The sequence below is a fragment of the Triturus cristatus genome, chromosome 1_2 (assembly GCF_964204655.1).
Source record: "Triturus cristatus chromosome 1_2, aTriCri1.1, whole genome shotgun sequence".
In the NCBI taxonomy this organism is placed as follows: domain Eukaryota; kingdom Metazoa; phylum Chordata; class Amphibia; order Caudata; family Salamandridae; genus Triturus; species Triturus cristatus.
In genome coordinates this window covers 436,681,706-436,753,794 of record NC_140580.1, presented here as the reverse complement: position 1 = coordinate 436,753,794, position 72,089 = coordinate 436,681,706, and positions in this window count along the sequence as shown.

The window sequence follows — 72,089 nt, the reverse complement described above, 5'->3', positions numbered from 1 at the left end:
ACTAAGATTCGTATTTGTCCAACCTCACAAGCATCTTCTTATTAATAATTGTACCACATTAGCCAATTTTTTAACTTCCAGATTCCCTAACGTGACTGTCACATTTGTTTGTGGAGTGTGGGGGTGAGAGGGGATGGCGGACAAGGAGCTGCTGCTGGGGGGTGTCGGAGCAGTGTTGGGTGTCCCACCTGCATGATCGTTGGCTCCTTTGCATCTGTTCTCAGAGACTTGCGAGCCGGCGGGCTGGCTCGTAGATGAAGAGCTGCGAGCCGACTGGCTGGCTCGTAGAGTGAGAGCCGCGGCCCGTCAGTTCACAGAGGGAGAGCTGCAGGTCAGCTCACAGAGGAACAGCTGCGGGCCGAAAGGTATAGGGAAAGGTGCGGGCCGTCGGCTTCCAAAGGGATAGCTGAGGAACAGTGATGTTGGCAGAGGGAGCGTGAAGGGGGCATCTCGCAGAGAGAGACCTACGGTATATTTCCAGTCTAGCCTTCACAGATACAACTGCGGCCCTAGAAGTCGCACCCGAAGAGCTGCGAGCTGACTGGTGGTTCGCAGAGAGAGACTTGCAGGCTCAAGAAAGTTGTTGGGGGTATGCTGGTGATGTGGGAAGAGGGTGCGTTACATGCTGATGTGGGGAGAGGCAGCGTGAAAGGGGTATCTCGCACAGACAGAGCTCCGGTATGTTTTCAGAGTTGCCTCAGACAGATGCGAGCTGACAGACTGAATCAGAAAATGGCTTTTCAATGCTCATATAGGGTGACTTATCAACAGTTTGCACCCAGGCTCGCAGAGGGACAGCTGCGGCCCGTGGGCTTGACTCGCAGAGGGAGAACTACGGGCTGTCCACTCCCAAAGGAACAGCAGCGTACTAGTTTGCAGAGGTAGAGGCACAGCAGCGTACTAGCTCGCAAAGGTAAAGAGTTGCGAGCCGACAGACTGGCTTCTAAAGGCATAGCTGCGAAGTGGTGATGTGGGGAGAGGGAGCATGAAACGGGAATCTCGCACAGACAGAGCTCCGGTATATTTTCAGTATTGCCTCCCAGAGGTAGAACTATGGAGAGATACGAGCTGACGGATTGAATCACAAAATTGCTGCCAACACTTCTTAGTCCCAACAGTTCGCAGCCAATGAGCCGCAAGCTCGTGCTCGTAACGCCACAACCAATCAGATGTCAGAATTCTCAAATATCGATATCTGTACAATATAATATTTCTCAAAAACTACTGAATGCATTTACCCCATGGAAACAAAAGCGTGCTTTCTGGACCATGATCTTTCTCCCTGCCAAATCTGGCGCGTCAGCTCGCAAAGAGGCACAGCAGCGTACTAGCTCGCAAAGGTAGAGAGCCGCGAGCCAATGGACAGCCTTCTAAAGACATAGCTGCGAGCTGGTGATGTGGGCAGAGGTAGCGTGAAAGGGGTATCTCGCACAGACAGAGCTTCGGTATATTCAATTGCCACCCGCACCTTTGTTTTATATTTTCACTCGATGCGAGGCACAAGATGGCTGGTAACACTTCCTGGTTTGAAGTGTTAGCAGCCAATCAGAGGACACTTCCTGGTTTGAAGAGTTAGCAGCCAATCCGAGGCAAGCTCGTGCTCGGGAGTTATGATCCGCCCAGATATATATTTGTTTTTTTCCTTTAAATCTCAAAAACTACTGAACGGATTTAAACCATTCCAACAAAAGGGTGCTTTCTGGACCAAGACCTTTCTCCCTGCCAAATTTGGCGTAAATCCGTTCATCAGTTTGACCTGTAGCCCTGTCTAAATTTTCCTATTGAAAATGCATTGAGAAAACACGTTGTGGGACCCCCCTTTTTTCTCAGCCCCCCCTTGACCAATCACCCCCAAACTTTCAAGATAAGAGCTGATTAAAAAAGAGAAATCTTTTGCAAATTTCGTAAAGATTAGTCAAACGACGCCAAAGTTATAAGCACATGAAAAAATGCTTTTCCTATGGAAACGTGGTCCTGACTAGAACTATCTACTGGTGACCGCCAGTAGATTATATATATATATGTATATATATATATATATATATATATATATATATATATATATATATATATATTCACTGAAAAAACCATGGGTTTCACACACGTTATAGTTAGGAATTAGCATTTAAAAAACCTTAGAAATTCAGTGAAAAAACCATAGGTTTCACACACGTTATAGTTAGGAATTAGCATTTAAAAAACCTTAGAAATTCAGTGAAAAAAACCATAGGTTTCACACATGTTATAGTTAGCTGGACATTTTACTCGTAAAAAACCATTGAAATTGCCACGTTATAGTTAGTTCAGCTAACTATAACTCGCGCGCCCGCAATGCACTGCTGATGACGTCACATATTACATCACTCATGACATGGTCAGTGACATCACTCATGACATCACTGATGACATCTCAAATGACATCACTGATGACATCATCCAGTGAATGTGTGTTTTCCTGAAAATTAAATATGTTTTATTTATGTATATCTCAAGGTCGATGGAAGAATAAATGGGTATATAAGTGTCTAAATGGATGATTTGTTTTTGAAAAATTGATTGTGTAGCTGACTGATTAAGTGTATCATAGTGAATACATGGCTTAGTGAGTAATGTTTAAATATGGAAATATCTGTATCAGTCTCTCACTTTGTGTATATGTGGCTGCATGGGTTGGTGAGTAGCTACATGGGTGTCTATATGGGTTATTAGTTGGTTTTTTGAGTATCAGTCTGAGTGTCTTCATGGTTCGGTGGCGGGTATTACGTAGTGCATAGGTGCATGAATGAGTGGCTCACTCTTTGTATATGTTGAAGACAGCATGTGTGCAGGACTGTATGGGTGGATGAGTGTGTGTATGGGTGTGTTAGTGAGTGAATGACTGTCTCAATAGTGTCTTTATGAGTAACTACATATGTTTTAAACTAGTATATGTGACTATTGGTGTATATAAGTGAGTATATGTGAGAGTGAGACATTGGAAGAGTTCCTGTATGAATAAGTATGTGTTTCTATAAGTGATTGTTTAAAAGACTAAGTATGTGTAAGTTTCTGTAGAAGTAAGTGTGGTGGTGTGTGTATAACTGTATATGCAAGTAAATGTATGTTTGATTCTTTATTAGCATGAGTGACTATGTGTGTGAGTAGCTCTATGGATAAGTGGCATTGTGTAACAGGATGTATAGGTGTATGAGTACATATGATAAGTGAGTACATGTATGAGTGACTGTATTGAACTGTTGGTGAATGAATGGATGTGTATGTGGATCTTAGAATTACTGAAGAGGTTGTTGTAACTGTTATTGGTATGTCCATTCTTTTGTAAATTTTAGTCTCTATTTTTGTATGTGTGTATCAAAGGTTATATTAGGGTGAGAGGAGGTCTACCACTCTATCACAAGGATGATGTCATCAGTGATGTCATTTGAGATGTCATCAGTGATGTCATGAGTGATGTCACTGACCATGTCATGAGTGATGTAATATGTGACGTCATCAGCAGTGCATTGCGGGCGCGCGAGTTATAGTTAGCTGAACTAACTATAACGTGGCAATTTCAATGGTTTTTTACGAGTAAAATGTCCAGCTAACTATAACATGTGTGAAACCTATGGTTTTTTTCACTGAATTTCTAAGGTTTTTTAAAAGCTAATTCCTAACTATAACGTGTGTGAAACCTATGGTTTTTTCACTGAATTTCTAAGGTTTTTTAAATGCTAATTCCTAACTATAACGTGTGTGAAACCCATGGTTTTTTCAGTGAATTTGCAAGGTTTTTTAAATGCTAATTTTTTTTTTTTCTTCTATTTTTTCTAACATATTTTTATTTTAATTTTCTTACCTTTTATAAAGACTATGATTAAATTTTTAAAATTCTTTAATATGTTTTTTTTAATATATTTTTTAAAATAAACATGTAAAATTTATTTGCAGTACTTTTTTCTATTTTTTTTATTATTTTTTTAGTACGCATACTGTAAGCTCACGGTAAGCGTACGGTTTACGCTACGTCCGTAATTTATCCACGCTGCTTGCGTATAGTTACGCAATTTGCGTAGCCGCGCGTACTCCGCGTGGGACGCGTACGCGTGTACGCTACACGCGCACGTTACGCGGAAGTGCCGGGGAGTGACTGTTATGCGCATGCGCGCAAGCGCGTGTCTTTTTTACGCGCATGCGCACTTTTGCCGTAAGCGTACCGTAAGCGTACCGTAAGCGTACGGTAGGTCATGTGATCATGAAACACAACTTTTGATTGGTTGAAACTACTTTCAGTTCTAGAACTCTCCTACACCACACCCATTCCCCTCATTTCTGCTTGTGATCCCTTAGGAGAAGGAGCTGGTTTGTCTTTGGGATACGATGGCAGAACAGCAGAGCTCTTCTGAGAGTGAGGCTAGCACTAGCAGCACTGTCTTGAGGCAGAGATCGAGGAAACAAAAGCCCTCTTATGTATGGGATTATTTTACTTTTCCTGAAGGCCAGCAAAAGGTGAATGCACCCTTAGTAACTTGCAGGCTGTGTCAGCGTGTACTTTCTAGAGGTAATCCTGACAGGAAGTATTCCTTTGGGAATCACACCATGAAGAGACACCTCAAGGATGTACACAAAAGGACACATGGTCATCTTTTTGGAGGTAACTCTTCAGAAAGACAAGCAAGTACATCCACAGCAGCTCAGCCTGGACCATCATCTGCAGAGCTGACTCCTTCTTCTGCAGGTCAGGTGAGCCCTTCATCTGTGGGGGGAGCATCTCCTTTTGCTGGCCCTCTGGAAATGAACCCTCGATTTCGGAGGGTTGATATTCGATGCGCCTTTTGTCAAGATCTAATTTGCCATAGGGAGACCAGTGTTTCCCTAGTGAACAACAAAATAGATCAGCACACTTGTCGCTTTGAATAATTTTCCCATTCTTTCTTTCCTCTGTCCCTGCATGAACACAACGGTTCTTTTAAGAGCCAACCTTATCTTTCATCTTTTTTTTACATATGTTTTTAAAAACTTTTTTTTTTTTTTTTTACCGTACGCGTACGGTGCGCGTACTTTTTTTTTTTTTTTTTTTAAAAACACTAAAAATCAATTATCACATTACACTCCAGCAAGGGCAACCAGCCTTAGTGATGCTGAATGTATTTGCATTACTGACTGAAACCTCAAACCCCACTCGCTTGTGAATACTGTGCATGATTATACATGGCAAGCAGCTGGGTGTGTGCTAAGAGTCTGCTTCTTCCCCCAAAAAATCGCTCCCCCTTTTTCCTACTAATGCAACTGTGAAATCACCAGAAAAAAACGCAATAAATCTCTGCCTGTAATTCCTATTTCCACACAGAGTCATGTTTTCACATTAGTCCCAAAACGAAATTTCTTTGCCAATTTAAATGCACACTTACTGCTCTTTTTTTTTGGCAAGTGAAAATCACTTTTACAGACTGACACATTATGAAACCACTTTTTTGATTTTTTTAAATGCACATGTCCAAACTGCTTTTTCAGACCACCACCATGTGTAACCTGGGTGGCTGTCTACATTCCAGCAAGGGCAACCAGCCTTAGTGATACTGAATGTATTTGCATTACAGACTGAAACCTGAAAACCCCACTCGCTTGTAAATACTGTGCATGATTATACATGGCAAGCAGATGGGTGTGTGCTAAGAGTCTGCTTCTTCCCCCAAAAAATCGCTCCCCCTTTTTCCTACTAATGCAACTGTGAAATCACCAGAAAAAAACGCAATAAATCTCTGCCTGTAATTCCTATTTCCACACAGAGTCATGTTTTCACATTAGTCCCAAAACGAAATTTCTTTGCCAATTTGAATGCACACTTACTGCTCTTTTTTTTTGGCAAGTGAAAATCACTTTTACAGACTGACACATTATGAAACCACTTTTTTGATTTTTTTAAATGCACATGTCCAAACTGCTTTTTCAGACCACCACCATGTGTAACCTGGGTGGCTGCCTACATTCCAGCAAGGGCAACCAGCCTTAGTGATGCTGAATGTATTTGCATTACAGACTGAAACCTGAAAACCCCACTCGCTTGTAAATACTGTGCATGATTATACATGGCAAGCAGATGGGTGTGTGCTAAGAGTCTGCTTCTTCCCCCAAAAAATCGCTCCCCCTTTTTCCTACTAATGCAACTGTGAAATCACCAGAAAAAAACGCAATAAATCTCTGCCTGTAATTCCTATTTCCACACAGAGTCATGTTTTCACATTAGTCCCAAAACGAAATTTCTTTGCCAATTTGAAAGCACACTTACTGCTCTTTTTTTTTGGCAAGTGAAAATCACTTTTACAGACTGACACATTATGAAACCACTTTTTTGATTTTTTTAAATGCACATGTCCAAACTGCTTTTTCAGACCACCACCATGTGTAACCTGGGTGGCTGCCTACATTCCAGCAAGGGCAACCAGCCTTAGTGATGCTGAATGTATTTGCATTACAGACTGAAACCTGAAAACCCCACTCGCTTGTAAATACTGTGCATGATTATACATGGCAAGCAGATGGGTGTGTGCTAAGAGTCTGCTTCTTCCCCCAAAAAATCGCTCCCCCTTTTTCCTACTAATGCAACTGTGAAATCACCAGAAAAAAACGCAATAAATCTCTGCCTGTAATTCCTATTTCCACACAGAGTCATGTTTTCACATTAGTCCCAAAACGAAATTTCTTTGCCAATTTGAAAGCACACTTACTGCTCTTTTTTTTTGGCAAGTGAAAATCACTTTTACAGACTGACACATTATGAAACCACTTTTTTGATTTTTTTAAATGCACATGTCCAAACTGCTTTTTCAGACCACCACCATGTGTAACCTGGGTGGCTGCCTACATTCCAGCAAGGGCAACCAGCCTTAGTGATGCTGAATGTATTTGCATTACTGAGTCCAACCTCAAACCCTTAAACTATTCTTTTTTTTTCCAGTACACCTTAATTTATCGTGAAAACATAGTCCATATTATTTTACATGTTCCTCACATTTAAATTTCTCCCAAAACAGAAAATGATAAACGCAACTTCAACAAAAAGAATTTCCATTTCTATTATTCATTTCTTAATTTACCATATACATCTCCTCTCAAACTCTAACCTCACCTTTAAAATTAGTTAGTTGTGAAAGAAATGTGGCACTCAAACAGCAGATTATCAGAGCCAGGATCTCTGTTCTGTTCACCTCTCTCCTCTCTGCAGAACCAGATAATGGCAAACTTTCCCTCTATTTTTCCACACATATACATGTAAGTTTCAAATCTCAGTGCTTCCCCCTTTTTTTCAAATGTAATCACACATTTCTATTGGTTGAAAACCAACCCTTTTCCAAAAGTACCCTGCCCCCAACTTGACTTCTGCCTAGTACCCTTCCCCCAACTTGACTTCTGCCTGCTATCATAGCAACAGCTCATGGAACACTGCTGTGTGGAGTTAGGTCAGAAGTTCGCCACACAATGTTTCAATTCCACAGAGCAAGAGTGCTTGACTTTTCAAACCTAACAGCAAATCCATAGTACTGTTCTTTGGTAACACATTTTTTTGTACCAATACAAAACATGCTTCTATTAGTTTACACATGCAGCCTAGTTTTTATTCTAGAATGGTATGAAACAGCCAATCAGTTCTTTTTGTTTTGAAAAAAATATGTATGCCTCCATTTCCAAACTGTCTTTCTTTTCATATTGCCATTCTACTGAAAGACACCTCCTGAGTGCATCCAGTTCTCCTTTGAAGATGTTCACAGTGTGGATTGTAGGGCACAGCTATGTCTTCTGGAGTGAAAAGTTTGCAGAGAAAACAGATATGGTGAGAGACCTTGCTTTGCCAAATGTAGACATTAAATGGATTGGTCAGAGAGGGTTAAAGTGGCACCAATTGATGCCATTGGTGAAATCCTTCATGCAAATCCAACACCCTGACCTCATAATAGTGCACTGTGGTGGCAATGACCTAGGCACTTTGACTGGGGTAGGTCTGGAAATGCTTATGAAGGACACCTTTGCACAACTGTTTTCACTTTTCCCTAAAACTGCCTTTGTGTTTTCCAACATATGCCAAAGGCAAAAATGGAACTGGTCCAATCATTTCTGTCCGCAGATTGACAAAGCAAGAAAGCACGTCAACAAATCTGTTTCTGCTTTCCTCCGTGACTATGGTATGGGTGCCATTTACCACAACAACTTGCGTTATGACATGCAAGACATTTATAGAGGAGATGGCGTGCACTTCAATGATGAAGGGAACAGAGTCTTCCTCTTGAACCTTAGACTCTGCATCGGTACTTACTTGTAGGTACCACTAAAAAATCATTTCATAAACACAACGGCTCTTTTTAGAGCCCCCTAATATCTAAACACTTAAATCTGAATTTCATTTATTTTTTTATTTTTTTTTCTACCGTACGCTTACCGTAAGCTTACCGTACGCGTACCCCGTGATTTTTTTAAAAATCAATAAATGTTTTCTTTGTACTTTTCAGTCCTTCTTTGACCCCCTCACAAATGTAAGGGGGTCTGTAACTCTCCTCATTGCCCCCTTTTCTTGTTTTCACTCTTTTTTTTCTGAGTGAAACACACAAAATGGCGGCCGCCGCTTCCTGGTTTCGGCCGATTCGAATGTTTACTAAGATCTAACAGCCAATCAGAATCGCGCTCGCGCACGCCACCGTACGCGTACGGTAAGCGTACGGTAAGCGTACCGTAAGCGGGCTCAGATATATATATTGATTTAAAGGCTATTTTCTCAGAATCTACTGAACAGATTTACACCAAACCTACAAAAGGCACTTCCTTGACATAGGGACTACCTCTCTGCCAAATTTCTAGTAATTCTGTTCAGCCGTTCGGGCTGTAGCTCGTTCTAAAGGTCCTATGGAAAAATGCATGGGAAAAATGCATTTTGGGACCCCCCTTTTATCTCAGCCCCCGCTTGACGTATCCCCCCGAGACTTTCAGGGTAGGAGCCTAGCATAGCGCCCCACCTATTTTGAGAAATTCGCGAAGATTCATCGACCGGCGCCAAAGTTATTCAAAATAGAATGTTGCGGATTTCCTATGGAAAAGGGGTCCTAACTATAACTACCTACTGGCGACCGCCAGTAGGTAATATATATATATATATATATATATATATATATATATATATATATATAGTACATATTACTTGAAATTTGGCAAAGAGGTAGTCCTCAGGTCAGGCATGTGCCTTTTGCATATATGGTGTCAATCTGTTCAGTAGTTCCTGAGAAAATCAAAAGTATAATCACATATATATCTGGGCGGAGCCTAACCACACATCTCACCGTGAGATCTGATTGGCTGTCAGCACTTCATCCAAGAAGTGTTGGCAACCATCTTGGGAACATTATACATGATAGCACCTCATTAAAAAGCATTGCAGTTAATAGAAGGTTTTAAGACTTTAGTTACATTATAAATCATTTGTTGATGGTACTGGTGCAGTTCTGAACACAAAATCTCCTCCTGCTTCCACGGACGGAATGATTCCTCAGTCACACGCACATACACACATCACACGCTGGTGGGGCCCATAACACCAACATTTATTCTACATCAATCCTGTCCGCGCCTACAGAGGGATCTTCGAATATCCCGAACTACAATTCTTTCTACTTGGATGGAGGAAATCACATCTGTCAAATTACCCTAACAATTCCTCCATCCGGAGGACGATCGGATCATTTAGTTGAGTTGGAATTTGATAGATAACACTTCAATTCTTATATTAATCAATAAAACATTACAAAAAATAACCACCCGACACAGTTCTTCAAACAATGATTTTTCTTTATCTAATTAAATTTGCAGGTTAAATCCTAACAATGCAATATTATCTTTTGTCATAGTTACCTATTCTGGCTAATTGTCGCTCTCTAAGTCAGAAACTGGTCCTCAGAAATTCATCAGAGTTCTACCGTCCCGTCCTCTGCTGTCAGCATGGAGTGCCGCATAGAGTAGCATTGATCAGGGTGCGTCTCAAGCTCTTTGGGTGGTAACCTAATTTCCCTCTCTAGACTACTAATATTTATACCAAAATTTACATATACATGTAGCATTTTCATTATTTCCAGGTCATTGATTGGCTGAATTCAGCCCCGTCCCAATACTTTAAAAAACATTTTCAAAAGTTCACATACGGATGCTGTATAAACTAGGCGCATGGGAAAGTCGTTCCCAGGTCAAGAAAGTATCAGTCTATTGTGAATAGGTGGCTTTTGGTTCCCAGATGGCAACATTTCTTCCTCCATGTTCAGGGACATTGGCAACACGCCCGGAGTAGTCTTCATAGACCTGGTTCGGAGGTTCAAGGAGAGGTCACTACGTAGTCAGTGCAGGCGCCTTCCTCCATTGCTCAATGCATGAAGTCATGTACTTTAGTGAGGATTCTGTCAGCAGCCATCTTTTAGTAGGCCAAAATAGTTAACTTAAGTAAAGAGACACAAGAATCGTAATTAATACACAGAAATGACTCAAACAGTGTTATTCCCTTACTAATACCCTTATATGTATGCATTAATCTAGCCATATGCGACATTTAAAGCCGTTAATGCTGGTTTATTTAAGCGCAAATCACATTAACACTGCTTAAACTAGACATAGAAATTTAATATGCGTACAAACTTAGTACACTTATTATTTTAGCCATGCAAATGCATTCCCACGTGTATTCTCTTGGTTAATAAGGTTGATTAATTCAATTACATCACTTTATTATTTATTAGAATTAGTTCTTTAGTTATTTTAATAAAACTTATATAAATGGATTGGGTATATAAAAACTAAATATTTTCCCCGCTCCATCAATCCCCCTTTTGGTGATTTTATCACCACCAAAACAACCCACAAAATTTCAATTTATTTCCCCTTTTGCAGAAATTTGAAATGTCTTTTTGCTTAATTAGAATTCTGTTTCCCTTTCGTCTTCTCTCCTTGTTTTGTCATACATACTCTCCTTCCATTCTTCCAATTCTATTTCATTGAGATCTTTTTCTGGTTTATTTTCCCTCTTTTTGTATATCTCTCTTTTAACTTTCTTTTTATTTCTTCTATATCTACAACACATGCATCCTAATCTAAGTATTAGTAATACAAAAATCACACAGGTTAATGGGAATAATATTTTCCCTATAATAGTACTACCTAATTTACCTAGATAGGCTTTAATAGCAGCCATTTTATTACTAATTCTAGTCCAGATACTTTCAACCTCCAGTGGTTTTATTTCTTCATGCAAATCTGTAATATTCTTTATATAGACTTTTAGATCTCTGCTTTCGTCAGGAATGTAAGTGCAACAATGTTGAACTTTCAGCATTCCACAGACTCCACCCTCTTTTGCCAATAAGATATCAAGGGCAAGTCGATTTTGCATAATCATAGCACGCATGGCAACCAGCTCAGTGTTTACCAAGAGAAATCCTCCAGCGGGGCTTGTTGACAAGCGATCCACTATGGTTGACAATTTCCGAATATTATTTGCATTCCAAGATATTCCCACTGCTGGTATCAAGGCTCCAAAAATATCACCTACAATTTCTAACCAAGTTTCTCTTCTGCTACGCATTAGTAGGTTATTTGGTCCACTATTTTCTACTCTATCCATGTGAAAGATCTTCGGAAAGACCAGGCCTACATAACATGTGCCATACCAATGGTCAGGCAACCTGTAATAAGCCTTGTTCCCACAAATATAATACAATCCAGGAAAAACTGGGTCTTCTCCACCTCTAAATCCCCATCCTGATGCAATAAAATATGTATCATGACACTCACTTGTCCCTATGTATATATAATCATACTGAGATCTTTCTCTCATGATGCATAATTTGCCTTTCTGTGGTGAATCTATAGCTATTGTTGGTCTAACATCACCTTTTGTTTCCTTGTTCCCATCTATTGCCCAAATGTTTTCCCCTTCTTTATGTCCTTCTGCATTCTTGTGTATTTTCAACCTCCTCTCCTCAACCATATCCAAGAATGTTTTCTCTTCTGGTTTCAAACTGCAAGTTAAATTGTTCTTGAAAATATATTCTAGAGTTAGTCCTTTAGTTTCTATAAAAATTTCTCCTAATACATTAGCATCCTTATCTGGATTTAATTCTTTATTCATGGGCAATCGTCCAAGAATATTATCTATGTTAGACATATTATACTCTAATTTTCCTACTTGATAAAATATACTAGTTAAGACACTACATGTTATTCCATAAGTTGCTGGGAGGTGATGATAAGACGTAGCAATCCCTTACTTCCATCGTTTTAACATATTCATACAACAATTTTGAAAACACTGCTAGAAAAATCATTTATTGACCTATCTTGATGCACATGCTCTGTGCTTGTTCTAACCGGTATTGCTTTTTGTGAGTTTTTCACTATATTAGTCATATTCTCAGTATGTCCTGCTAGTGTATCTAAAGTTACTTTGAAAGAGATCAAAAGAGCGAGTACGCTCCAAAGAAGCATTAATAGCCCTGTACAACAGCAACATGTCTTGCACCCTCTTCTCATGAAGGTACATTTACTCTTATTATCATCTATGTTAGCCATCTTGTTAGATCTAACCGTGTCTTTTGACTTAACCTCTTCTACTCTGCCTCTTATAGCTTTCCTACAAGAGCTAAAACTTATCAGGTTGTCCAAATATTTCGATTTTCTTATTCAATCCTGTGTATTCCTACAAGGATCGCCTGAAATTACTCAGTTTGGCCTTTCGTCGTTTTTCACTTCTTTCTCGTCATCCACATGCAGGATTTCCTGATCTTCCGCTTCTTCTCCAATGTCGGATAAGATAACTCTCAGGATTTCCCCAGTTTCTTCTTCTTTTATTAATTTCAGCCAAGTCTCCTCTGGATTTCCTTGACTATCTGCCTCTTCTCCTTGTTCAGGCAGTGCAACGTACGTCCATTCAGGTGACTTATATTTCTGATTTGGCTTTCTTGCTCGTTTGTTTGCTTCTGAAACTTCTGCTTCTCCCTCTTTCTCTGGATGCTGACTGGTTACTTCATTCACTTGTTCAGCCTCTGAGGGTTTAGCTCGTGTCAATCTGTATCTTAGTTTCTTAATTTTATTTGGCCAAATATCTCCTTTGGCGTTCCTTCTTGTTTTGCCGTTTTTGCCGTTTCTTTCCTCGATCCAAGTTCTCTTTCTCAGAACTCGACCTTCTGGTATCTCTGTTTCACTGTCTTCAGATTCTGTTTCATTTGATTTTCCTTTTTCAGAAGTCTCCTTTTCCACCTCTTGGGTTGGCCCTACTTCTGTCCCCCCTCGGGTCTCCGGCACGCAATCCTCCTGCTGACTATTTGTCCCTTCACCTAACTGGGTGTTGCAGTTCCCTACACCTCCTCGGGGGTTTTCCGCAATCTGTCCCTCTCTTTCTGCAACTGTCCCTTCTTCTTCTTCCAGTATTTTCTCAGGTGGAATTTCTTCTACTCTCTTATCTGGTGTAAAAGTTACTTCTGACTGGATGTTCTTTTCTTTTCTTTTTTCTGTGTTCACCACTAGCGTTTCGCTCATCTCCAGAATCTGAAGTATCTGAAATCTGCAATATTTTCCTCAGAATTTCTTCTCTGGGGGTCTGAACTAGTCCTGGCTCATTTTCCCCCCTTTCAGGATTTCATTGCTTGACTCATCACTTCATTCTGATACGTCAAAGTATTCTTTTCCAATGCCGTCTGCTGGATTTAGAACTCTCAGAGTGCGGCTGGCATGTATCCAGTTTTTCAATCCTGCACACTTCACAGCAGTTGTTGTGGTCAAGATGACCTGTCTTGGCCTTCTCCACCTTGGAACCAGGCAATTTCTTCTTCTGTGTACTTTTATCCTCACCCAGTCCCCTGGGCTCAAATCATGGGCTGGTTTCTTTTCAAGTGTGGTGGCATCCGCTCCAACCTGGTGAAACACAGAATGAACTGCGTCAGCCAGGCCTTTAGAGTAATCCAAAATCATGTCATCAGTTATAGTCATCAGCTTGTTGACTGGCACAAACACGTGTCTCATGGCACGTCCCATGATGATCTCGTGTGGACTCAAACCTGTGGTTCTGTCTGGAGTAGACCTAATGGTCATCAAAACCAGAGGCAAGACATCAGGCCATTTCAAACCTGTGGCTAAACACATTTTGCCTATTCTATTTTTGATAGTATCATTCATTTGCTCAACCACACCAGAAGCCTCTGGTCGGTAGGCCGAATGCAGTTTCTGTTGTACACCCAATGCTTCACAAATTAGTTTCATGATCTCATTGTAGAAATGTCCTCCTCTGTATGATTCTATGGTTATTGGGAACCCGTACCTTGGGATGAATTCCCTCAACAATAGCTTGGCCACTGTGATTCCATCATTTCTTCTGGTTGGGTATGCCTCCACCCATCTAGAGAACAGACAAACTACCACTAGAACATACCTCAGTTTGTTATAAGGAGGCATTTCAATAAAATCTATTTGTATTCTGGTGAAAGGTCCTCCCTCCCGGCCTATGGTACCCAGACTCACCACTGTTTTTCTTCCAGGATTGTACTGCTGACATGTCAAACATCTCTGACAGAGACTCTCTGCAATCAGCCTGAATTTTGGATTATACCAGGTCTGCTTAAAGGCCCTTATCATGGCATCCCTTCCCAGATGTCCCTGGCCATGATACATCCGTGCCATGGTTGACATCATGCTATCAGGCATTACTGGTCTTCCGTCCCCGATAGACCCACACATGATCCTTTTCCCTGGGTGCACATCCTGCTTTTACCCACTACCTCATTTCTTCATCCACTGCCTCATCCTGCAATTGCCTCACTACATCCCATGTTCCCACAACGTTAGTAAACATTATGGAGCAAAAAGACATTTCCTTTTCTTTTGACCGATTAATTGAATACTTATTTCGGGCACAATACTGAGCCATGTCGTTGGAAAAACGGTTTCCGGTAGTGATGTAATCACTACCTTGTCCATGAGCAGCACATTTTACCACAGCCAACTCTTTGGGCATTTGTATTGCCTCAAGCAATTTCCCAACCACTTCTGCATTCCTTATGGGAGTTCCACTTGAGGTCAGGAAACCTCTTTGCAGCCATAGTTGGCTGAAATCGTGGACAACTCCGAAGCCATACTGGCTATCAGTCATCACAGTCACTCTCGCATTCCTCCCAATCTTGCATGCCTTGGTTAATGCCACTATTTCTGCTACTTGAGCGGATCTAACTCCTTTCAAGGGTGAGGCCTCTATAACTGCTGAAACTGTGCATACTGCATAGGCTGCGCTCAACACTCCTTCATCCGTTCTCAAACAGGATCCATCCACGAAAAACACATAATCACTCTCTGGCAATGGTAGATCTCTTATGTCAGGACGAGGTTACGTGCAGTAGTCAAGCATATCCAGACAATCATGATCAACCTCTTCTCTTATCTCCACTCTCTCTGCATCAGGCAAAAGTGTAGCTGGATTCACATTCACACATCTTTCCAAGCTCACATTATTTGCACCTAGAATGACCTTCTCATACTTAGTCAGCCGACTATATGACATGAACTGTGTTCGACTTCTTGTTAAAAGGATCGCCACACTATGGGGTACAAACACTCTTACTGGATACCCCATCACGATTCCTTCACTCTGTTCTAGACTTCGACATGTAGCCGCAACGGCTTTCAGACATCCTGGCAGACCTATCGCCACTGGATCTAACATTGACGAGAAATAGGCCACTGGTCTCCTTTGTCTTCCATGTTTCTGTATCAACACTGAAAGTGCGCATCCATTTCGCTCACTACAGTATAGCTCAAACTCCTTTTCATAGTCTGGCATACCCAGTGCAGGGGCTTCACACAGACTGTTCTTCAACTATTTAAAGGCTGCCAATTCTTCTTTGTTCAGTTCAAGGGGGTCTTTTACCTCACTTTTTGTCAATTTCACCAAAGGTTTGGCAATCAGGGAAAAATTACTTATCCACTGACGACAGTAACCAACCATTCCTAGAAACATTCTCACCTCTCTTTGGGTCATTGGAGCTCTCATTCCTCTAATGATTCGGATTCTGTCTATTGTTACTTTTCTCAGGCCTTTCTCAATATTATGACCCAAATATGTCACTTCCTTCTTACAGTATTGCAATTTTGTTGGAGATACCTTAAGCCCTCCATCTGCCAAATGATTTAACAAAGCTATGGTGTCTGTTTCACAAGCCTCACGTGTCTTTGACGCCACCAGTAGGTCATCAATATACTGGACTGAAATTGAACTCTCAGGCATAGTAAGACTTTCCAGAGATTTCTTTAACAACTGATTGAAAATGGAGGGGCTCTCTGTGTACCCCTGTGGGATTCGGCACCATGCCAAAATACGGTTTCCAAACCAAAATGCAAATAGTGGCTGGCTGTCATGATGCAACGGAATGGAAAAGAAAGCATGACACAAATCAATTACTGTGTACCACTCTGCATCGTGTGGGATCTGATACAAAATCACTGAGGGATTAGGAACAATTGGACAACATGAAACAACGATCTTGTTAATCTTTCTCAAATCTTGCACAATACTGAATTTCCCACTTGGCTTTTTCAGTCCCATGATAGGCGAATTACATGGACTGCTCATTATTTCCCTCAACACTCCTTGCTGGATCATCTTCTCAATCAAAGGGGTTACCCCTGCTATTATTTCTGGGGTCAGTCTGTATTGTGGAATGTTTGGGTAAACAGCTCCCTCCTTTACAGCAATTCTCACTGGGTCTACATTTCTCATCAGGCCTACATCTTCCCCAGTGAAGTCCCAGACCGCTGCTTTCACTGTCTGTTTCAATTCTGGGGGTAATTCATCTGGATTGAATACTGCATAGGTTCCAGCGACCTCGCACTCTCGGTTAGCTATGGTCATTTTGTACAGAACATCTTCATCTGGTGTTTCAAAGGCTATTCCGTCTGGTGTACAGAATATGGTACAATTCATCTTGCACAACAAATCCCTTCCTAATAGATTCACGAGACTGGTACAACACACCACGAATCTATGCATGTCTGAAAATTTCCCTATTCTGACCTTTACAGGATCAGTAAGATACGTTTTAATCTGGGTGTTAGACACACCAACTACTTGGATTGTTTCATCCGAAAGAGGAAGATTTTTCACATCTGCTGATCTGACAGTGGATCGTGTAGCTCCAGTGTCTACTAGAAAAGTAATGTTTTCGTCATTAACTTTCCCATCTACAAATGGTCCTGTCTGATCTATTTCTAGAGATGCGCCAAGTACGCACTCTGCTTCCTCTTTTCGGCACCGTCAATAGATTTCTTCTGGCTCACTTTCATCATTTTGCATCCAATATTGTGACACAGCGCTCGCGCTTTGTGGTTTGTTTACCTGTTCTTCATTGTAGAATCCCGTTTCTTTACTATATCTCTGCGTACTCCGGCTCTGTGGTAAGGGCGGTTTTGGCACCTGATTCTGTAGATTAACAGCCTTCTGCTGTTGCGGCGGTGGGCCGCTCCCCTCACACTGCACCTGTGGATTTAATGACGGATTTTCATCATTAGCAAGAGGTGGATTTTTACACTCGGATTTCCAATGCCCTAATCTACCACAGTTGTGACAGGGGAACTTTTTCTTGGCTTCTTCTATGTTACCCTTTCCCTTTCCTGGACCAAACTTTGATTTTATGCCTGGATTATTTGCTTGTTCTATTAGCTGAGCTTCCTGTCTCTCTGCAACCTTCACTTGAGCCCACATTGCCTTCTCTTTTAGTTTCCGCTGCTTTGCCTCAATCTCATCACTAAAGTATTTAGCATGCCTCAGAATCTCATCTATTTTCTTGCTCTGCCAGCCCACGGTGTGCTGCTTGATCATGTCCCCAATCTCGGGACGCAGACCATACACAAATCTGTACACAAAATGACTCAGGTCCTTTTCTCCCAGACTGTCATCTCCACTAAACTGTTTGAAAGCCAGAATTAGCCTCTCATAGTATGCGTGGACTGACTCTTTCGCTTCCTGATGTGTTCGATCTATTTTAACCCAATCTGTTTCTTTTGGAGGCACTTTGTTCTTCAAGAATGCCATGACCTGTTCGTATTTTTTCATAACCTCTGGGTCTGGGGCTCCTGTTTTGGGATCTTTCGGGTATTCTTTGGTGGGCCAATCTATGACTATCTTACATTCTGCCCACAAGTCTGCTGGCACAATTATATCAAACAGACTATTTAAATCAATCCACAGCACTTTTGACAATTTCACAAATCTGTCTACCTGTCTGTAACACTCGACCGGCTTTTCCCGTAATCGAGGGAAAACATTAGTAAATGACAAAATGTCCTGTCTGGTCCATGGGACATGCACATATCCCCCTCCTGGAATCTCTCTCATAGGAAACTCCATCACCACCTTCTCCTTTTCTCTCACAGGAAACGCTGGAAATGTTCTGTCTGAAGTGTCATCCCGCTTCCTATACCACCTACTCTTCCATTTGTCCACATCTCCCCATTTCCTCAATACCGTGATTATGTCCCTAATCTGCCCTATCCGCCCTGCAGCATTCAGATTCTCAATGTCTTTTTCTTTGAAGTCCACTCGGTATGGTTTCTGTAAAGCTTTTACTTTATCTATGTCAATTCCCATTTCACTCGCTATTTCTGCTAGTCTGTCATGTAAATTCTTTGCTCTCCAAGTGATACTTTTACACAGGAATAATAATTCCTCATCTTGGTAATTTTTCAGCTTTTCTGTGGGGATTGTCCCTACAATCAATTCTTCCAACATCATCCTCAATTTTGCCACATCAATGGTATGAGATTCCTTTTCTTTATCCTGCAAACTTTTTAGCCAGTCATTCAATTCTTCAGTAGTTATGCTCACTGACTTCTCTACATTCCCTGGTTCTGTCAGTCGCTGTGGTTCTAACATCGATCCTTCTACCATTCTGCTTCTCTCTACGGTATCTGGACAATAAAATGGGTTCTTTGACACATGTAATTCACCTTTACCCATAGTATGTCCCCAGGAACTCTCTTTCGCTCTCATCAGGGGCTGTTCTGCCTGTCTTGGGTTCACATACGGAACTGTTAGTCCGTGCTCACTGTCTTTCTGCTTCTCAAAAATAGGCATAACAGGACCTATGGTCACAGGGACTGTAACTGCTTCTAGATTTTTCGGCAATTCTCCTATTTTCTCTGTCAGTTCTAATGTGGTTTTTGCTAGTTCCTTAGAATTTTCACTCTCAGCTCTATTTTCCTTTCCCCTTTCCTTAAGAGAATTTCTTCTTCTTACTTCTGGGGTCACAACTTCTGTTTTAATGATTCTCAGAGTCTCCCTCACTGGTGTGCCTGAGGTTGGCGTTTCTGGTTCCTGCCTGTATGGAGGTGGACTTTTGTAAAACATATCATCTAGGACATCGTCATCTGTTTCATTAGCCCCATACCTCCGAGTTTCTACATGATTCTTCTTTTCTAGACATCTCCTTCCTTCGCTTTCTCCTTCTGTTCTAACGGGAAACAATCCTTCAGTCATACTAGCATCTCGCCACCTTCTCATTCGGTCACAATGAGTTTCACGATCGTTTGGCCGTCCAAACATGTACCTGTACCTACTGCCATTTCTCTGTTTCTCTCGCTCATGTATCTCATCTTCCCACTCTGTTAATGCCTCAAACTGCGTAGGCCTAGGTCGCGGATCTAAGCTCATCATCCTCTCTCGCAAGTTCCTCAATATTGCCAAATTAAAGGACCCATCTTCTGGAAACGCTAAAACTCCGTCTTCCTTTGTATACTTTGCCCAATTGTCTAACCAGATGCAAGTATGGTACCCATATTTCGCAACCATGAAGGATGCAGGGGTTTTCGCTGGGGGAAGTAGCTGTCCTTCCCTAGTCACAATCTCTTTGTCTTTCACAAACCAATTCCGTATTTTACCAAAAAATGATTTTTTCTTCTTTTCGGGAGAATGATAATACATTTTCCTTTCTTTCGTGAACCCTTTAGTCTTTCCTGCAACGGTACGATCTTTAGTCCAATGGCAAAGCTACTCTTACTTGCGCACCAATCCTAGCGTCTCTACGTCACTGTCACAATCTCCAATCTTTGCGCGACTCACACTAACGCACCAATCCTGGAGCGTCTACGTCACTGTCACAATCTCCAATCCCTGCGCAACTCACACTAACGCACCAATCCTGGAGCGTCTACGTCACTGACTAGCTGTCCAATCCCAGCGCGGTCCTACTGACGTCAACAGTCGCTACAGCTGCTCCTGCTCCTGACTCCTGTCTCCAGTCTACCCCTCCTTTACAAAACTACTCGGTAGACTTTTTTTGTTTCAATTTTACAATACTTATTAGTTACAACATACGAACATCTCCATTGTCTGCTCCGCTAACCACAGAATAGCAAAAGACCTTTCCAACGAGAATTCTGCTTCCCGAGAGCAGCGCTTACCTCTGCCCTACTACAGAATAATTACGTCCGTTAGCAAAGTAGCGCATCCCTCTACTTCACCCTTCTATCAAGCATCAATTAACTGTTGTCTCCGGTATTAAGACACATATGTGGAAACGCAATGCTCCTGAGAAATAAAACCAGAGTTCTGCAATTAATTCAAATGCTATTTCATTCACGCACTTTCACACAAGAGAATACCGTTCATTCACACAGAATCCTGCTTTTCCGAGAACAACAAACAGTCTGTCCTGCTACAGAATTATAACATACGTTAACAAAGCAGCGTTTTCCTTTACTTTGTCCTTCTAACAAGCTCAGAGAACACCTGTTACCTTTTCAGTGATAAGCGTTATCGGCATACCAATTGGTTTCCTGGTACCTAAGGCCAAAATTTCACAGGTAACCCATTTGCTATCATACGTACTTCTCGCACACAGAAAAATATCTCCAATGGCAACACTCGACGATGTCACCGAATCGAACCCAGACAATGTGACGTGTAACTTCAATTGTCACACGTTTCTCCCGTCTACCTACGGGCACCCACAATTCCGTCTTTCCCGAGAACAGCGCTTACCTCTGTCCTACTACGGAACTGTCACCGACTTCTTACATCCCAGAAGCCGTACAAACGACATAAAACTCAATACGACTTCAACATATAGTGTTAATACATATATCAATACCAATTAATAATCAATAAGCTATATATACATGCCAAATCATCAAACCAAAACAATAAAAACCATCTCTAGCTACCAAGAATACTGGTGCAGTTCTGAACACAAAATCTCCTCCTGCTTCCACGGACGGAATGATTCCTTAGTCACACGCACATACACACATCACACGCTGGTGGGGCCCATAACACCAACATTCATTCTACATCAATCCTGTCCGCGCCTACAGAGGGATCTTCGAATATCCCGAACTACAATTCTTTCTACTTGGATGGAGGAAATCACATCTGTCAAATTACCCTAACAATTCCTCCATCTGGAGGACAATCGGATCATTTAGTTGAGTTGGAATTTGATAGATAACACTTCAATTCTTATATTAATCAATAAAATATTACAAAAAATAACCACCCGACACAGTTCTTCAAACAATGATTTTTCTTTATCTAATTAAATTTGCAGGTTACATCCAAACAATGCAATATTATCTTTTGTCATAGTTACCTATTCTGGCTAATTGTCGTTCTCTAAGTCAGAAACTGGTCCTCAGAAATTCATCAGAGTTCTACCGTCCCGTCCTCTGCTGTCAGCATGGAGTGCCGCATAGAGTAGCATCGATCAGGGTGCGTCTCAAGCTCTTTGGGTGGTAACCTAATTTCCCTCTCTAGACTACTAATATTTATACCAACATTTACATATACATGTAGCATTTTCATTATTTCCAGGTCATTGATTGGCTGAATTCAGCCCCATCCCAATACTTTAAGCAACATTTTCAAAAGTTCACATACGGATGCTGTATAAACTAAGCGCATGGGAAAGTCGTTCCCAGGTCAAGAAAGTATCAGTCTATTGTGAATAGGTGGCTTTTGGTTCCCAGATGGCAACATTTCTTCCTCCATGTTCAGGGACATTGGCAACACGCCCTGTATAGTCTTCGTAGACCTGGTTCGGAGGTTCAAGGAGAGGTAACTACGTAGTCAGTGCAAGCGCCTTCCTCCATTGCTCAATGCATGAAGTCATGTACTTTAGTGAGGATTCTGTCAGCAGCCATCTTTTAGTAGGCCGAAATAGTTAACTTAAGTAAAGAGACACAAGAATCGTAATTAATACACAGAAATGACTCAAACAGTGTTATTCCCTTACTAATACCCTTATGTGTATGCATTTATCTAGCCATATGCGACATTTAAAGCCGTTAATGCTGGTTTATTTAAGCGCAAATCACATTAACACTGCTTAAACTACACATAGAAATTTAATATGCGTACAAACTTAGTACACTTATTATTTTAGCCATGCAAATGCATTCGCACGTGTATTCTCTTGGTTAATAAGGTTGATTAATTCAATTACATCACTTTATTATTTATTAGAATTAGTTCTTTAGTCATTTTAATAAATGTATTGTGTATATAAAAACTAAATATTTTCCCCGACCCATCAGTACCATACTCATTTTAGGAATTGTGGTGTGTTCTATGGTGATTTTACCATGTGAGAAAGCCTTCTGCTGTGATATCATGAATCATGTTTGAGAGAAAACTATTTTCTCATGCTTTTCCCACAGAGGTTTGGAAGGTGATCTATAAGCTAAACTGAGAGCATATTTTCTGTAAATTCACATTATCTTTCTCAGTCATGTGAGAATGAAGTCTGACATTCTCAGTAAAACATGTACATCCAACAAGGGCAGAGACTGTCAGTTGATTCCTTTGTGTTCTACTGCAGCTTCCCAGAGTGTTCTAAAGAACAACTAGAGCGCTAACAGTCCTGCTGCAGAAAGAAAAATTAAGGCACATTCTGAGTGACTTCTCAAATCCTCTTCTATTTCATTTAAAAATTCTGACATGCAGATTGAAACATGCACTTTCAATACCAGCAGCAGACATCCCTGGTGAGCAGTAGCTTTACTACAGTGATCTAATAAGCAACTAGAGTGCTAACATTCTGAATTTATGGCAAATGTGTGACACATCTGAATGCCTTCTTGATGGAATCAAAGTAAAAAACTGAAAGTATTTCCTACTGAGGAGAATGTAGTAAATGAAGAAATTAGGAAACATCATAACAAATAAGTCTCCCAAAATGGCCACCAGAGACAAAAGGGCCCAAATGTAGCCCAAATATCACCCAGATGTAGCCCAAGTATAGCCCAATGACAGAATGTCCCAGAGTGTTCTAACGAGCAACTAGAGCGCTAACAGTCTTACTTATGACAAAAGAATGGCACACTGAAGCCATCTTGATTGGAATAAAGTGGTAACACTTAAAACATTTAATTTACAAAGGAACAAAATGAGGGGGTTAATTTTGCCATAGAAATTATGATTAGTTCTGCAGAAAGAAAAATTAGGGCACATTTTGACTTCTCAAATCCTCTTCTATTTCATAAAAAAATTCTGACATGCAGACTGAAACATGCACTTTGAATACCAGCAGCATACTTCCCTGGTGAGCAGTCATTTTACTACAGTGATCTAATGAGCAACTAGGGTGCTAACTTTCAGAATTTATGGCAAATGTGTGACACATCTGAATGCCTTCTTGATGGAACCAAAATAAAAAACTGAAAGTATTCCCACTGAGGAGACTGCAGTAAATAAGGAAATTAGGAAACTTCATAACAAATAAATCTCCAAGATGGCCACCAGAGACAAAAGAGCCCAAATGTAGCCCAAATATCGCCCAGATGTAGCTCAAGTATAGCCCAATGACAGAATGTCCCAGAGTGTTCTTAAGAACAACTAGAGCGCTTACTGTCTTACTTATGACAAAAGTATGGCACACCTGAAGCCATCTTGATTGGAATTAACTGGTAACACTTAAAACATTTAATTTAAAAAGGAACACAATGAGGGGGTTTATTTTGCCATAGAAATTATGATTAGTGCTGAAGAAAGAAAAATTAGGGCACATTTTGAGTGACTTCTCAAATCCTCTTCTATTTCATTAAAAAAATTCTGATATGCAGACTGAAACATGCACTTTTAATACCAGCAGCAGACTTCCGTGGTGGGCAGTAGCTTTACTACAGTGATCTAATGAGCAACTAGAGTGCTAACATTCAGAATTTATGGCAAATGTGTGACATATCTGAATACCTTCTTGATGGAATCAAAGTAAAAAACTGAAAGCATTTCCTACTGAGGAGACTGCAGTAAATGAGGAAATTAGGAAACTTCATAACAAATAAATCTCCCAAGATGGCCACCAGAGACAAAAGAGCCCAAATGCAGCACAAATATTACCCAGATGTAGCCCACATGTAGCCCAATGACAAAAGTGTGCAAAACACGTATTTTTTGTGTATTTGCAGTTTTATATAGTGCAGACTTGTCAGGTATTGGAGTGCTTTACATGAGCATTGGTTACATCACACAAGATCAAATTCATTTTGGTTGTAGGCATGGGGAGATTAAATGATTTGACCAGAATCACAGAATGTTGAGCTGAAGCAGAGACTCCAACCTGGTTCCCCAGTTGCAAAGTCTGCAGCTCTGGAAGTAACACCACATCCTCTCCCCTAGGTGCAACATTTAATCAAGTGGTCAACTGGATAAAAAAACATAAAGATTACAAATAATTGAAAAGTTCTTTGTCGCTATTTGAAAACTCAGAAAATATGTCCTCATTTTAATTTTTTAGAGCACTAACCATAATGTTGATGCAAATAAGACCCTCTCATATATGTAATTTCTAAAGGAAATACTCTAGGTATTACAGTTTTGATTACATCAAGATGACGTCAGGCGTTCCACACTTTTGTAATAAATATAGAATGTAAGCAATCTAGTTGTTCATTGGGATACTGTTGAGAGGCAGAGACCAGGGGCACGGACTCTGAAAATTGAAGGCAGGTAGGAGAGTGCAGATGCAACAATTTGACCACACTGGGCAGGCAGGCAGGGCAGTGGCAGCACAACAGACTATCGAGGGCAGTGGAAAGGGGGGCAGGGGCAACAAACCAACAATACAGGACTGGCAAGAGAGGCTGTGGCAATATAATAGACCATTGTGGGCAGAAGGAAGAGGCAGTGGTAGTACAACCATACATGCCAACAGACCCGTTTCAGCCAGGAAACGTCCAATGTTTTTAAGCTCAAATGGTCTTTATTTGATCTGTCTCCTGTCTACAATCTCCTCTTTTTCAATGTAACTGAAAGGGGAAAATCAATACCCCAGTTTTTTTTCAAAATCTCCCTCTTACCAAGTTCAAAATGTTCGCAAGTATGGTACATTGGATCATGGTAGGCAGGAGGAATTGGGATAGGGACATGGACTCGGATAAAAGAGGACAGGAGGGACATGGAGAGGTGCACCAAACTGACCCTACAGGGCAGGCATCAGGGTTTGCAGCAGCACAATACACCACACAGCGCATGCGGGACGGGAGTGCAGCACAACAATCCATAGAAAGCAATAGGGAGGGGACAGGACCATGCACATGGACAACAGAGAACAGAGGGGAAAGAGGCAATGGTAGCTAGCTGACCATAATGGACAGACAGGAGTGAAAGCTGCAGCATAACAGACCATAAAGGGCAGGAGGGACGGATCAGGGGCATTACAATGGAACAGACAAGCCAGGAGGGAGGGAATAGGGGTCTGCACATGGAAACAGAGGGCTGGGGGCAAGGGGGCAGGGCAGGAGCTGCAAAATGACCATGGAGGTCAGGCAGGTTGGGCACTAGAAACAAGACACACCATGGAGAGCAACAATGAGACTATGATGGCATACACACAGACCATGGAGGGAAGGTGGGAGGGGGTCTGGGGCAGCTATCTGACCACACAGGGAAGGTGGGAGGGGCCATGGCAGCACAGAAGACCATGCATGGCAAGTGGGAGGGTTAGTGGCAGCACAATGGCTATGATGGGCAAGAAGGAGGGTGCAGGGGCATGCATAAAGGACCATGGAGGATAGAAGGGAGGGTCAGGACCTGGGCACAGACAAGAGAGTTCAGGGGAAGGGGCCTCACAACAGACCGCACGGGGCAGGCAGGAGGAGCAGTTGCAGCACAACAGACCAGGGAGGGCAGAAGGGTGTGGCAGTAAAATGAACCATGGAGGACTGGAGGAAGGGGATAGGGGCATGGCATGTGGACAGGCAGGGTGGAGGTGGCAGGGACAGGTTACAGTCATCTGACAATGCTAGGCAAGTGGGAGGGGAGTGCAGCTCAACAGAACACTCAGAGTAGATAGGAGTGGCAGGTCCATGGAACATGGTGGGCAAAAAGTATGGAGCAGGGGCATGCACAAAGAGGGCAGCGGGAAGGAGAATAGGGGCAGCAAGCTAAGCACAGAGGCTAAGCAGGAGGTCAATGATGGGCCATAGAATTGGGCAATGGAGGGCAGGAGGAGTGGTCTGGTACATCATGCTAAATGGAGGGCAGTGGCAGCACATCAGACCATGCATGGCAGGAGGGAGGAGGCTAGTCCGTGGATTCAGACAACAGAGGATAGGGAGGAGGTGGATGGGACAGCAAGCTAACTGTTCAGAGAAGGTGGGTATTAGGAACTTTATTGTTTTTAAAATGTGTGTCTGTGCGAACTACTTAAAATATGAACAAGTATGCAGCATAATCTCACTTTTATTCAGGAAGAAGAGAACGTTTGTGACTGTGACTCCGGGCTCACTTGGAAGAAACACCCCCTGACCCTCCACCCCCATCGCAAAATGTAATGCCCGTGAAAAGGGTAGGTGGACGCAGTGTTATATAGAACATAGTCCTGAGAGCACAATTGAAAATGAAAACTAGATATAGTACAGGGCAGTGTTGTGTAACCTAACTAGTCTCTAAAGTTGTAATATAAAATATGTGCTGGGGAGTGTAACGTTGCATATGCACTGTGACAAAGATATGGATCCCAGATTGTAATATGTATGGCATAGCACTGTGCGTTATAACATAGGCATCGAGGAAGGCACGTTAGATGGGGCAATATAACCCGTGTGAAGGCAAGTGTGGCATGACATATTCACGGGGTGGTGTTACAGTGCACATGGGCTAGAGAGTGTCATAGCATACGCACTAGCTCGTGAAATACAACACAGAGGTGTGAGGCACTCGGCGGGCACTGGTGGGTGTAACACAGCATTGGGCTCAGCCAGGAGCACGCTGTGACTCTCAAGTGAGGTTCGTCTCCTTTCCAGAGAGTAAAATAAAAAGTATTACACATCCGGCGGTGGATGTGTGTTTTATTAACCGTGAGGGGGGTTTCTGGCATAGTTTGGTCGAATTGTTGTCGAATCCCCTTTGAATGGCTTGGTGTGCGTGTATATTAAATGTGCCCGTCAATAGCTACCCATGTTTGTATAAATAAACAGCAAGGGTGTCTACTTGGAGAGTACCCGCCGGCGGGGGCACCGGGATTAGGCATGGTAGGGCGTCAGACACGTCAGAGCTTCACTAGCGGTGTAAATACATTCCATGTGGATTCATTCTATGCATAGTCGCCTTTTAATGAATATCACGCAAATCGTCATGGTGATAGGTACATACGGTTTGTCCAGCATGTCCTAGGTGTTTCTATAAATATATATTTTTAAAAAATTATAAAAAACAAAGGCCGGCCCCGGGGGATGGGGTCCCCGGGGCCATAAGTGGCCTGAGGAGGGGGGCAACGCAGCCCCCTCCTAAAGAATTAAAAAAAAAAAAAAGGCCATGACCCGGGGGTTGGGGTCCCCGGGGCCGATTAAGGCCTTGGGAGGGCCAATTTTATTTTTTTCAACAAAAAAGTTAGGGTGCAGGCCCTGGGGGATGGGGTCTCCAGGGCCAGTAAATTAGAAAAAGAAGCGGGGCCACACAGCCCTCCTTCTTAAAAAAATAAAATAAATAAAAGAACGGCATCGCGCCGGAGGCCACACCCCCTCCTTGCAGCACTCTGCAAACGCGCCCCCTGGCCAGTTGTAAGTTGGGGAATTAATTCCCCTTCAATACTGAGGGTCCCTGAGGGCCAACTAGCCCAACAGGTATCTCCAGTATGCGCCAGGGAGCTGCGTTGCAGACAGGTGTTCTGAGGCCACGCCCCTTTTTTCACCTCTATGCAACGCACCTCTGTGGCGCTTACTGGAGGTACCTAGTGGGCTAGTTTGACCCTAGGGACCCTTAGGATTCAAGGGGACTTAATCTTTCAACTTAGAACGGCCACAGGGCGCGTTTAAACAGTGGTGAAGGGAGGGGACAGGGCCTGAGGTGACGTGGGCAAACACGCCCTGTGGTGCATTTTAAGTTGGGGAAATAATTCCCTTTCAATCCTGAGGGACCCTGGGGGCCAACTAGCCCACCAGGTGCTTCCAGTAAGCGCCACTGCTCTGCGTTGCAGAGAGGTGGTGCAGGCTGTGCCCCTTTTTACACCTCTCTGCAATGGCGCTTACTGGACGTACCTAGTGGGCTATTTTGCCCCTAGGGATCCTCAGGATTCAAGGGGACTTAATCTCCCAACTTAAAAAAGGGCCACAGGGCGAGTTTACACAGTGGGGAAGGGAGGGGACGGGGCCTGAGGTGACGTGTCCAAACACGCCCTATGGCTCGTTTTAAGTTGGGGAAATAATTCCCCTTCAATCCTGAGGGCCTCTGGGGGCTAACTAGCCCACCAGGTGCTTCCAGTAAGCGCCACTGAGCTGCATTGCAGAGAGGTGGTCCAGGCCGTGCCACTTTTTACACCTCTCTTCAACGCAGCTCTGTGGCACTTACTGGAGGTACCTAGTGGGCTAGTTGGACCCTAGGGACCCTCAGGATTCAAATTAGCTTAATCTCCCAACAAAAAACGGCCACAGGGCGTGTTTACACAGTGGTGAAGGGAGGGGACGGGGCCTGAGTTAACGTGTGCAAACAAGCCCTGTGGTGCGTTTTAAGTTGGGGAAATAATTCCCCTTCAATCCTGAGGGACCTTGGGGGCCAACTAGCCCACCAGGTGCTTTCAGTAAGCGCCACTGCGCTGCGTTGCAGAGAGGTGGTCTAGGCCATGCCCCTTTTTACATCTCTCTGCAACGCAGCTCTGTGGCGCTTACTGGAGGTACCTAGTGGTCTAGTTGGACCCTAGGGTCCCTCAGGATTCAAGGGGACTTAATCTCCCAACTTAAAACGGCCACAGGGCGTGTTTGCACAGTGGGGAAGTGAGAGGATGGGGCCTGAGGTGACGTGTGCAAACACGCCCTGTGGCGCGTTTTAAGAGGTAGTTTTAATCCCCTGCCCTATTATATACTAGGGGCTTACAGAGGAGGTCATGCTGATCACAGGGAGACCCCAACGCATAGTGTTCCCTAGTGTATGTAGGTGTTTTCACTGTATTCTGAGTGTCTTTTAACATAGCACTGGCTCTAGGACTGGTTAGTCAGACTCAGTTACCACCAGTATCCGTCTGAAAAAGTTGAGGGTACAGGATGATTTTGCAACAAGGCTTCTTTCTGCTCTTCTGTTTGTTCTTTCTGCACGTTATCCTTCTTCCTGCACTTTTCTTCGTCTTTGAGGACTTGTGTTGCTTCTTTCTGCATTTCTTTTTTTTCTGTCTGTGTGTTTTTTCTTCTTTCTTCACATGTCCTATATCTGTAGGCATAGTTAGAAATTAGCATTTAAAAAACCTTTGAAATTCACTGAAAAAACCATAGGTTTCAGGCACGTTATAGTTAGGAATTAGAATTTAAAAAACCTTAGAAATTCACTGAAAAAACCATAGGTTTCAGGGGCGTTATAGTTAGCTGGACTTTTCACTCGTACAAAACCATTGAAATTCCCCCGTTATAGTTAGTTCAGCTAACTATAACTCGCGCGCCCACAATGCACTGCTGATGACGTCACATATTACATCACTCATGAAATGGTCAGTGACATCACTCATGACATCACTGATGACATCTCAAATGACATCACTGATGACATCACTGATGACATCATCCAGTGAATGTGTGTTTTTCTGAAAATTACATATGTTTTATATTTGTATATTGTATAAGAGGTCTCGCATTTACGAGAGTTTGAGGTATTGGCATTGTAAATGACAATGCCTTCTATTTATGTGTTGATTTTTAAAACATAAATAAAAGGCTTTGCCATTTACAATGTTAGTAGCTTAAACTCTTGCAAATGCGAGATCTATTGCATTTAATTCTTTATGTACCAACTGAGCATCTTCAGCTTGTAGAACTCAATGCTTCAGATATCAAATGGAGTCTCAGTAAGTGCTTGGGGGCAGATTTACAAGCCCCTTGTGCCACCAGTGTGCCACTTTTTGTGACACATCAGCTGCGCATTTCACTGCCCCATATTTACAAGGACAGGAAAAGCCACCCTGTGTGACATTCCCTGTCCTTGTAAATATGGCCCCCTTACATGCAACACTTTGCATGAAAGGGGCGTTCCATCATTGGTGTTTCTGTGGGTGTTTCCAAGCAAAACCCATGGAACCTGACACATTTCCAGAATAATGAGGAATCGCAAACCTGGAAATGCGTTAGAATGCTACGAGGAGAAATGTTTTCATTTCTCCTTGTTTTTTTCTCTTTCAATGCGTGCTGCATTCTGCAGCACGCATTGAAACAGGAAAATGCCTGTAGTAATTGTTTTTGTGCAGGATGGTGCCCCTTCCTGCACAAAAACTATCTCCCCATGACGCAGGCATCCTTGCACCCTAGGGGTGGCGTAGCGAGGTGCAACAAGGAGAAATGTTTGAATTTCTCCTCTTTTTTACCTCTTTCAATGCGTGCTGCATTCTACAGCATGCATTGAAAGAGGAAAATGCCTGTAGTGACTGTTTTTGTGCAGGAAGGTGCCCCTTCCTGCACAAAAACAATCTCCCCATGACGCAGGCATCCTTGCACCATGGTGCAAGTGTGCCGGCGTCGGCGCATGGCAGCTGTTTGTGAGCCAGCGCAGGGGAGAGCACAGGAATGCAACATATTATTGTAAATATGTTGCATTCCTGTGCTTTGAACGTGCTGCAGCGTGGTGCAGCCAATGGGCTTGCGGTGCCCCGCTGCTGTACTTTCTTGTAGATTTACCCCATTTATGAAGAGTGTCTAATATTGAGGGAGGTGGGGAATTTAGCAGGACTGATGAGAAGGGTACCTCAGGAGCCTAAAGTCCTGTGGGCAAAATGGAGAATTCTGTGCCTCTCACCTTTATACAATGCAAAACGTAAGTTTACACTACCAAGCAATGGAAGCTTGAAGAGTTCAATCCAATACAGGAATAGAACTGTTTATAACTTAATGGGGCACAGGCTTAAACTCTTTCCTAATCCTGCACACCAAACTGCTTAAAACAAAGGGGCCCAGCAACCCAGTAGATATCTCAAATAGTGAGTGCCCTCCTCTACTCCTCAGTTACTGATATCACTAGGAAAGACAAATCAGAATTAGCCCCACATTGAAGGATGTTGGCAGCAAAACACACAGGAAAAAAAATCACTGTTGCAGGGAAGGAAGTGCTAAACAAGAACACTACAAAGCCCACACTCAGCACGCCTCAATTCCAGCTGTCATTGAGGAAAAGGTCATATTTGACAAAATGAAGTGTTGTCGTTGCTTGTTGATTTGGGACAGGTAAGCTCAACAAAAAGATTTTTCAATTACTGGTAATAAGCCTCTCTCTCCTGGTAAGACTGTGCTTAAATCCCTTAAACCCAAGACATGCCCCACCCCCCTGCACAATTGCTCTCTACTGAATTAGCGGGAGCTGAAAGCTTTAAAAGAAAGTGTGTATTTGTAATTATCCTACCCTCAGGAGAGAAACCTCACAGAGGGACTGAAGCAGGTGAGCAGGTTATGATGGAAGAGGCACAGAGAGCTCTGACGGGCTGCATGTAGTTGTCCGGGATGTGGGGAGCCGCATGGAGAGGCAGAGTTCAGTGGGAGATAGTCGCTACAATGCTGGGGGCACTCTCTCCACCCCACTACAAACTGGCAGCCCCTGCCACAGTGAAAGTGCGCATGGCCTTTCACAGCCATTACTGGCGTCCCGCGAGTGCTGGGGGCAGCCATAATGAAAGCGTGTATGGCGCGCTGCTTATATATAGAAGAGTCCGCCATTCTGGGGGGGGGCAGCCACAGTGAAAGTGCATGGCTCGCTGCTACTATATAGAAGCGGCTCCCATTGCCAGCGCCCCGCAAGTGCTGTGGAGTGGGGGTGGGGCAGTCACAGTGAAATTGCGCATGGTGCACTGCTAATACATACAATGGGCCACCATTGCCGGCCTCCCGTGAGTGCTGGGTGGGGCAGCCACAGTGAATTAGTGCATGGTGCGCTGCTAATACATACAAGCGGCCGCCCTTACCGACTTCCTGCAGGTGCTGTGGGGGGGGGGGGCAGCCACAGTGAAATCCCGCATGATGTGCTGCTAATACATACATGCGGCCGCCATTGTTGGCGTCCCATGAGTGCTGGGGGAAAGCCACAGTGAAAACACGCATGGTGCGCTGCTAATACATAGAAGCGGCCGCCATTTCTGGTGTTCCGCGAGTCCTGTCTACATTAAGTAAGTAAATAATTCTCCAAACTTCTAATGAAAGCTCCCGAGTTAGGCCAGTCCTAATGGGAGGTAACAACAGAAGACAGGGAGGTACTAAGGAGGGACTAATAAGCCTATCAACAAATCAGAAGCCAACATTTACAAAGGACAATGACATATGCCAATGAAAAATATGGGTGTAGAGTGGGCGGAGCTTCAAGTCCATACCTGAATACAGCATGCCTTGTAGAGCAGCCCATGTGCTGCCCAGGCTCAACCTAAAAACATAATGGTAAGCAGGCCCCTTAGAAAACTGTATGCAATAAATAACCACAATCGTGGCCAACAGAAATTTGTCTCACAAGAAAATAAAAATGGAAATGTGAATTCACACTAGAAGTGGGAATCAACAAATGAAAGCACGTTGTTGTGGCGTTCTGCTTCTGTCGTCGGAATGGCGTTGCTTCCAGCAAATCTACAATTGTGTCGTTATGACTCTTCTGGTGCCCCACAATTCACTTAAACGTTTTCTATTTTGAATAAATATCTTCTTTGGATTTGGGTTAGCACCATTCTCTTTTTTTAACGCTCATTTACTTGACATATTTAAATTTCCGATCGGAACACCTTCTATAAACACTTTCCTTTTGAATATAATTATAATTTTAATACTCTTTTGAATTTGTAACACAAAAACTATTTTTCAGGAGAGTGCTCCTAATACCTTTCTAAGGACCATGTTGAAGATGTTTGTCTGAACATATTTATAGCTTACAGTTATTGAGACTGCGAACATCGTAGGTTAGTACAGGTTCCAGTTAATCTTGACACTCTACTTAAAAATTCCAACGTGGGAAAAAAAATTAAAATTGTGTGTGTGCGGGTGCATCTGCGTGTATAAGTGGGCCTGTGTGTGCCTGCGTGTGTGTGTTTCCATGCATGATAAAATAAAAAGAGTGGCCTACAGTGCTGCGTGACATTGGTGGTCAGTGAGCAGGTTCAAGAAATAGGTCCACTTTGAGTAGGTATGAAATGTTAAGAGATGTGTTAAATAAATGCGAGTGAAACCACCAAACAAGGGTCATATACTACGAGGATCTGGGAGGAAAGCGTACAGCAATATACAGATGGTCTCTACAGGTGGCAAGCGGTCTACTAGCCATGGTGGGCCTTTACACCGAGAGTGTACATATAAACTTCCCAGATGGGGCTTAGCGAGCACTGCAACGCCCTAAATGCCACACTATGCTGAATGCCCGTGCCCAATATTCCGTTGAACTCAAGTGGCACCTGCCTTGGCTGTTTGTATTCCCTGGCAGACTGGACATGGCCTAGCAGTTGTTATGGGTCTAAACTGATTTGCAAATGCTTGACCTGTTTATAGTGGCACTGCGAAGAAAAAAACGACGACCTTAACCAGTGTCCGAAATTACTTCAAGCGTTTTATACCCATTATTTTTTTGTTTTCTCAAGTAATTGCATCACACCAAAAGCCTCAGTGTCATTGGCCCTTTCAAACACCGTGAAACATCTTACGCCTTTAGGTGTGCATCATCACATACTGTCTTGTTTTGCTTTTTTATGTTTCAGTCCTAATGTCATTTTCTATCATAAAACTCCTTGATGACCGCCTTGGTTTCACAGTTAGGATTTATACTGTAAGCAGTAGTTCCCATTATCACGAATTAACACCCCAAAGGACCCACGGCCTCTATTTGTACAACAAACGCTTGATTACAATCCCTACCTTTAAGAGGTTCAGGAAAGTTCATGCCAGGGTGTTTTTTCCCTTTGGCATGGTCACTTTTACAAAACATTAAAGCAATCATTGCTGCAAATCCTGAGGTTCAATAGTCTTGGATGAAAAGTTTGATTCCCCCTTGCTGTCATTCTGTTCTGTCTAATACACGTATTTGTCGCTTCTTTAAAGCTGTGTGTTACCTCTTTCATGAACCAAGTAGGGCTGGGCGGAGTTTGTGGAGTTCCGCGAGCGGGGTAGTGGGTTTCCTCGCTCTGTTTGCACTGATTTTTAGCACCGGGTGATTGTCCTGCGCTGTAAAACCAGCGCGGACGGCACCCTGTGCATGTGCAGTGCAAGAGGGCGCTGCTTCTTTCTGCCGCTTGAGTACATGTTCTACTCGAGCCGCAGCTTCCGCGACACGAACGGAAGGTTTCTCAACGTGAGTGGCAGCCGGCATTCGTGACCACCCGCATTGAGAAAAGAAGTGGTCGGGAGTAAGATTTTCCTCGGTTGCACTCGCCGACTCAATGTTGGCGAGTGATGAAAAAACTCCACTACGCTGAGTGTAGTTTTTGGCACTCTGCAGGCACCGCAGAGCAAGGAGTGGGAAAAATTCTGCAGCAGAATTTCACACCCAGGCTTAAAAACAAGTGGTGTGTAATTCAGGTAATTATGCAAAAATGGCATTAAAAGAGATAGGAGTGAGAGATTTGTATATGCTAAATAACTCTAAAGGTCTGATTTAGAGTTCGGTGGAGTGGGGTCTCTGTCTTATTTAGATGCGGCTCCTGTTCCATCAAACTTTGTGGTTCCTCTACCTCATTTAGATGTGGGAATATCATTACGTTTTCAGCAGTGGAGCCTCTGTTGGTTCTGTAACCAATGACCTGGAAGCACATCTGCCACAGAGCAGATAATGCTACACGTTCTGGTGCACTGAGATCAGTTTCCTGCCAGGGATCACTACAAGAGGCAGGGGGAAAAAACAAGAAAATAAGATAAATTACCCAGAAACTCCATGCCCGTCATTGAGATTCTGTATTTGAGAAACCACGGCATGGGGCTACATCCCCCTGGGTTCCTTGCCCCCTGCCACAGTCACGTTTGGGGTGGGGCACTATTGCGGATTCAGAACCTGCGATTGTGATTTGCACCAGCATAGTTCTGGTGCACCTTTGAAGGTGGCTGATAGCACTCACTCCCATAAATGGGGATTGAAACAGCCACGCCCATAGAATATATTGGCAGGTGCACATTGAAACAATGTGCATCTGTTCAGTTAACTGGTGAACACCTTTTAATGTGGGCACATCTTAGCGGTATTTGTACCATGTGCTTTTCCAGTACCCCTGCAAATAACACCAAGACCCGCATATCATATGATAATGCCCCTTAGAGTATATTCTGCAACCTTATTATTGCTTAAAGACTGCCATCTGCTAATCATGATTTAGAGTGCATTGAAAGAACTAGCCCTACATAAACAATGACATGGCTGCTATCATTACACAAACGTGGCGTGAAAATAGATGCATCTTTTTCACATCTCCCACTGATGGGTCTGTATGAGAACCAGTGCAGAATGGGAACATTATTAGCCCTATTCAGGCCTCAGCAAGGGGGAGAAAAACAGGGTCAGGAAAGCTACACATCTTTTTTGACAATCATACAACAAACTGTTCTGAGTAAATGGGGCCAATGAGTACCACCAGCACAGATAGACTTGTATCTCAAGATTTGGTGCATGGTGGGCATGGAAAAATAGTGTTGTAGTAAATTTGAGGCACACATGATTATGTCAACAGCTGGTGTACACAACAGTATGCTTAACAAAATAGAGAAACATTTCTTGATGACATACATTTATTTTTCGGTGTTTCCACCTCTTCTTCAAACGATCTTGCAAGCTTTAGGCAACACCTTTTTTGTCGTATGGGGGGGAGAGGGGGTCTCCCCACGACTTTCTCAAGGCCTTTAAGTTAACAGAGTCTTCAAAAGGGTGCTTGCTACACAAAATGGAGAATAGAATGCAGATTCTAAATTACAGGGCCTAAATCCACTTGTGGAGTCTTCATTCGGGGGATAGATTCACTACTGTTTACCTCCTGATCTCATCTTAGAAGGTGCTCTGAACTGGTGTAAATGGTGTTTGGGCGCCAGTGAATGATGGGAGTTGGGGGTTGAGAGGTGTCAGTTTGAGGGGGATGCTGGCAAGTGTTTCACGCTCCCACTGCTGTAGGATGGGTCAATGAGGGTGTCAGGATTCTCAGGTTATGAGGAATTTGAGGAAGAAACCCGCTGCTAATCTACTAATTCTTCATAGTGTGGAATCCTCACAGACCAGGAATAATACCACTAGCTTGTGAAAAATCCCCCAGAAAAAAATGGCGGTGAAGTTTTTGGAGGGAGAGAGGCATAAAACACTAGAATTGGCTCTGCCCTCAAAGCTTTGTCAATGGCTGCTTCCTGGGACACCCTTCGGTCTTTGGGAGGTGTGTTATGAAGCGACCTCTGGGACATCAGGTGTGACGGTTTTGAGGAAGTTATCTTTGAGATGTGAGCAGTAACAGTACTCATGTTGGTCGCGGGTTTTAAACCGTTGTACACATAAACAACAATGACTAATGAGGAAGGGAGTGCGAAAGGATTAAAGACTCTCATTCTCGGAAGGCCACTGCAGCCTGTGCTGCCAATGGCAGCACCAACATAACACCTAACCCAGTGCTTAATTTGTAAACTAATAAGTGCCAGGGCTCTGACCAGGAGGCCACTGCAGCTTGCACCACCCATCACCCCTGTCATCGCTGCCAAAACAACCACTAACCATCTCACTCGCATGTAAATGCGACAGTTCAGCTTATTCCAGGTCCCCAAAGCTAAAGAAATGGCTGGGGAGGCAGGTGTTAGCAATTTTTTTTTAAATGTATATTGTTTTCCTAAACCACTGTTATACTGCTCATCTCTAAATTACATGAGCAGCGCCACCATGTGGCAGACTGCCCAAGTGTGGTGTTGACAATTAGGTTCCGGTGCACCGGCTCAAATTAAGCACTGACCATTGCACTCATACAAGTGTGACAATTCAGACTATTTCAGGCCACACAAAGTGTATACAAATTGCGTTAGAGGTTGGTATTATTCTGGTATTATGAGCGAATTTAGGGTGACTTCCTATAATAACCAGATGGGATGTTTGTTTACAACCACACCTTATCGCCCATTGAATACCAACGTGCTGAATATGTCTGTCCATCTGGAAATTTCTTATGCTCTGCTTTAGCTACTTGATGGATAAATATTGCTGACTTTTTAACTTCAGCTAAAGACTGCCTAGCATTAGTATTGGACTGCTGGAACTGGTACTGAACGAAATTCGTAGGGTGATGCCCTAGGATCTAACCCTTATATTCAGAAAAGCAGAGCATACACTAGTGACATTTTTGAGCAGTTAGTATTTTCATCATTATCAATAACACTGTATTCAGCCTATAAAGGCCATAAAAGCACATAAAAACACCCACAGGTCAGGTCCTGTCACGGCTGTACATACAGACATAGCTTGACATAGAATACAAACAAATATATAAAACATGATTGTGGCGTAAAATAAAACAATTACAAATTCATTACTCGTATACATAACATACCATGATGATATATGCTACAACAAGAGTTAAAATAAAAGACATCTTTGAGTAAAGTAAAAAGGGTTAAGAATGAACAGTGTAGGGTCTCATCCTAATAAAACCTGACAAACAAAAACCTACATTTTAGCGTCCCCTATGTTTGTAGGAAATAATGGGGCCACCTAAAACCGTTAATCTAATCCTCATCATCACATCTTGATGCAATATGGGTAAGCAATCATAAAAAGCACATCATTATGAAAATGCAATAATAAAATAATGCTAAAATACAGAATTAATTATGATTTCACAAGTTAGCAAAATACACCCCTGCCAAAAAACAGAATAAAAAGCAGCAGACTTTAGGGAAGTCTAATAATTGCAGGTACAGTAAGGCTGGTCTCACTTGATTAAAATTCAAAGGCACAAAGAGAGGATGAACATACTTTTGTCTTAAAGCTGACCAATTAGGACAAATAAAAACAATGTGTTAAGTGTCTAGTGCAGTAGTCATACCACATGTGCAAAAAGGGCAATCTGATGGTTTATGCCACCCCATCAACAACTGCGGGAACAAGCTGTTTTTTAAAACTTTTTATTTACCAGTTTTTGTAATATAACATCACATATTCAATATCTTGTACAGTTATACATAGCAGTATCTATACAGCAGAAGACTGAAAAATTCGCCTGCTCCTTCCAATTAACAATCATATCAATATTCAACACAAAATGAACCATTTAGTCCACATCTCGTGATCACATCTTCAGCTTGTAAACAGAGCGTGCCACCTACTTGGATTCCCCAGAAGAGATGAACACACAAACCTGACTAATAATGTTGTGTCAGTGTCCAATGAACAATGCCCCTCCCGCTCAGCCCACCCCAGTAGGCACCAGGCCGTGCTCAATTTGCGTGGCAGGTTGTGTCTGCACGGCTGTCGTATAATGTTTCAACGGGCCCCAGATGTCCCTATGTCGGGAGGTTCTGGGAAGTGTGGTGGAGTATAGATCATAGTTGGTATTGCAATACTCAAGACTGTTTAGCCAGTCTTTTAATGTTGGAGCAGTTTTACGTTCCAATTTGAGTGCTATTTCCCTCTTAGCCAGAAGTAACCCAATCGCGGTAAATTTCTGAACAGTATCCCAGCAGTGCGACCTCTGGTGCGGGTGTGATGCTCAAATCTATCATTTCTCCTAGTGTTTGAAAAATTGTGGCCCAAAAGGTTTTAATTTTGCAACAGTTCCAAGTGAGGTGGGCAAAATCAGCACATGGGGATTTACATTTTAAACAACAGTGAGATTTTTCTGGATCAACTTTGTGCGCCATCACAGGGGTAATGTAGATTCTAAGCAGAAGTTTAAAATGAATCAACTTGTGGCAACTATTTAGGGACACCTCCCTGGTCTGGCTGCAACACACAGCCCACTGGTCGTCCTGAATGGGGTGTCCCAGATCAGCCTCCCAGGAAGCCCTAAGCTTGGAGTCAGTTATTGGGATCAGATCTGTACAAGCCCTGTACATTTTGGAGACAAGGTGTTTCCCCTCGGCACTATCGAAAACAGCAGGGTGGGGGCGAACGGATCAGGTTCCAAAGGGAATCCAGGGACAACCGCCCTCAATGCAGACCGCATGCATTTAAGGACAAATATGTCCATGAACTTAGCTCCTTCCGAAGCAGAGAAAACATGCCCTTCTATATACAAATCCCCAATTGTGTGCAGGTCAAGTTTGGAGAGAGTGCGTTTCACAATCGTTTCACCTGTGATGGGTATCCAGCAGTTGTTGGGAATTGGTAGACCAGGAGAATACAACACAGGGGAGTCCGTAATCCTAAGCAGCTTCTGCCAGGCCCGACTAGTGGTGGAGACCGTTTTGGATGTCAGTAGGGTCTCGTGGAAAGCCCAGGGGAAGTATCGTGTTAAGCTCATCGGGTAGGACTAAATCTGCCTCTGGACGCAAATAGGGGATTCTGGCATCCGGGTGAAACCAGGAATGTGCATAACTAACTGCGTCACTGAGGGGCCGATTCCGATCCCGGTCGGAAGGGCACCGAACACGATACGGCCGGAAAAACTACGAGCCGTACGCGCATTTTCCGCCCGACTCGTACAGCTGTGCAAGCGAGCAAGTACAATGCGAGTCGTTTCCGGGTCTGAACCGTTCCGTATGTCTCGGTCGTATAAGCTAACCGTAGCGTGCAATGGATGCGATTTACGACCGAGCCAGTACGATGCACGCGTCGGACAGCTTGTGCGAGCCAGAGTGTCTGGCTCGCAAAACGTCCGGGTGGTTGCCTTTGGGGGTCCGCATCGGACCCCCTGTCACCCGCAGCCCTACGACTCGGACACAGGGGGAGACCCAAGGGTCCCCCCAACACAGGCATATACGGTGCGAATGGCACCAACGCGTACCCACTGTAGGGGGCGCCCTTGCGCGAGACGTACCCATTCAGTCAATGGGAGCCCATGTACGCGTCGTACGACCGGCTCCCATTGACTTCTGTTGGGAGTCCGACTGAACCGAGTCCGGCAGCATACGGCCGCATCGTACTCGCTCGGTCGGACTGCAGGACTCCGGCTCGGTCGGAAAACACTCCGGATCCTGCTCGGTCTGAGTGCTATCCGACCCGGATCGGAATCGACCCCTAAGTAGTATAACTGAAGGTTGGGGACGCCAAACACTCCTCTATCATAAGGTAGTTTCATCACCTCCCAGCGGACCCTGGGCCTTCTGCCTCCCCATGTCAAGCGGATAAGGTGTGTGCGCAGTGTCGCGAAAAACCGGTTAGTGAGTGGAATAGGAATGTTTTTAAAAAGATATAGGAACTTGGGGAGGACAATCATTTTGATCAACTGCACCCGTCCTGCAGGTGAAAGTGGGAGTCGTAGCCATTTGTCAACTTGCAATTCTAGTTGGTGGATAGCCTTACCATAATTCAATTGAATGATTTCTGAGGTGTCCAAGTGAATGTTAATCCCAAGGTATTTGACTGAGTCTGTGTTCCAGGCAAGTGGGAATTCACAATCCCATTTTACCGTGCTGGAAGTTAGGGGAAATAGCACTGACTTATGCCAGTTTATTCCCAGGCCAGAAAACCCGCCAAATCTAATAATCTCTCTGATCAGCGAGTCAAGGTTGCTCTGTGGGTCCCTAACATAGAGAATGATGTAATCTGCATATAGCGACACCAGAAGGGGCCCTGTGTTAAACTAAAGTCCTCTCTGCAAGTGGTGTTCCTGAAAGTGTCAGACAACAAGTTTAATCGAAAGTACGTTAACAGTCTTCTGTGCTGAGCTGACATATCCAGAATTAAATACATTTCCATTTTAGTCGTGGGTTTCACCATCATAAAGCGCTTGTAACTGTCTTTAAGTGCGGCCGCTTGGAATCTTACTTCTCTTGTAGTTAGCCTAAAGGCATCTTTGACCCAAGCTATGTCCGATTTACAGATCAGCTCTGGGGTGCTGAACAGCTGAGGTTTTCCCAGGGCCGCAAGAGTTGTTTTGACATAGCTTAGCCATGGTATGCGGTGGCTCAGATCCATATTTATACAGCCAATCACAATCTTTTTATTACATTCTTACTCACTCCTAAGCCATATTGAGAACCAAAGAAGTATTGGATGGAGTTGAATAAAATCAGAAATAAAATCTGTTCCCAGCTCTTCGTGAACAATTTCCTCTGGAAACTCTGGGGGGTTCATAATAACCTCTTTCAGCACCGCCCCCGCAATGTTTCAATGCGCGATGCACCCGCCAGTGTTGCGGGTGCATCCTAATGGAGGGTGCGGGACCGCCGCTAACATTGCGCGTGGTCCAGATTCCTGGGGGTATGGCGGGCGGACAAAATCCGCCCGCCATACTAATGACCCTCATAATTTTCAGACCTAAATCCCCCATAAATTTGTAAAAGAGATTTAATAATAACTGTACGCTATTTGATGTCCGCCCAATAAGAACAGAGTCATCCGCATACAATGATGCCAGGACCAATCTATTTCCCACCCTCGGCATGTCCCAGAAGCCTTCTCATAAAAACTGGTCTTCGCTATTATTATACAGTATAAATAGCATGGGGGCCAAAATACAACCCTGACGGACCCCCTGCCCTAGCTGAAAGTGTGTACTGCATTCTCCCGTGGGGCCAAATCTCACTGAAACCTCTAGACCCGTGTGCAAATAGAGCAGAAAGGCTACGAGGGCCTCATCCACCCCCATATCCCTCTGTACAGCCCACAGTTTGGCTCTATCCACTGTGTAAAATGCTGTGCTGAGGCCCATGAAGGCCAGCTGTATGCTGCCCTTTTTAACAGTTGGATATTTATTAATCACCAAAGAGAAATTAAGATTCTGTCCAGTAGTCTCCCTGCCTGGCCTAAAGCCGTACTGGATATCGGACAAGATTTATTTGCAATAAGATCAATCGCCGATCGTTTTAGGAGAATCATGCCCAGAACCTTTACCTCAGCGTCTATTAATGATGTAAGCCGGTAGCACGCTGGGTCATCTCAGTTGCCCTTTTTAAACACAGGTACAATAATTGATTGTTTCCAGGATGTAGAAATATTTCTACAGACTACAGAATTCAAGTGTTGAGTGATAAGTGGGGCCCAGGGGTCCTTACATGATTTAAAAAGTTCTCCGGGCACCCCATTAGGTCTTGGCGCTTGCCCTAGGGTAATTTCCGCAATGCCTCACTTACCTCATCTAATTCAAATGTCAACAGTGGCCCTCTCACTGGCACTGGATTAGAGTTAGAGATGCATTCACTGGAGTAAATATTTTCAAAGTGCACAACCCAATTTTTGGCTGTGATCGTTTGTCTCATGTCTGGTGGGGTTATTTAATTGAAAAGAGGGCGGTTCAAAATTCTCCAGAAGGCTTATATCCTCCTATGCCATTTTTGTGAGTTGGCTCTTCCTTTCCTTTCGTGCTTGCACATAATTTCTTCTGGCCACTTTAAAGGCCAACATTCTCCTTGGCTTTTTCTTGAGGGCTCGCTGTAACTCCTTATAAGCCTTCCTGCAGAGCTTGTCAAGCCATTTGGGGCCTTCCTCATTAAATTTTGATTTTGGACTAGGAAGAGCTCTCTGTACCTCTCTGCAAATATTGGAATATGCATACAGAATAGCCTGGTCTAGCAAGTTGGGGTTTAGATATGCCTCAAAATCATGACTGCACACCTTAGCCAATTTCCTTACAAAATCCTCAGGACTATCCTACCCCAACGTATTCGTCTGCTCTGCTAATAAGGGGATTACTATAAGAATTCAAAGGCTTCTCCCCTCATCCTCTCCAGCCAAATTCAGTCAAAAGTGGGTTATGGTTACTGAAATTACTCCAAAAAGTTCAGAACCCCACTAGAATTGAGTACAGATTTGAAGAGACGAAGATAAAATCAATGGTGGAGGTCACTCCCCTACCCTTAAAGGTGGGTACCATCTTATTATATTCAAATTCAGCCTATGGGACTCAGAGAACCCAATTTGACCAACAAGCTCATAAAAACCAGTAGTAATCCTACTGTTTTTGTCAGCTTATTAGTCAAATACTGGTATAATTGAATCCTGAGCCAGGTGTTCCAAAATCTGGAGATTAATTGTGAGCCTCTGAAATAATAGGCTTCAGTAACCTATCAGGAAGAACTGTCCCCCCAGTTCTGCTGCTGAGGGTGAGTTTGTTAAGGGTACAAAATGTGCCAGCTTGGTGAAATACTGAATGACCACCCATAACAACCTTGGGAAGTGGGGTGATCTGCAATACAGCCAATGCATATCTAAGACCAATGTTGTTTTGGTTTAGAGAGAACTTGTAATAATCCCCCTGATTTCTCAGAATTATTCTCACTCTGAAAATGTACAACACATTCTGTTTCATATTGTTGCCCCAACTTTCTCATCATTGGCCACTAGAATGTTTTTGGTACTACATCCATAGTTTTCTATGTGATCCGCAAAGATAACTTACATTTTTAAGGTAAGTTTACACTTTTGAGAAAGTTTATTACTTTTCAGTATTTACAAACTCATAGTATAAGTTACTGCTAACAAAAAAACAGTTGTAAGTCCAGCACTATACATGCCAACCACTGTTACTGCAATCCATACCCTCCCATATAAATAATTGCGGTACGTACTTAAAATTATTTTAAATTACAATTAATTATTTAAAATAGTTTAATATGTAAATAAATATATATTATTGATTAATAAATACACAAAAATAGTACATATGTATTATTGAATTCTAAATAATTTTTACAGCCTATTGTGAATTTAAGCATTATTGTAACAATACATTTGATTTCAAAATAATGAAATTAAGTTTAATTGCTTCTATACCTCACTTTTAATGATTATTACTGCATATATGTTTGTTTCTACAGGTTCTACAGGTCGAAATTTATTTTCTAATTTAAACTTCAGGAAAATAATTTACATTTATTTTAATATATTTCAAATAATTAAACTTTTATTTCAGAACTATTTTAATGTGCTGTAGAATTTTTTAGTTTGTTCCACATTTAGAGGAAAACTATGGAATGAGTTTACATTAATATTTAACACAAAATATTTGTGGTATTTATTTTTGAGGTGAATATTTTGGTTTTCAAAAATGTACCCCATACTTTACCATTCAGAGATTTCCACCCCAACTGCTTAATCTCCCAATAGTAAAGCATAGGAAAATATTATAAACGTGTTCAAATTTTGACATAAAGTCATTTATATATTTCATTTAAATGTAGAACAAAATCTAAAAGATGCTACAGCACTACTAAAATAATTTTGAATCAAAATAATGATATATATTAAATTAAATTTACATTATTTTGCAGTAGTTTAAATTTAAAAAAAAGCATTCCTCCTTAAAGAAAAAATATGTTTAATCTGCATAAATATTTATTAAAGTTGATAGAATTCATTAAAATTAATGTAATTATTCCTAAATGCAAGTTATGATTACGGTAGTTTTTTAAATTCATAATAGATTATCAAAATATTATATGCTATTATTAAATAGTAATTATGTACTATTTGTATATTTACATTTTTACATTAATAAGTAGTTTTTTATAAGTTTAAAACTATTTTACATAATTTAATTTAACATTGTTTCCTATGGGGTTTTCTTTTAAGTCCCCACCCCAGTTATTTTTAATGGGAGAGTGTTTCAGTACCAGTGGTTAGCCATGTGTAGGGCTGGACCTACTACAAAAGTGTAAAGTACTACTAAAGTTTAAGTGTAAGATACTACAAAAGTGCAGTTGATGAATGCCAGAAAGTAGTAAACTTACTCAAAAGTGTAAAGTTACTTAAAGGTTCAGTTTGTGAATCAGACCCTTATTCAGAAAATCTGTAGTGGGCACATAAAGATTATCGTTGCTGATAAACAACAGGAGAGAGAGGGTTTTCAGGTAATCTAAGAAGGAGCACTCTTAGTCCCCCTGAGCAATATAGTCAAAAAACAACAAAAGAGTGCACTTTCCTTGAGAGAGGAGAAGTTAAAAAAAGAATCACAATGGATTCTTTAGAAAGCCCTCACTCACCAACCTGGTTGGTGACATGCTTCATCATCGGGTCCCACCAGGAAGGTCTAAAACCCCCCGGTGTGCTTCGTCGCCAAAATTACTGCGGAGCAGGTTATTTTGTGTGTGAGTGATGTGAGATAAAAGTGACTAGGTTGTGTCTGAAAGTATTTTATTCGTAGGCCAACCCAGCATGGTTAAAAAAGGAAGCGGGCGGTAGAAAAGCTGGATAGATATTTCAGCTATGCCACGCTCTGTGTGGTCAACATGTTTCTGCCTATCTGGGTGCAAACTAGCTAGGCATTCATAAGGACCAGTGTGAAGACCACGGCGGTATGAGCGCACTAAGGCTCACCCATACCTGGTGGTCATAGTGTGAAAAAATTAGGAGAAAAATAATTTAAAACCTGCTGTGTGGAGGGTACCGGATAGTGTTCGGCACCCAACAGCTATCTGAAAAGGAAGCAGACACAGACAAACATATATATATATATATATATATATATATATATATATATATATATATATATATATATATATATATATATATATATACAGTATGTACAAGCGGTTAAGCACTTCATTACATGTGTCTGCTTGTCAGCAGAAAATTCAAAACGGTGGATCTCCTCGCTATTGGTGCATTCAAAGGAGTAGTCACGGTACTATGGTGCAGTAGCGTGCGTATTCTATGGATGTGTCCTTATATTGTAAGGTTACAACGTGAGCAAAAGAATTATTGGAGGACCTGGCTTGGCAGTTCGGGCTGGACTGTTCCCATGAGGCACAGGGTTCTACATTCTGTCCATCAACTGTTGTTATTGCATTTGTTACCCCGAGTGGGAATGGTATGCCCAGACGTGGGTTCCTAGCTCTCCATGCCACTGAAATCAAGCTATCCTGGCTGAAGAGGGGTGAAACCCCGAAACCAGTCCTAGGATGCTTGGTTCCAATCCAGGGAGGACCTGGCTTGGCAGTTCGGGCTGGACTGTTCCCATGAGGCACAGGGTCAAGACTGATTTGCACATGGCTGGGTTCAAACTGGAACGGCATGGTGAGCAAAAAACCGATGGATTTAGGCCCAGATCTCTGTACTGGGGTGAATGTATGACAGTGTTCTACATTCTGTCCATCAACTGTTTTTTTTGCATGTATAAGTGATGTTGAACTTGAAATGGCAAGCAAACAGGACAACCTAGTGTGCCTAGCACCTGCATGTCATTAATCTTAAAAAATAATTTGTTTGCGATCACACTGCACGTTGATGTCAGTCTAACCGGCATCTGCCCTATGGTCCGCCCCCTGCATTACAATGTGGTGGGCGAAGGCATCAGTTGGAGGGACAGGATGCTGTATGGGATTGTGAGCATTTACGATTCACCAATGGGCTCAAGGAGGCTCTCAGAGTATCGGAAATGCTCTCAATCCCATAATGATGGCAGAGCCAGCCTCGGCTCCGCCGTCGGGTGTATGATGTGACTTTGGGGGCCCCTAGCAGGACCCCCTCTTCCCCTGGCCTTCCGCAATGGGGCCTGGGGGGCACCTATGGTGTCCACCTAAATATCCCTGCATCATGTGGCTGGCACCGTGAGGTGCATGCCACACGGTGCATAGATGTTTCCAAACATCCATTTTGCTATGGAGCTAGTGCTGCTGGCCTTTTCCACCCGCTGCACAAGCTGCCATATCAAAATGGATGTTTCCATTTGTGAGGTCGGAACCGCTGACCTATGGTCGGGAGGTTCCAGACATCTACAAGTCAGGCAGACGTGCCTCCGCCTGACATCAAAATCAGCCCCTAAGTCTTCCTTTGGTGTTAAAAGGTACATACACCCATGTGGAATCTTTGCATTGGGGTGAAGAGCAGTGGTGCAATCAAAATCCCTATGGTTTTGAAGTTTTTCAGCGCAGCTCAGTGCTGATCAAATATTTAAACTCTTTATATGCATCTGGTGTTCCTCTTTTGGCTGTTGAAGGGAAAAACACGTCAATGCTTGTTTGACATGCATCTGGGATCCAGGCCAACAGTAATAGTGACAATAATTAGAGGGCAATACAATGTCTTCTTCCTTTCAATCAATTTTTAGATTATAGGTTCTTAACCAAGTAGCTCCCAATACTAAAGGGTATGATGGAGTCTTTATAACATTGAACAATAAAGTGTCTATATGGTCATTATCCAGGGTCATAAATATCAGTTGAGTTTCCCAGCAAACATTCAAAAAAATCAAATGCTACCCCCTATATCTTCTGCCAAGGATTTCTTTCATTATGGAATCTGCTGTTCAGAGCAAAACGTGGAATCGATAAATCATCCTGAGGCTCCATATTCAATAAGACGACTGTAGGAGAGTAGGGTCTGCTATCCTATGGTCACCCCAAATTTTTGCTTTTTGCTTCACTGGTTTTTGACATATTGAGGCTGTGGGCCTGCCAATCAGACCCCCAGCCTGCTGTTCTCTCTACTAAATTAAAACTATGCACCCTAGGTGCATAACCAATTGGAAGTGGATCACCCTGTCAGCCCCTGTACCAGTGTACACTAGGTACCCAGGGCATTGGTGTACCCAAGGCCTGCCAAGGGCTGAAGCATGTATTATGCCACCCCAGGCTTGGCCTAACAATTTGACACAACTGGCTGATCACTCAGCTGGGGTAAGTTGGTGTAATCACCTCTTACTTAGGTGTAGTATACCTATACCTAACCTTAAATGGGACACCTGGTAACCTAAAAGTCACTCCTATGGCAGGCCTTAACAATCCTGAAGGCAGAGTGCGTGGTTCCATGTGAGATGGTGCTCTGGCATGAGCTGAGCCTGTCTGCAGTGGTCGGAACAACTTCCTTCTACTGTTTCCAGATATCGTCATACCATATACTCTTAAGTGCATTATGAACCTCGCGGTTAAATGCTATCTTTGGTTTGGCTTTATCAAAACATGTCGAGTAAGGTGTCATACGAATTGGAATACTAACCCCTCGCCAATTCTGGCGACGGGGTTAGCATTCCACCCTTCTAGAGGGACACGACATGTACCGTACCTGAAACCCGGGTAAAATCAGACATAGCCTCAGCTCCACAAAATGGATGCTGCCACCACAGACACAAGTCTGCCCTCCTGCTGCTGGGAGTCCTTCCAGCTTGGGAGGTGTGGACAAAGGGTTTCCTGCCAGGGGAGGTGCGTGCACCACCCCAGACAGGATTTTGTGTATTGGTCAGGTAGGGCTTGAAAGAAACCAGACATGCCTGTGGCTCACAAGGAGCCTCGGTGCATATGCCAGTTCAAACCGGTCCTGGGGCACACCAGTCCCGGGCCTGGGGCGAGCTGGACAAAGGATTGGGGGTGTAACCACCCCCCTTCCTGGTCCCACCCATAGGGAGGGACCTAGCAGGTAGTCCGGCCCCTAGAATCCGCTTAAAGGTAGGAGCTGTGTCCTAAGACTTCAGACATCCTGGAATCAACTTAACACTAAGAAGAAGACGGGAACTTCGACGCTCTGCTGCACAGAGGACTGAAGCCAATCTCCCCTGTGGTCAGGGAGTGACCACCTTGCTAACGCAAGCACCATCCAGCGAATCAACGTCTGCTTTGCCGCCGCCTCCCGCCGGAGCCCGAGCCCAGAGACTGACAAGACCTGGACCTCCAGACCTCTCACCGCCCGATCCACAGTCCCTGAAAAGAGGAGACCCATGGAGGCACCGAGACACGTGGAGCCAGCCATCTTGGAACGACTACGACAAGCTGACAAGTGCAACAACCGAGGCTCCCTCCAAGTTGTGCTTTGGTATCTGAGAAGCCCAACACCCGAGCAGCATCTGCACCAAAGGTGAGCCCTCCAGCATCTCCACGATCTGCGTGGGGCCCTTCTGCATTTTGCCACTCGATGCGCCTAACCGGTTGCTGGCCCGCTGGCTGGTAGCCATCTTGGCGACGAACTTCAAGAAATACACCGCTGGTCTGGTTGCTCCAGACTGGCCCTTGCTCCCCTCCAAAGGAGCAGTCCTTCTGACCTTGCTGGTCAGAACCATCAGCTTATTTCATCTCCTACAACAATTGCTTTTGCCAAGGCTTGTTTGCTTTGATCAAGTCGCCGACACCGCCGACAGCGAGAGCCTGCGTGGGACAGCTCGTGAACCGACTCCTTGACGTCGTCGACCTCCAGGGACCACGTGGCTGCAGAGACAAGCTACACCTTTCTTCCTGTTTGCACCCGACATTGCCTGGTACCCACCTGGTGCCACGCCGGTCACTGGCTAGTGACTGTGAACACTGTCCCCTCTGCTTACAGGTCTTCAACATCTCCGATCCACTCTTGGATCCACTGCAGCTCTCCCGGACCGACCGCCTGCAGCATCTTTGTCTTCAGGCTCCACGGAACAGATAGAAGAAACCCGACGCACTTCGAGGCCTATGCACCCGCTTCCTGTGGGTGAGGTAAAGCTGGCACACCTGTGCCCAAGTGTAGTATTACATCTCTAGTGCCTGTGTTCCAAATCTTGAGTTCCTAGTCCATCCGGAAGATCCTCTTTGCAGTAACTTTGTACTTTTTACGCACCCATTGAAACCTATGGGAGCACGCGTGTGACTATTTGCTCTGCACACGCCATCCGTGGACCTCCTGGTCACTAACTGAAGTTAGCTCCTTGTAGGCCCAGCGATTCTAGAGGCTCTAGGCCTTTTCCCTTTTCTGTTCGTGGTACTTATACCACTATTTTAGTATATGGTTCGAGTGGCCACCAGGGCCTATCCATATAAAGTGCAACTTCTGTGTATTCTACTGTAATCTTGTTTGACGATTTGTGCTCCTGTGCTCATAAAGAGACTAGGGGTTACTTTGAGAAATAAATACATATATATTTTGAATATATATCTGTGTGGTGTCCTTTCATTGGTATAAAAGGGGGTTGCATTTGGTAAAACAGCTGGCTTAACACACTTCACGAGTTTAGCCTCAAAGACTGCTTAGCCTACGCTACCACTAGGGCAGCTAGTCCGAAAAGGTTGACTTACAACCACACCATAAGGGTTGCTTGGCATGGTACAAGGTGATCACTTTAACTAGTGAGCATCATATACCAGGCCAACTTCTCACATTGGTGAGCAGCGGTTGGATTTGAGCTTGCTGTGTTTTACCATTGTAATCTCTTGGTTACCAATTGAAAGATCACATAGGTACCTGTAGGTACATATAAAACAAGATTAGATATACATAAGTTCTACTGAACTTAGTTGTTGTAGAGCAAAGGGAGTAGCACACCCTGACTACAACTGCTAGATAGGTTTAGTAGGTAAACCCAAGTGTAGGTAGATTGCAACACATCCACCCACGCTTAAGAGCAATGGCCGGGGCAGAGGGGTCCACTGTACCCATCTCTGTTGAGAGTGACCCCCAGAGGGCACCATCAAGCTTTGCTACCCTTAACCAGAATGAGCTCAGGCATTTGGAAACTCTTAGAGGCCTTAAACAGCCCAAGAACCCTACCTCTGCTGAGCTCAGAGAACTCTTACAGAATGATGAGAATCAGAGAGAACTCAAGAAAGCTTCCCAGTTAGCCCCCTTAGGGTCAGGAACAGGAGGCCCCCCTTCTGAAGATGCTACAGAGGTACCCAGTTCCAATAGCCATCCCTTAGATGAGAATCATACTACAGGGGAGGAAAGTGGTGAGGATACTGAAAGTAGTGATGATGAAGGGAGAACTAGCCCAGTGCCAAGTGTTATACTTGGCCCAGCTAAACTAAGGCTATTGGGGATTGACAGTGGGTTTACCCCATTGGATCTCCCCAGTGGACTTAACACAGGGCTTGGGAGGCAAAGGAATCGCTCAGGTGACTCCAATGCTTCCCATGGCTCTAGAGGCTCTCAAGGTCACTCCAGGAAAAGGATGACCACCCCTCAGAGGAGGGAACATGAGGCCAGAATGCAGGAAGCCCAGCTGAGGATCAGGAAGCAGGAGCTAGAAGTAGCCCTGATGGAAGAAAAACTGAACAAGGCTAGGCAACCTAGAGAGAGTGGGTCTACACCCACTGGTGGCAGCATTGTCCCGAAGGACAAAGATAGGGTCTTTGATAATAGGAACCTGTCTAAGGTTGTGCCCCCTACAAAAGTGGGGATGACATCCACAAATGGATAACTGCTCTTGAGAGAGCCTGCAAAGTACAGCAGGTTCCTGAAGACCAGTGGGCAGCAATCCTCTGGCTCTCCTTTGAAGGAAGAGGCAGAGACAGACTCCTCACTGTTAGAGAAGAGGATGTCAGAAATTACAGAGTCCTGAAGAGTGTTCTGGTAGATGGGTTAGGCTTAACCACTGAACAGTACAGGTTAATGTTCAGAGACACCCAAAAGACACAGACTCAGGACTGGTCTGAATATGTTGAATGTGCCACTAAGGCTTTGGAGTGTTGGTTGCTGGGAAGTAAGGTATCTGATTTTACAGGATTGTATAATTTGATGATGAGAGAACAGATTTTAAATAACTGTCAAAACCAGCAACTGCATCAACACTTGGTTGACTCTGATCTGACCTCTCCCCAAGAATTGGGAAAGAAGGCAGACAAATGGGTCAGAACCAGGGTTAAGCAAAAGAACCAGAACCAGGGCCAAGGGGGTGATCAGAAGAAAACAGACCAAAAGGGTGGAGATCAGAAATCTAAAGACCAGAAGTCTTCAACAGGGCCCCAAACTACTGCTAAGGAGGGTGGGTCCCAACAACAGTCCAAAAAGAAGAAAGGTCAAAAGAAACCCTGGTGCAATCATTGCAAAAATACAACTCACTGGACTAGTGATTGCAAAAAGGGTGGAGCCCCCAACACTGTTGCCCCTAAGGCACCTGCTCCCAGTACTACTGTTAGCAGTGTTGGTCCCCAGACAAAGGGTGTAGTGGGAATCACAATGGGAACTGAAGGAGATTCTGACTTAGACAGAACCCTGACACAGGCAGTCTTGATCTGTGATGGGGACATTGATTTGTCCCTGACTGTGAGCCCCAGTAACCTGGGCAAGTACAGACAGACTCCTTTAATTAATGAGAAAGTGGCTCAAGCCTACAGGGACACATGTGCCAGTGTCACTATGGTGACACCAGGCTTTGTGGACCCTGGACAGTACATACCAGGTGAGAACTACCTGGTGACCAATGCCAGCAATGCCACTACTTCACATAGTGTGGCAGTTGTTAACTTCTCATGGGGAGGGGTAACTGGCCTCAAAAGGGTTGTGGTTAGTGCAGACCTCCCAGTAGAATGTTTGTTGGGCAATGACCTAGAGAGTTCTCTATGGTCAGAAGTGGAGTACAGGACTCATGCAGAGATGTTAGGTATATCATCACATGTCCTTGCTGTGACCAGGTCACAGGCCAAAAAGTGCCTCACTGAACCTCAGGTCTTGGATCCTGGAACAATGGACCAAGCACCTACCAAGAAGCAGAACAGGAGGGTCAAGGCTGTGCCTTCCCCCCTGCCTCAGAGTGATGATCAGCCTTCCCAGGAAGCTGATCTAGAGGACCCTGAAGGAACTGTCCCTGAAGAGCTTGAACCTGATCAGGTTGAGTTTCTGGGGACAGGGGGACCTTCAAGGGCTGACTTGAGGCAGGCTCAGTTATCCTGTCCCTCTCTTGAACCCCTCAGACAGCTGGCTGCTGCTGAGGCTGCTGGGAATGCTCAAGGTACCCATAAAGTGTATTGGGATGAAGGGCTCCCTTATTCAGAGGCTAGAGACCCCAAGCCTGGTGCTACCAGGAGGTTGGTTATACCTCTGCAATTTAGGGGCTTCCTTCTTACCTTGGCCCATGACATTCCTTTAGCAGGACACTTAGGCCAGAATAAGACTTGGGACAGGCTTGTCCCTCACTTTCACTGGCCTCACATGAATGAAGATACAAAGGAGTTTTGTCGCTCCTGTGTTACCTGCCAAGCCAGTGGCAAATCAGGTGGCACAACAAAGGCCCCCCTAATACCACTACCTGTGGTGGGGGTCCCCTTTGAAAGAGTGGGAATAGACATAGTGGGTCCCATGGATCCTCCCACTGCATCTGGGCACAGATTTATACTGGTGGTAGTGGATCATGCCACCAGGTATCCAGAGGCAATTCCCCTTAGGACCACTACAGCTCCTGTTGTGGCCAGGGCCCTGCTGGGAGTATTCTCCAGAGTGGGGTTTCCTAAGGAGGTAGTATCTGACAGAGGTACCAACTTTATGTCAGGATACTTGACAGCTATGTGGAAGGAATGTGGTGTCAACTCCAAGTTCACCACCCCTTATCACCCACAATGCAATGGGCTTGTTGAGAGATTCAACAAGACCCTAAAGGGTATGATCAAAGGATTACCTGAAAAGCTCAGGCGAAGATGGGACATCCTTCTACCCTGCCTTCTGTTTGCTTACAGAGAGGTCCCACAAAAAGGAGTTGGCTACAGCCCCTTTGAATTGTTGTTTGGGCACCCTGTGAGAGGCCCACTGTGTTTGGTGAAGGAAGGATGGGAGTTACCTCTCAAAAAGCCTAAGCTAGACATAGTGGACTATGTACTTGGTCTCCGCTCCAGGATGGCTGAGTATATGGAGAAGGCATCCAAAAACCTTGAGGCAAGCCAGGCCTTACAGAAAGCTTGGCATGACCAAAAGGCTGTCTTGGTTGAGTTTCAGCCAGGACAGAAGGTATGGGTGTTGGAGCCAGTGGCCCCAGCAGCACTCCAAGACAAATGGTCTGGACCCCATACAATCCTGGAAAAGAAGGGAGAGGTCACCTACTTGGTCGACCTAGGAACTCCCAGGAGTCCCCACAGGGTACTCCATGTTAACAGGCTTAAAGCATATGTTGACAGGGCAGACATGGGCTTGCTCATGGCTACAGATGAGGGACAGGAGGAAGAGAGTGACCCTCTCCCAGACCTGTTGTCTCAGAACCCTGAAGATGGCTCAGTTGAAGGAGTGACCCTTGGAGGCAACCTCACTGCCCATCAGCAGACTGAATGTAGACAGGTTCTACAATCATTTTCACATATGTTTTCCTTGATACCTAGTCAAACTGACTGGTGTACCCATGTGGTGGACACTGGTGACAGTCTGCCTGTAAAGAACAAGCTTTACAGACAACCTGACCACGTCAGGGACTGTATAAAGGCTGAGGTACATAAAATGCTGGAATTAGGTGTCATTGAACCCTCAGAGAGCCCCTGGGCTAGCCCAGTGGTTCTGGTCCCCAAACCTCACACCAAAGATGGCAAGAGAGAGATGAGGTTCTGTGTGGATTACAGGGGTCTCAATGCTGTCACCAGGCCAGATGCACACCCTATTCCAAGGGCAGATGAGCTCATAGACAAACTAGCTTCTGCAAAGTTTTTGAGCACATTTGACTTAACAGCTGGCTATTGGCAAATCAGATTAGCTGAGGAGTCTAAGGCCAAAACAGCATTCTCAACCCCAGGTGGGCACTACCAGTTTGTGGTGATGCCCTTTGGTCTGAAGAATGCACCTGCCACCTTCCAAAGGCTGGTGAACCAAGTCCTTACTGGGTTGGATGACTTTTGCGCAGCATATCTGGATGACATTGCTGTCTTTAGCTCCACCTGGGAGGATCACCTGATCCACCTGAAGAAGGCTCTTGAGGCTCTGCAAAGGGCAGGCCTCACTATCAAGGCTACTAAGTGCCAGATAGGGCAGAGTAAGGTTGTATATTTGGGCCACCTTGTAGGTGGAGGCCAAGTTCAACCACTGGAGAGTAAGATACAATCCATCAAGGACTGGTCCCCTCCAACCACCCAGACTCAAGTTCGAGCTTTCTTGGGCTTGACTGGGTACTACAGGAAGTATGTTAAGAACTATGGGTCCATTGTGACTCCTCTTAATGATCTGACATCCAAGAAGATGCCCAAAAAGGTTCAGTGGACAGTAAGCTGTCAAAAGGCATTTGATGACCTGAAGGAGGCCATGTGCTCTGCACCTATCCTGAAAAGTCCTGACTACTCCAAAGAGTTTATTGTCCAAACAGATGCTTCTGAGTTGGGTGTGGGAGCTGTGCTGTCACAACTTAATGTAGATGGTCAAGACCAACCCATTGCTTTTATTAGCAGAAGGTTGACCCCCAGAGAGAAGAATTGGTCAGCTATTGAGAGGGAGGCCTTTGCTGTGGTGTGGGCCCTGAAGAAGCTGAGGCCATACTTGTTTGGCACTCACTTCAAGATTCAGACCGACCATAAGCCCCTCTTGTGGCTAAATCAGATGAAGGGTGAAAACCCCAAACTGCTTAGGTGGTCCATTTCCCTACAGGGTATGGACTTTACAGTGGAGCACCGGCCAGGTACTGACCATGGGAATGCAGATGGTCTCTCCAGGTACTTCCACTTAGGACATGAAGACGAGACTGGTCAAGGCTAGTTTAATGTCCCAGCGTTTGGGGGGGGGGTTGTGTAGAAGAGTAGGGTCTGCTATCCTATGGTCACCCCAAATTTTTGCTTTTTGCTTCACTGGTTTTTGACATATTGAGGCTGTGGGCCTGCCAATCAGACCCCCAGCCTGCTGTTCTCTCTACTAAATTAAAACTATGCACCCTAGGTGCATAACCAATTGGAAGTGGATCACCCTGTCAGCCCCTGTACCAGTGTACACTAGGTACCCAGGGCATTGGTGTACCCAAGGCCTGCCAAGGGCTGAAGCATGTATTATGCCACCCCAGGCTTGGCCTAACAATTTGACACAACTGGCTGATCACTCAGCTGGGGTAAGTTGGTGTAATCACCTCTTACTTAGGTGTAGTATACCTATACCTAACCTTAAATGGGACACCTGGTAACCTATAAGTCACTCCTATGGCAGGCCTTAACAATCCTGAAGGCAGAGTGCGTGGTTCCATGTGAGATGGTGCTCTGGCATGAGCTGAGCCTGTCTGCAGTGGTCGGAACAACTTCCTTCTACTGTTTCCAGATATCGTCATACCATATACTCTTAAGTGCATTATGAACCTCGCGGTTAAATGCTATCTTTGGTTTGGCTTTATCAAAACATGTCGAGTAAGGTGTCATACGAATTGGAATACTAACCCCTCGCCAATTCTGGCGACGGGGTTAGCATTCCACCCTTCTAGAGGGACACGACATGTACCGTACCTGAAACCCGGGTAAAATCAGACATAGCCTCAGCTCCACAAAATGGATGCTGCCACCACAGACACAAGTCTGCCCTCCTGCTGCTGGGAGTCCTTCCAGCTTGGGAGGTGTGGACAAAGGGTTTCCTGCCAGGGGAGGTGCGTGCACCACCCCAGACAGGATTTTGTGTATTGGTCAGGTAGGGCTTGAAAGAAACCAGACATGCCTGTGGCTCACAAGGAGCCTCGGTGCATATGCCAGTTCAAACCGGTCCTGGGGCACACCAGTCCCGGGCCTGGGGCGAGCTGGACAAAGGATTGGGGGTGTAACCACCCCCCTTCCTGGTCCCACCCATAGGGAGGGACCTAGCAGGTAGTCCGGCCCCTAGAATCCGCTTAAAGGTAGGAGCTGTGTCCTAAGACTTCAGACATCCTGGAATCAACTTAACACTAAGAAGAAGACGGGAACTTCGACGCTCTGCTGCACAGAGGACTGAAGCCAATCTCCCCTGTGGTCAGGGAGTGACCACCTTGCTAACGCAAGCACCATCCAGCGAATCAACGTCTGCTTTGCCGCCGCCTCCCGCCGGAGCCCGAGCCCAGAGACTGACAAGACCTGGACCTCCAGACCTCTCACCGCCCGATCCACAGTCCCTGAAAAGAGGAGACCCGTGGAGGCACCGAGACACGTGGAGCCAGCCATCTTGGAACGACTACGACAAGCTGACAAGTGCAACAACCGAGGCTCCCTCCAAGTTGTGCTTTGGGATCTGAGAAGCCCAACACCCGAGCAGCATCTGCACCAAAGGTGAGCCCTCCAGCATCTCCACGATCTGCGTGGGGCCCTTCTGCATTTTGCCACTCGACGCGCCTAACCGGTTGCTGGCCCGCTGGCTGGTAGCCATCTTGGCGACGAACTTCAAGAAATACACCACTGGTCTGGTTGCTCCAGACTGGCCCTTGCTCCCCTCCAAACGAGCAGTCCTTCTGACCTTGCTGGTCAGAACCATCAGCTTATTTCATCTCCTACAACAATTGCTTTTGCCAATGCTTGTTTGCTTCGATCAAGTCGCCGACACCGCCGACAGCGAGAGCCTGCGTGAGACAGCTCGTGAACCGACTCCTGGACATTGTCGACTTCCAGGGACCACGTGGCTGCAGAGACAAGCTACACCTTTCTTCCTGTTTGCACCCGACATTGCCTGGTACCCACCTGGTGCCACGCCGGTCACTGGCTAGTGACTGTGAACACTGTCCCCTCTGCTTACAGGTCTTCAACATCTCCGATCCACTCTTGGATCCACTGCAGCTCTCCCGGACCGACCGCCTGCAGCATCTTTGTCTTCAGGCTCCACGGAACAGATAGAAGAAACCCGACGCACTTCGAGGCCTATGCACCCGCTTCCTGTGGGTGAGGTAAAGCTGGCACACCTGTGCCCAAGTGTAGTATTACATCTCTAGTGCCTGTGTTCCAAATCTTGAGTTCCTGGTCCATCCGGAAGATCCTCTTTGCAGTAACTTTGTACTTTTTACGCACCCATTGAAACCTATGGGAGCACGCGTGTGACTATTTGCTCTGCACACGCCATCCGTGGACCTCCTGGTCACTAACTGAAGTTAGCTCCTTGTAGGCCCAGCGATTCTAGAGGCTCTAGGCCTTTTCCCTTTTCTGTTCGTGGTACTTATACCACTATTTTAGTATATGGTTCGAGTGGCCCCCAGGGCCTATCCATATAAAGTGCAACTTCTGTGTATTCTACTGTAATCTTGTTTGACGATTTGTGCTCCTGTGCTCATAAAGAGACTAGGGGTTACTTTGAGAAATAAATACATATATATTTTGAATATATATCTGTGTGGTGTCCTTTCATTGGTATAAAAGAGGGTTGCATTTGGTAAAACAGCTGGCTTAACACGCTTCACGGGTTTAGCCTCAAAGACTGCTTAGCCTACGCTACCACTAGGGCAGCTAGTCCGAAAAGGTTGACTTACAACCACACCATAAGGGTTGCTTGGCATGGTACAAGGTGATCACTTTAACTAGTGAGCATCATATACCAGGCCAACTTCTCACAACGACGTATTTTCAAAGGACCCGTTGATGTGGGAATTGTATTTTCTTGGTGGCATGTTTTGTTTGGGAGTGAGGCCCAATTGGGGTTTGCCTTTTGAAAGCAGCCTTGACAGTTTACCTACCGTGAAGGACATTTGTGACAAAGTGGCCTCCCTTGTCATAATAGAGGCATATGCCCTCCTTTCTTCTTTCTTTTTCCTCTATGGCCAGCAGTCTTTTCATTGATCCTATGTGTATTGGTCTCCTCACTCTTTTCCTTAGGTCTGGGAGATTCTAATGTGGGGGTTGTCATCTGAATCACCATGCTTTCAGTACTTCCAAACTTTTGGTGAACCTCTAATTCAAGGGTTAAGTCTATCAATGTTTCTCAGGTAGTAGGCCAATTGTCCACCATAGAGCATTCCTAATTTCTTCACATAATCCATTATAAAATGCTGAAGCAGCCGATTCACCAGTTCACTGAGCTGCGGCTTGAAGCTGTTGAAACTGAGTAAGGTGAGGAATAATTTCTTACTTTCCTCGTGGAAGAGAAATTACTGCCAAATGGGTTGCCAAATGTCACATGATTAGTTTGTTCTATAAAATACTTCATAAAAGGCAAATATAAAATTCTGCCAATTATTCAGAAATGCAATTGGTCATTGATCATTTGGATATCCCAGATAAGTGCTTAATTATTTGAATGGGAAAGTACAAGAATGCCACCTTAAGGGTATTATTTGATTGAAACCTGTGGGTTGATGCATCAAGTGAAGCTTACTATTAGCATCTGACTGGGGTCTTACCTTTGAAGCTACAGTTGAATTAGTCAATAAGCTTGACAATCTTAAATGCCTTTCCGAGAATATTGTTGCATTTACTGGACACTGAAACCCTCTATGAGTTTTTTAGTGTCAGTGTAGACCATGTCTTTGCTCAGGCTACCTGTCACAGTCTCGATGGCTCTCTCACAACTGCCATTGTTCCTTCATCTATGAAGCAAACACTTGTTCTTCACCTTCTCAAAATTCCCAATGCCAGGTCCTCAGAGCTAAAGAACTAGAGACCTATTTTTCTTTTCCTCCCCTAAAATTCTTGAATAATCAATCAACTAACACATTTCTAATTTCTAATGCCTTTGAATTTGCCAAGTCTGGCTCAGGCTCACTCATTTAACTGAGACTACCCTCAGCACAGACCTTAAGGACAGAAGGTTGGTTGTGGATTGCAACACTGTTTTGTAATGCCTCTTGGTAGCCTTTGATGTTGTTGGCCCCCTGTGCTTATCAATAGACAATGCAGTGTGGGACTGTCTCTTGTCTTAAAAGAATCTGCGCTTTCTTTTTTACAAACTACACGCTAACTGTTGCTCTCATTCCTTATCAATCTTTTTTAGACCACCTACTTCTGGAGTTCCTCATGGCTCATCACTCAGGTAATTACTTTTAAATGTCTTTGTTGTCCACTATATGCCCTCATTATATCATTCTACATTAACATCCAATGTATTTTCTCTGATTTGGAGGGCACTGAGCTGTGCATGGGGTAACATGGTGCAATGGTCCTTCCTGTCAATTTCTCATGATAAAGATAACAAATGCTGTACCAGTGTGTTTGTTGACTTACCATGCTCAAATCATTTTACTCAAAAGGCATAGTGATAACACTATTGCCACTGCAACCATTCACGACAGAGGATGATAAGAGAAAGTGGCACTTGTGAATCTATTTTAACAGTATATGGACCATTTTGCACTACACAAAAACAAACTCCGAGACATGTCTTTTCCTGACAGATGTGAATGATATTCACAAAACATTTATAATTGAACAAAACATTTCAAGGAACATAACATATGGAAATTCAAACAAGACACTACTGATTGCAAAAACAAGAAGGTGTACACCTGGGTGGAAAATATACATGAGTGGAGGAACAAATGCTGGGAAAAGTAACATAAACTCACAGGAGAAATTGACATCTTCAGAGTACAAAGGCAGAACAGTTATCAGACACCTGGGAAAATCCCGGGCAATAAAGTGCCTGATACCAATAGAAATACTCAACAGCCACCAAAAATAAGAAACAAACAGATACCTTGAAAAATCTCAACAGTTGTAGCGACAGTGCACGCAAATACAGATTGTTTGGTTATCAGTCCCATAGGTAACAAGTTAGAAGAGTAAAACACAAGAGACATCTTAAGACGCCAGAACAATATTTATTAATCAGCATATCAAAGTACAGACAAAGAAGAAATTATACTTAAACAGAAAGAGACATCTTTTGTCCCTACATTTAGCCGATGTCAGTGGACCATGAAGCGTCCTTATTTCAATTCATGAGGAGACCCAAATTGAAATAATTTTAATTAATGAGTTGCCTTCCAGGGCACCGGAAGACATGTCTGAATATAAGGAATTGAAACTCAAATCACAGTTTATTCCACCTAATAGCCACAAGCTTATGGAATTCTAAGCAAACCAAGTATTTCCAGATTTCAAAAGAATCAGATATCTGGAATACACGAAAGTTGAGGACCAAACAAACAGAGAGGGAATATTACAGAGCATATCAATCAATGAACAAATCACATTTAAAATGACATACCATATAATGAGTGTTAGTTAGTCATAATGGACACCATGCTTATAGAGCACTTAGAGACACTGCTCTGGACAAGATTGATATCGCCCGGTGTAATGGGTATGCATTAAGATGGACATTGGTGGATCCACCCAATTTTTTGGACAAATTAATTCAGGAAACAAGAAAGTCCTTTCAACAGTGCCTCGATTATAACACGGAGGCACATGAGCTTAGCCAAGCATTTGAGCACATAAAAAAGGGCATCGTGAAGGGCTCTATGTTAATCAAAGCAAAACTGAGGTATCCCATCCTGGCTGGTTTGATTCAGCATGTTCTAAAGCGCATAGACTCATAAAACTTGCCCTAGCTAGAAAGCCGCGTCAGGCCCTGAAGGTTCGGGAATGCAGTTCTGCATACAAATTAGCTATTAAGCAATGGAAGACATTTCGAAAGGAGGATACTTGGAACTGCCTACTTGAAGCCCGCTGTCTAACAACAACACTATGTTCTGGCGTATTATTAATTCTCCTTCTTATGACCCTACAGGCTGCCCCCAAGCTGAGATAGCCATCACTAAGTCTGCTTGGTTAGCCCACTTCACAGAGATATTCCCCCTTCGAACGACCCTGCTATTCATCCGGTCCCTGCACCCTTTACCAGTGAATCTGCCACCACATCACCCCCCAACCAATGGACCTACCGGGTCTTCACTTTGGACAAAGTAGTTGTAGCACTGAAGACAAGCAAGGGTGGCAAAGCCCCTGGCCCGACCGGGATACCGATCGACCAGTTTAAGTCCAATATCGACCTGTGGGGCCCCGTCATTACCTTGCTCTTCAGAGCTTGATAGGAATTTTTTTTTTGCAAATCTGGCCTGAGTCTCTTATTGCCCCTATATACAAAAAGGGTGATTGCAACAACGCGGCTCAATACAGGCCAATCTCCCTTCAATGATTCCTTAGTGAAGGTGGGCGGGCGCGTACTTCTAAACCAACTCCAGGACTGGGCAGAATCTACCAACATTCTCTCCGACCTGCAGTATGGCTTCAGACCTGTTTTAAGGACCACTGAACAGGCCATTAACATGATTTTTTTCTCATTGGCAAATACACGCATATAAAGGAAGGGAATCTGCTTTTAGTTTTTGTGGATTTATCTTCCACTTTTGATTTTGTGGTTCACGAAAAACTATGGTCCATCATGACCAGCCTGGGCGTAGATTGTACAATTGTAAATTTTCTCAGAGACTTGTATGCTTTAGGCTGTGGTAGAGTACGCTACAGGACTAATGGCAACTGTACCGAGCCATTTAACATAAGAAGAGGGGTACAACAAGGTTGTGTACTCGCTCCCTTCCTGTTTAATCTTTATCTTAACAGTGTAGATGATACCATGGCAAGTAAGTGTACTGATCTACCCCAAGTAGGTCATCGCTCTATCCCGGCACTCTTTTATGCCAACAACGCAGTTTTAATTTATTGGCTCGTACTCCCCTCGGCCTACAGCGTCTAGTTGATGAATTTGCTATCTTTATGCAGAACCATGGCTTGAAAATTAACATCAGAAAAACATTTGGCATGAAAATTGGGCGCACGCCATCTCGCTGTCGTGACATCTTTATCGAGAGTGTAAAAATCCAGTACACAACTACTTTTTTCTATCTGGGGATAGTATTTAGTCACACTGGAAAGTGGCAACACGTTGTAACAATTAGGTGACTCCAATTTGTCAAAACTACAAGAGCTCTGATGCAGTTCGCCAGTAGCCATGGAATTAAGCATCCAAGGGAAATGCTGACCATCTACAAGGCTTAATGCAGACCCACCGCCATGTACGGGTCTGAACTATGGGGGCATGGGCAGATCGATAGTCTTCAACTAGAAGAAAATACTTTTCTGAGAAACCTTCTTGCAGTGCCGAAAAGCAGGGCAAACTATGTCTGTCATACGGAATTAGGAGCCTCTTGCATTGTAGACCTGATTAGGATTCAGCCAGTACTACTATGGCACCAAATCTGGTCATCGGAACATACCACACTCAACTTATTAATGATAACTAACTGTTTAAAATCCTCGTCAGCCCTTAAAATCCTGTGGCTCAAATTTGCGCACAATTTCCTGGCAGATATTGGTCATCCTGAGTACTTTGACCATCATGAGAGTTTGGCTCTCATTCAAAGACAAGTACTCAAAAATAACTGTTTATCACTGCTAGAGGAAAAGAGATTAGCATCTGAAATATTGAAACCTTCTGTACGGAGGAACCGGATGATTTTGACCAGTTTTAATATGCAATTTTATTTGGCCAATGTGCGCAACGCCCGCCACAGGTTTGTGCTCACTCAATTTCGTCTGGATATTTTCCATCATTTAATCAGCTTCCCCACTATCAACAAATGGTCACCAGACCTGGGGAAATGTACCTGTGACGATTCCTCTTTGCAGAGCACTATGCATACTGTTTTGTTTTGTAAATATTTTTCTTAGGCGAGGAAGAAATTTGTCAAACCATTGTTACTGCAGCTGGGTTTTGTGCAATGCTGACCAGCCTTTCTATATCTGCAAATGCTACCTAATATCTATACATGTGTTGTAATGTCTCGATTTCTGTGGGCTGTTATTAATTTCAGGAAACGGCTATAGTCTGAATCGGAAAATGTAACTGAATGTGCACCTGATGACTGTATTCGCACTGGTTTCTATGTACTGTAGTTCATAAGCGTTTTTAACATGTTTTAACTTTACTACTGTTTTTTAATTCATTTCTACAGATGTAACAATGCAGCTTTTATGATTCGTGTATGAATTTGAATAAAGCTTATTTTGATTGATTGAGTATCTGGAGGATGGCTCCACCAATCTAAAATTAGATTATGACTCCACAACAAATTGCAAAAGGATTTGGAGGTCATATTCATGCATACAGAGGACCAGGGTTGGATCACCCCGAAAAACAAGAATTTCTCAAACAAAGTCACACACGGTGTCAAACCATATTTTGTTACCCAAAATTCACAAAAATGTAGTGGAGCTTCTATTTAGACATATCATTTCCAACACTGAGTCAATTTTACAACCAATTGAAAGGTATTTAGACCACTTTTGGCAATCATTAGTACAACTGCACAAGTTATGCATCAAGGACACCAAAAATATTTGATTAAACGATAGCAAATTAATATTCTGAACAAGGAAAATATCTAACTGTGCATACTTGATGTAAAAAGTACATATACATCTAATCTCCCCTTTAAAGGCATTAAAACAGTTGAGTGAGCATTACTTCACAATGATATTCAAGAAGCCAATACAATATTTTTTGACTTTCTCACTATATCACATAATTTTGAGTCACGAGAACAATGCCTTCCATAAAAACAGTGGTACACCCAGAGGTTTTCAGCAACACTGAATTACACCAGTTTCATTATGAATATGTGGGGATTCCCACCTTTTCCAGATGGCTGAGTGGAACAGTAACCTCCTTCTGTACATTTGCTACATTGGTATCTTCCTCTTTTGGGAAGGACTTAATGAAACATTCAAGAAAATATAAAAAACCTCAATAGTAAACATGAACACAACCAATTCCCTAAGCAGATTGCCAGGTACGTGTAATTTTTTGGGATGTACACAGTTCTGTGATGGATCAACAAATAGTAACAAACACATACGGAAAATCCACTGATAAGAAAAATCTGTTGCACTTTCTCAATTTTCACAACCATCCTCTCAATTATATTTGCCATACTCACAACTGATGACATTTTTTTTTAAAACATCTCTAACATGAGGCATTTGAACAGCAGCAATAAATCATGTGTGAAAGATTTTGGAGGAAGGGCTATTCAGCTGATATTCTTAGAAAAGTTAAAAAGAGGGCTGATACCGCAAATTGCCAAGAGTTGTTCAACAAGAAGCCTAATAATAATAAAGAAAGGATGGTATTTATTTCAAACTTTTCGACACTAAGAAGGAATATAAAAAAACTATTATTTAACATGGGCCTGTATTACAAAATTTAAGACACACCAAATTCATCTTCCAGGATGTATCACTATTTACATGCCAAAGAAGCAAATTTTTGGTAGAAATCATCTTAGAGAACAAACACAAAAGGAGATCATGGGTCAAAATCATCACCCAAAGTACAGGGGCTCAGCCATGCATTAACTGTACCAACTGCAGGAATTTCCTCCTTTGTGACCATATAACCCACCCAATGACTAGTGAATGCTTGCGACACCAGCGACTGCATTTATTGTATAAAAAAGCTCTTGTAGCAAACCGTGTGTTGGAAATATAGACTGTAGCTTTAAAACCAGAAAGGAGTAAAAGTCAAGCTATAAGCTTTGTCAGGTTCTTTGTATTCTACTGTATTGTTGATTGCAGAGATGATGTACTTTGGGGGGATCCTATAAGAAAGATTGTATGATTTATTATTATTCACAGATTGCAAACGAAGAATAGATAACACCTTGGTGAAGAATGCTAAGCATTCGAAATGCATTGTAATCGTAGGGCCTGTTTATGAGTTTGGTGGTAAGGGAACTGCTGTCAAAATGGCATCGGAAACCCCTGTGCCTAGTTGACGGTCTGCCCGCTGTATTACGATGTTGGCGGTTTGCAAAACAAACGACCACCACGACTGGCAGCCATTCGCCGACCAAGAATTAAGAAAGCAGCTGTCAGAGAGTGGTACGTACAAGTTCACCGCCGTCGGAATTACAAGTTGGCTTTCCATTGAGCCGACCGGGGCAGGAAGACCACCTGCTTCGAGTCAGCGGAATCAAAGGAATTGCATACTCACCTATCTCCTCTTCCAGGGCCCCCGTACACAGCAGCATCTTGATCCCGAAGAAAATGACCCTATTGGCACCAAAATCCAGGTAAATCTGTCATGCAGTATTTATCCATTGACAGGACTGGGCACATATGGTCTGGACTCCCGCAATGGGAAAATACTGGTAGTAGGTATCTTTGCATATGTGTACGTTTATTATTTGCGTAGTCAAAATACACACACGTTCATCGACACATATACCCCGCTCTCATAAACACCGCTGCCGGCCCAGCAGTGACATTGTAATTCGGTGGGTGGGACACCGCTGCTGTGGCGGTCTTCTTGAGACTCCTGCAGCTAAGGTATGGTGGTAAACTACCGAACCCAAAGATAGGCCCGAAGTTTGGAAAATTCTTGAAAAAGAGATAATGGACATTGATTTAAAGGACAAATTATGAGTGTATCAGGGAATTACAATGGAAAACTTGACACAGAGAACTATTTACTTCACAATGATAGTGGCAGGACAAAACTTTGAAAACGAAGTCAGCAATCAATTTTCAAATATTGAAAGTGTACTGAGCTATGCACGGGATGACACAGCTTGGAGGCCGATGCTAATATTAAATTTGCAAAGTAACTTGACCAGGTGCACTATCAGAGAAATAGAGAAGCTATCAGTTTTACCAAATTTGGGTGACTTATATCCTTAAGGTACGTAAATGTGAATGTAAATGCAGAAAATTAAAACACACCTATATATTTACATTAATTACATTTTGGGAGAATGCTTTTCAATATGTACTTTCCTTCACAATATTTTGGCATCTGATATACAGCCTGCGATATGTTTGTAGCACAATATTGTTTTTCAGAGATGCAAGCATGAACAGGAATTTAAAGCTTCATGTAGATTCAAAGACGTGTGTTAAATATAGCACCACACAGGTTTTTTCCTTTAAAATTTCAACCAAACAAAACTTGCCATCTTTGTGCAGGAGCAATTACATCATTCCCATCTTCTCACTCTTGGAATGGGGAAAACCGGTGGCATTGGCTCGTGAGAAACTGAAATGTGAACTATATTCTGAATGCTAAAAAGCACGGTATTTTCCTAAAGAAAGGGATTTTTAATATCAAGTGTTAAAAAGAAGTCAAATGCACTGGTTATGAAATGCGAATTCAGTAAAGGTAAGCAGTAAATGTGCGTTTGTCATTATAGACCATTACAAACTCCATGGACAAGGCTCTATAAGGGAGATAGATGTTAATCGATTAAAACGTTGAAAGGTGTTTTTAATTACTCTTGATTTCAGCCCTCCAAGTGAGCTTCATATGCAAGCCTTTATACACTACAAAATGGTGTCCCTTTAACAATAAACAATGCTTTGTATTACTGTATCTTGTTCCCCCTTATATGTTAGTTCCAGTTACATGACAGCAAAGGCTTCCTGCCTCATCGAAATTCTGTATCCAATTTTAAAATAGTATTGTATTTCACTTTAAGTATCTGCTGGAAAAGACTGTTAGTCATGGACTATGACTTCAGTTTCCCCTTAACCTGATAACATTGAATCTCGGATTTCAGCAGCTAACCTTTATTGCACATCTTCTGAGGCTTGTTAGATGGATCTGTCATTCCCCAAAGCTAAATGTGTTACAAACCGAAGCAAGCTATCTGTGGAGCGATTTCCCGGTGTTTACCGCAAATGAAAGATTGGTAATCCACACTGAAGGTGTATTGCTTTTGGATGGCGCCTGGAATCCGTGACGACTGCTGCTGTGGGAAAGCTATCACATTCAATGAATTCAGCATATCTTATTGGCCTTGAAGGGAACAAAATCAATCATTTTTTGTTTGGGCCCCTGCGCAATAAAAGTACTTTTTCAATTTGATGTGGTGGGAAGCAGCACAACTGTAACAAGCTCTGCATTCCGGATTGTTCCATCCAAGCTTTCAACACAAAGTGAAAAAAATGGCGGCCATTATGATGCTTGTGACTGGAAATAAATGAGAAGGATAAGTGGTCACAGTTGCCCCTTTCGATTTTATGTCCACACGTTATGTTGTAAAAAAAAAATGACAATAACCTACATGCTTCATTATTTTACTTTAGTTTTGATTTTTTTTCAATTATATTTCATTGATTTTATACAAAGTAGACACACCAGGCACAAGTGGAAAATACCAAATACAGTAGCAAAAAAGCCACTAACTGAGCCCAAAATGTAACAAGACACATCACTTGCAATAAGTACAGAAACAGGCATGGAAGCCACCCCTCCCCGCGTTCAGCCAACACTCGACCCTTCAGACCATACTGCATGCTCCACCATTTTTGCTGGATTTTAACCCGTTCAGTGCGTCGGACGGCCGGGGGGCGTCCGACACACCAGTGCTCATGTGCGTAGGACGGCCCCTGGCCGTCCAATCACATGGCACTGGGAATCCCTCTGGTGCAGGCACCAGGGAGATTCCCTTTCCCCCCCGCAACAGCCTCGGGAGCTGAGCTGGGGAAGAGCTTCTCCAGCTCCCGAGGCTGTTTCTTTGGTTTCCCTGAGATGACGATCAGCACGCATGCTAAATTTGAGGTTTGCAGGGGATTCTGGGTAGGGAAATGTTGGGGGACCCATGCAAGCCATACCTTGCTAGACTCCCCTGGGTGTCTAGTTTTCAGAAATGTGTGGGTTTGGTAGGTTTTTCTAGATGGCCGCCGGCCAAAAACCCAGGTGACCCGCCTTGCAAAACCAGGTTGGTTTGTGATAGGTCATTTTGATGTCTCCTCAATACGTTTTGGGCCCTTGCCTGTCGCGGGTACTTGATCCACCCACACAAGTGAGGTACCATTTTTATCAGGAGACCTGGGGAAATGCTGTGTAGAAGGAAATGTGTGGATCCACGCAGATTCCAGGACTATCCCACACAGAAATTTGAGAAAAATTTGATTTGTTCAGCTAAATTTGAGGTTTGCAGGGGATTCTGGGTAGGAAAATGTTGGGGGACCCACACAAGCCATACCTTGCTGGAGTTCCCTGGGTGTCTAGTTCTCAGAAATGTGTGTGTTTAATAGGTTTCTCTAGATGGCCACCGAGCCCGGGGCCAAAAACTCATGGGACCGCCCTTGCAGAACCAGTCTGTTTTGTGATAGGTAATTTTGATGTCGCCTCAATAGGTTTTGGGCCCTTGCCTATGGCAGGTAGTTGCCCCACCCACACAAGTGAGGTACCATTTTTCTCTGAAGACTTTGGGGAAGGCTGGGTGGGTGGAATTTTGTGGATCCACGCAGATTCCAGAACTTTCCACCAGAGAAATGTGAGGAAAATGTGTTTTTTTAAACAAATTTTGAGGTTTACAAGGGATTCTGGGTAATAGAACCTGGAGAGAGCCACACAAGTCACCCCATCCTGGATTCCTGTGGTTGTCTAATTTTTAAAAATGTATAGGTTTGCTAGGTTTCCCTAGGTGCCGGCAGAGCTAGGGTTCAAAATCTACAGCTGGGCACTTTGCAAACAAGCATTGGCATAGCTAATAGGTCTCGCTTTTAGGACCTTATAAGTGTTTACCCATGCAACAGTTGATGTTGTTGCACCAAGGATATTGTGCTGCATAACTAAATACTTATAAGGTCCCAAAAGCGAGACCTATTGGCTATGCCAATGCTTGTTATTAGGGCGAGCCTAATTGATGGCCCATGCGGTGATTGTTGCTGTGGCATATTGTGGTTTACCGAACATACAGATGGGCTTAGGCCTCCCACTGCTCATAATAGGTTGACTTTCCTTGTCACTCTCATTTGCCTGCTTCTTATTCCTCTCCCAGCTTGTCAATCTTGTGTTTGTCTTTCCAATGGAGCATTGCCTCTTTACCATGGCTTTGACTGGCTGGCATTGCTCCTTGCTTTAAAAGCACTTATTTTGTTCCTTCGCCCTAGTGGCTGCCCGCACCAGTGCCCTCCATTCTTCTTTTCCGTACATCTCGTCTTCTTTCTCTGTGCTGTTTTCCTGTCCCTACCCCTTGCTATACCACACAGCAGTGTGGATGCTGTGCAGCTTGGGAATGCGAGAGTGGAAGGCAGCACAGCAGATACAATGAACGGCTAATGCAAGAGATCCCTCAAACATGGGCAAGAGTGGTCCTGCCATGCAAACAGGGTGTCCATTCCCCCAATCGCGCGCCTTTCACTGCCCTAGGTGCAATGGCGTTACAGGCTTATGGCCAGCTTCTCTTCCAGTTCAACGTAGCCACGTTAAAAGCATTCAAGCTCAGACAGGCCCGTTTCAGTCCACCGATTCCAGAGTCAAAGATGGAGACTGCAAAGAAGCTTACATCATTCTATATGTACATTTAAAAACCTGTGTACTGCAGACTAGCAGTAAGGAATGTGTAAAAGTATATTCCCGTTTCCACCAATTATAAAACTGCATATCATTTTTTCCCCACATTGGCTGTCCGTTTCTATACTAGCAGTGTCCAGGTTGATTTGGCCCCAGAGAGATGTGCTTTAGCAGCGAGATCAACGAAGCTTGAACAAGGGAAGTGTGGAGTCGGGAGAAGCCATAAATAAACAAATACAGGTAACACACACCATCATGAACATGTGAATAACATCAGTATTCTTGAAACCGAACAATACAAACAATCTAGCTTCAGCCCACCAAACGGTGTCAATGGTGGCTGACAGGCGAGATGGTGGGGGCCGGGGTCTCATGGAATAACAGATACGGAACTGAAGGAAACAAGAAACTTTGGAATACATGCAGTGGTCTGTAAAAAATAGTTTACTCTTTACATTTAAAACAAGCACAAGTGCGCGCGCCGCGCGCGGCAGCAGGGGGAGGGGGGAGAGAGGAGGGGGCCTGTGCGATTCACTTGCGGGAGCGAGCGACTGGCGGCGAGATAATTGATAACATATAGCGCCAGCCGCTCGCTCCTGCAAGTGAATCTCCAGACATGCATGCGTTGCCATTGAAGGCAATGGAACGCGTGCACGTTTTTGGCTGAAAAGCCGAAGTGATCGCTAAAGGTCCTTTTGCCTAGGCAGCACATGCGTGCTGTGTAGGCGAGACATGAAAAAGGGTCAGTTTTCACTGTGAAAATGTGGTGTGTCCACGTTGCGTTTTGGCCGTTTCCTGCTGCGGGCACTAGGCCTACCCACACAAGTGAGTGAATACAGGGTGGGTGGAATTTTGTGGGGAGGGTTTATCTAATGAGTTAAGAATAAGGCTTTCAGATTATCAACTAAAGTACAAATTGAGGTATGACAATCAGATTTCAGTCAGGAGAAAGAAATGGAAGTCCCAGATGTAGTGGACTAAGTTAGGTTTTGGGCCGTTTCCTGTCGCGGGCACTAGGCCTACCCACACAAGTGAGGTACCTTTTTTCTCTGAAGACTTTGGGGAATACGGGGTGGGTGGAATTTTGTGGATCCACGCAGATTCCAGAACTTTCCACTGCCGAAATATGAGGGAAAAGTGTTTTTTTGGCAAATTTTGAGGGTTGCAAGGGATTCTGGGTAACAGAACCGGGTGACAGAAGCCAGATCAAGTCTCCCCATCCTGGATTCTCCTGACTGAAATCTTATTGTCATACCTCAACTTGTACTTTAGTTGATAATCTGAAAGCCTTCTTAACTCATTAGATAAATCCTCCCTACTACGATCAGGGAGCCAGACAGGATTCAACTTAGAGTTAGCAATTCTACCTCTCAAAGTTTCAAGGGGGATTTTTGCAAAATAGCTTTGGGAACAGTGTGATGAGCTCACCAGATTTCTCTTAACACACTGCTGAAAGACATTCTAGAATCCAATGCTCGTTGAGCGCAACTCTTAACCACCCTATTCATTCTTTCTGTGAGAACATTAGCCTGTGGTGCATATAAGGCCGTCTTCTGATGGATAATTCCAAGGTCATTAAAGAAAGCATGCAGCTCATGAGAGGTAAACTGCACCCCATTATCAGTGACCATGTATTTGGGAATCCCTTCCGACACAAACACATCCTTCAAAAACTCAATCACTGTTCTGGAGTTAACAACACTCACGCACTTGGAAACCACCCACTTGTAAGTGTAATCTAAAGGAGAATAACAAATCTCTTGTGAGAGGGCATTAGTTC